This window comes from Acomys minous (assembly GCF_964271855.1).
Source record: "Acomys minous genome assembly, chromosome: 13".
In the NCBI taxonomy this organism is placed as follows: Eukaryota; Metazoa; Chordata; class Mammalia; order Rodentia; family Muridae; genus Acomys; species Acomys minous.
In genome coordinates, this window is record NC_140495.1 from 53,488,602 (window position 1) to 53,549,549 (window position 60,948).

General features: G+C 42.5%; 1 long non-coding RNA gene across 3 annotated transcripts; it reads right to left on the reverse strand.

Moving 5' to 3' along the window:
* Positions 1–40,004: 40,004 nt before the first annotated feature.
* LOC311580256 lies at positions 40,005–60,144 on the reverse strand. Of its 3 annotated transcripts, XR_014773408.1 has the most exons (4): positions 60,048–60,144; positions 46,859–46,979; positions 46,520–46,658; positions 45,915–46,198 (listed from the first exon to the last, which is right to left on the reverse strand). It is a non-coding gene; the product is annotated as an uncharacterized lncRNA (long non-coding RNA). The 3 variants fall into 3 exon arrangements; XR_014773407.1 differs by lacking the exon at positions 45,915–46,198 and adding an exon at positions 40,005–40,642 and having other exon boundaries at positions 46,520–46,979; XR_014773409.1 differs by having other exon boundaries at positions 46,520–46,979.
* Positions 60,145–60,948: the final 804 nt, after the last annotated feature.

Sequence of the window (60,948 nt, forward strand, 5' to 3'; positions counted from 1 at the left end):
GCTACCAAAGGGGAAACGTAAACACCAAGCCATCCACTAACTCTTGGATCTACAATGATGTCACACCTGAAAGATATGCTAGGGCAATGGTGACACAAAGCTTGTGGGAGTAACCAACACATTTCTGCTTTGGCTTAAAGGCAACTCCACAAGATGGAGCCTGTACCCAATACATCTCAGGAGACCAAAGACCTGAAAGTTGATAGCCTAGAGACCGAGGAGAAAATCAAATACTACTATCCGGAAAAACAAATAAAATATGTAGCAATAAAATGACTTCTAGTGATAGTCTGCTATTCTCATAGATCAGTGTCTTGCTCGACCATCATCAGAGAAGCTTCCTCCTGAAGCAAATGGGAACAAATACAGAGACCCAGAGCCAAACATAATACAGCGAGTGAGAGACACTGGAACAGTTAGCCCTGTGGTCCTTAACCTTCCTAATGCTGCAACCCTTTAATACAATTCCTTGTGTTGTAGTGACCCTGACCATAAAAGTCGCTACTTTAACTGTAATTTTGCTACTGTTGTGAAGTATAACACAAGTATTTTATAAACAGGATTTCTTAAGTGTGATCCTACAAGAGGGTTGGGTCCCACAGTTTGAGAACCACAGACTTAGCTCTAAATGTGATGTCTTCATTAACCCCTTCCCCTGAGAGATTAGGGAACCCCATAGAAGAGGAGGTGGAAGGAGTAAAAGAATCAGAGGGCATGGAAGGTACCAAGACAAGAAGGCCTTCTAAGTCACCGTGATGGATGCACATATGAACCCAGAGACAGATGTAGTATGCACAGGTCCTGCAAGCATTCACCCCAGCTGGTTGCCTAGAGTAGAAAGGACGAGTGGATTCACATCTTCCTCCCTAACCCAGAAGCTACCTCCAATTGATAACCACTTACAAAGGAAAATGTAGTTTCCTCCAAGGGAGCCTTACTGGGGAAACAAACTACCCTTAAGGGTAGGCTGCATGCCCAGCAGGAGATGGCTGACTGAAAACAAACTCAGTGGCATCTTTGGATGTTCCTTGTCTCATAATACCGTGACAGGGCTTTTTTCTTAAAATTTTTTACACTTTTTATCCTATTTCTATATTTTTCTTCTAACTTTGTTCTACAGGTCCTTGGGAATATGTTATGATTTCTGGCTTAGCAATTTTATGAGATTTCTGTATGTGTGAATGAGTGAACCTCTATTTTGCCTTTTCTTCGGCTCCTTTCTTTGTGTTTGTTTATTTTGCCCAGTTCCAATCTGTTAGTCTTTGATTTTATCATATTATATTATATTTTGTTACCATCCCACAGAAGCCTGTTTGTTTTCTAATGGGAGGCAGTAAGCGTGTGATTCCAGGTGAGAAGTGGGGTGGGGAAGGGATGTGAGCGATAGAGGGAGGGAAAACTGAAATCAGAATATATTGTGGAAAAAGTCTATTTTCAATAAAAGGAAAAAATAAGCATCAGTATTTAAAGATACTGAATTAGGGGGTGGTTATAAGGCAAGAAAGAGATAACGAATGGTCTCCACTAAAGATAAATGTGTGTAATCCTACAAGGACAGAGTTTATTTGTTAGGCTCCTCCCTCTTTCCTTTCTCTTCTCTTTAGCAGAGTCCTAGAGTTGAGAATGACTCAGGAAGTCAGGAGTCTCAGCTCAGTGGCCTTGTCAGTAGGATATGCACACCTCCTGTCTTCTACTTCTGCTTCCATTAGACTCACTTAGTCATTTCCTCCTGCAAATGTTTGTCAAGATCTATACAACACATGGGAGTTTTGATGTTTGTTTGAGGAGAGAGTACATGCAAAGACAAGATCATGTGCTTCTGGAAGAGCTGGCCCATCCATTAGTGTAGCTTTAACAGTAACACTCACCCTACCTTTAAAGGCATCATTGAGGCAAGTTAGAATCTTGCAGGGAGATTTTTGTCTTGAAATTCTTCATCATAATGAAATGACATCAGTGTGATGGTGGAATGGAGCGATAACCCCAGAATTCTTGACGCTGAAGAAGAGATTCACTGTGAGGTTGCAATCAGCTACATAAAACCCTGTACACACAACAAACACATATTTAATTATATATTCATATTTATGTGCATATAGAGAGAGGGGGAGGGAGGAGGAGGAGCAGAGGAAAGGAGAAGAGAGGAAAGCATCAATTTCCCATCAAATATTATAATAAAGGTATAAGGTTCCCCAAGCATTGACTGAGTCATCTGGTCCTTACTCAGGCTCTAGTGAGAAACACAGAATTGAAATCCTAAGATGAGGAGGAAATGATGGAAAGTGAGAGAAGAGCCATGTGATGTGACACCATCTAAATACAGGTCTGCAAGCACAGCCCGTCCTGAACTCACCAAGTACCACTGCTTGCAAAGAGTCACTGCACACACAACACTTCTCACTGATCCCAGATTCCATACGACATGTCTGAATCAGGAGTAATATGGTAATTTTCACAGTTATAGAGTGGAAAATGTTTATAGTGTAGCAGCTGAATGTGTCTTTATTTCACATTCTAGGAATCACGCCACACGATGGGAGTAAAAATACTTTGAATAAGATGTGGGTGAGCCCCAGAATCCCTGCCTCCGAAGCGAGATAGCTTTTTGATAGAAAACACTCTCCCTTGTTCATCAGGGTTGCTAGCCTATGGTGAGCTTAATTAAAATCAATGGAGAAAAAAATTGAATACTAAGAAGAACTATTTGGGCCTCATGAAATGTAAATGAGTTAAAATATGAAATAACCAAACAACCTTGGATCGCAGACTTTGTTTGGTGATCAACTTATTGATCCATTGAAAGACATCTTTCTTTTTTTCCTCTCTTCCACTGTCTCTGATAGAATTAGGATGCGATAAAGCCTCCAGGTTGGAACTGGAAATCCCACCTTGTCACACTTCCTCATCCCTCGGCACTTCCTCTTATATTTCTTTATTAGTGTCCCCCTCCTCCCTCTGACTCTGCAGCTCTGTCTTCACACCTATACAGAGGAAATCAAGCCAGAAATCTTTAAGAAAAGATTGTCCTCTCCAGTGGCCTGGAACTGAACTTGCCCCTTAATTCTAAGTGTGAGGGAAAATGCATTTCTTCCTTTTATCTCATTTGGACACAATTTCATTGTGTGCAAGTGTAAGTCAAGGTCACAGAAAAGGGTTCTGAACTGCGAATGCAGTCAGCTCAAAAACAACCAGCCCTTCTTTATTCTAAAGACATGTAGTAGCAAATATACAATTAACAGAAATGCTTGAAACTTTCTCCCCCGCTGCTGGGTATTTTAGCATGTGACTGGAGTTGTCACCACAAGGGTACACACTTCCTTTACCTTTTCTCCTTTAGTGGATGGAGAAGCATCAGGTTCAAGTGTGGGAGCCAGTGGTTTGACGTTTCAGCATTACGTCTCTGTGGTCGGCTGAAGGTACTCGTACTAGGTTGTATTGGAACCAAGTGGCAGCATCCAAGATCCCGTCCCTAAACTGATGCGCTCTACCCATCAGAACCACTTAGCCAAGCTGCAGCTGGTCCCAGACCCGTAAGGACCAAATGCCTCTTCTCAAGGCTACTGAGGGTCATGTTGTTCTGTTACACAGCATTATGATGAAGAAAATAACTGTAACCACAGTACGTAGTCCACGTTCTCTGGAAAGATGACAGATTTATGAAAATGTCTTGGCACAGTCATAGGGGAGGGGAGTAAGGGGAAAATGGGAGGGAGGGAGGAATGGGAGGATACAAGGAATGTGATAACCATTGAGATGTAGTAAGAATAAATTTATAAAGTATATTTTAAAAAAGAAAGAAAATGACTTGGGAAGTAAGCCAGTCTTATCATCACTAGGCTACATTAATATTCCTGTGTGTGCCTGTGCATGTGTGTGTGCGTGCATGCGCATGTGTGCACGTGTGTGTGTGTGTGTGTGTGTTGGGAAAAGACCTAGTTGGTATTCTTCTATATGGCCAATTAAACAGCATATCTATTTCTCTGGTTATTGGGTAACACCCACAGAAATGCAACCATTTTCTCCCTTAACAACTGTGAGGGTGAATCATCTGGACAAGCACAGATGAAGAATGGGATCTGCCCTTAAGAGTCTTGTTTGCTAACACATTGTAAGGTGCACTTGATGAAATGGTGACTGCTAAAAAAAAAAACCTGCAGTGGCGTTTCTCTGTAACCACTGGCTATTAGACTTTGTAAATACTATTTTCAGCTTAATTACCTATTAAACATGGTCCAAATAAAAAAGAGATGGGATAGGTATACTCCCCGGTCCAAAATGTCAACCCCCACAGGAAGACTGCCTTTGAAACTTGAAACTCTTGACATTGGCAGTATGGGAAAGGGAGGCACATGTCTCTCGGTGGGTGTCAGGGACCTATATTATGTCCTACTGTTGGTTACAGAATTTTCAATATTCCCTTACCCTTTTCTGCTACTATGTATGGCAGCTTATAGCAGTGGTAATCATTTCCTGTGTTTGAAAAAGAGATGAAAGCATTCATGGATGAAAGCAAGTTGGATTTAATCTCCTTCTCTCTCATCCAGTGCACTGTACTGATCATTTTCAAAAAAAAAAAAAAACCAAAAAAAAAAAAAAAACAAGACTTAAGCTCATTTTTGTCATGAAAAAAAAAAACTAGTTTCATAATAATCAGATGGGCAATTCCTAGTGTATACAATTCTAATATAATTACCAGGAGGGGATGTAGAGGGAGTTGCAGGTTAGAGATAAAGAAAAGCCTGTGAATTTTGTATTAATGTCTCAGACTCTCTTATTTGTGCAAGTAATCAATCTTTCGGGGAGTAGAATAGTAATTCTTTGTGGAAAAAAATGACAAGAGTCAGAGGAAGGAAAAAGATAATCTGAGTTCCATTCGGTACACAGCAGGTCAGCTGTGATTGACAAAGCTCATCACAAAACTATAGCTCACGGAGTAATCCCAGTAGCAGAGTCTCATTTACAGCCGGAGCAGTGTTAATGACATGTTTAACAGCTGCTTGTTGACGCTCAGAATCTGCATTAACCCGCAGAGCAGTGAACAGAGAAATGAGGGAAAGTATTGAAATGAAGCCTTCGTTACTCTGACAGGCCAGGTGAAAGGCTTGGCTGGAGGTCGCCGTGAGCAGAGAAAGAGGCCCGGAAGGTGGAGGGTTCAATTGCACGGAAGGACCATCTTGGAGATGACAGGGTCTGATCAATAAACACAGAGGGCTGCAGAAGCAAAGCCCCGCATGTTCACCTCAAACAATGAGACAGAAAGTCGGGCAAGCAGAATGAAGTCACGGCTCGCGACGCCAAATATTATGCCGGCTAACGCCGCCAGAGGAGCTCAGTGTTGGATCCAGTGGCGGCCATAGCACTGGGGAGATGAAATACGCTGTATGTGCAAATTTCTTTACCCCTGGGAACATTGTTTACCCATCTCAGCTGGAAAAGCAATGGGGTACACGAATCTTGGCTTATTTTCTAGACTTCCGAAAAGCATATTGAGTTAGCACCAAAGAAAGGCTACATGGTTTTCTCCAAGTACAGTTCTCACAGTGGCGCCTGAGTTCTGTGGAAGTGACCCTCTAGCCTGACGCTGGACGAGCACAGCTGCCATTTTGAATAAAGAATAAAGACGAGGAGGAAGAAGTAGGAGATTTAGAGATGGTATTCCAGTTTCTCCACATTAAAAACGAATAACCTCGGACATCTTCTGCAGAGCTCTGTGTTTTTACTTATACAATGAAAACAACAGTATGTCATAAAGGAAGCTGTAAGGATTAAAACAAATGTGCATCGTTCTTACCAGAGGTGGCCGCCGTCAGACTTAGGTGGATGCCCCAGTCTGCCCAGAGGATCTCATTTGCATATATCATCCTCAACACGCCCCTGCCTTTCGGTAGACTGTGAGCGCTAGAAAACTAGTGCATTTTCCTCTTTTCCCACTGATTTACCCCGAATACCTAATTTCAACCTCCAGCGCATAATAGTTACTCAGAAAATGCCTGAGAATGAGCGCACTTTCTTTTCCAATATGAAGAGTCATCTTTCAGCTGGCTTTCTGCTTCTGTGGAAACCTTCATTGCTGAAAAGGAAGCAGCCGGGGTCCTGGGTTTATGGCTCTAGAGCTAACTTCACTATGCCTGTCATTTTGCAAACAACGGCCTGCGATCTGAGAGAGAGCTTTTCCTCGTCTAGGCAAAGCAAGTTGAGTAAGTAGTTCACTGACACTGCAGTTTCTTACGGCATGAGGTGCTCGGGCCATGGACACTGCAGGTTCTCAAATCACCAAAGCAGATTTACTTGCAAGCTGTTCGTCCTCTAAGACCGTTTGACTTTGCAGGTCTCCATCTTTGCCATTCGAGATAAACAAAAAGGTTGGAGAAGGAGCCTTTGTGTCACGCGTTCAGCTGTGCAACACCGCGGCTCTGGAGTGACCCTGCACAGGCACGTGCCAAACCTACTCCTTCTGTTTGTATTCCCACTCGTAAATGAGTAGCTCTCTCAAAGATGGGCTTTGCAGTCCCATTTTCATATGAATTCATTTAGAAACAAGGTAGTTCCTTGAGCAAATTGGCAAGTTGACTAAGGGATAGCTGGAGGATTTACCCCCTGTTCAATAAGAGTGATCAGAGCAGGGCCACGTGGCACCAGCATTGATGTTCTCAGAGGGTCGGAGTGCTACCAGAGAGGTAAGGAGGCCATGGGGAAACACAAGTATTATATAATGAAGAAAAGGGACGCTAAGAAAAGGGAGAGGGAGAAAACGGGCTACTCTGTGGTATTTTCAAATGTTGGTTTATCATATTATTTAATAATCCTCATAATCCTACAACATGAGCATCAAATGCGTTGCAGATGTGCACCCCAGAATAGCATGGCTATATTCGGAAGTCCCTCATCATGGAATTAGGTTGTGTGAAAATCACAGAATACGCTTACACAAATCTAGATGCTAGTGATCACTACTTAGCTTAGGCTCCATGACAGCCTAGTGTTCCTAAGCTATAAAACTGAACCAGGTGGCACTGTGCTGATGCAACAGGTTACTGTAACACAGTCTTAAGTACTCTTGTATCCAAACATGGCTACATATAAAAAAGCATAGTAAAATACCATGAGGTAGGGATCATTCAGCTCCATTATAATCTTATGGGCCCATCATCATATGAGATCCTTGACTACAAACTGCGGTGTTCTGTGACTGTCCTTCCCCCTGATGTGATGGAAAACAGAAATGCTCAAGGAAAAATAAATTCCCAGGGTTGTTTACTCTCGAAGGTCTGGCAGTATGGGAATGGAATGTCCATCTGAAGTCCTTTCCACATAGGATACTAATTTCCTCTTATCTATCATTTTGCTTTTGGGGATTTCACTTATCCATAGTCAATCGTGCTCTGAAAATATTAAATGGAAAACTCTAGAAATAATCATGTTTAATTTGTAAATAGAGTGCCATCTTATATAGACTGGTGATATCTCCTGTGACGGCCCATCTATCTATCTATCTATCTATCTATCTATCTATCTATGTCTGTATGAGCTACCTACAGTTTAGTCATGTGGTTGACATCTTGGTTGTAGTACCAACTGTTGTGGTATCAAATGCTTATATTAAAGTAATCCTTATCTCATTTAATCATTATCTCCCAAAAGAACTACAATAATAATTGGGATGTGCCAGGGAAGTTGTAAGATGCTTCGATTAAGTGATGAGGTAAAACTTCTTAACTTTGTAAGCAAAGAAAAATAAAGCTTGAGGTTGGGATAAGACTAAACCTCCTATCTGTGAAATTGCAGAGAGGGAAGAGAAGCAGCCCACACTAGTGTGGGTACCAGACTTCAAAAGTTGTTCCTGCAAAAGGTCATAGCTGCAGAGTATGCGTCACATCACCACATGAGCATAGCACCATCACACAGTCATAGGAAGGCTCAATAGAGAAAGCTGTTCCGAGAGGACCTGCATTCACGTGATCGTCACCACAGTGCTGCTGTATTTCATCACTAGTACTATTTGTCTCTTACTTAATTCATAAATGGCCTTTATTGTATGTATGGTAGCAAAAACAAATGTTGTGCATAGTATTTGGTACAACCTGCACTTCCTGTCACTTGCTAAACATCATGGAACAGATCCCCTGCAGAAAGGAGACACAATAGTGGACACTAATATAGGATAATAAGTTGCCTCAATCACTAGAGCCCATTGGTTCTGGATTTCAGGAACCAAGAACACTTATGGCTAAGAATTTGGAGGTCTCAAAATAGACATTGAGCTCCCTTTCTCACAGATAGCACCAAAGATCTGAAATAGCCAATCACCCTCAAAAGCTCTACCACTGCGGCTGACAAAGCATGCATCTCTCTATTGTGCACTTAGGTAATAAGATCAAAGATATAGCCATGGTCTCTTATAAACAGTTCACATAGCAGGAAAATCACTCGACTCTTAAATTCTGAGCCGTGCCAGGATTTGACATGCTAAGACTCCTTTTTCTGACTTTGTGATATCCTCGCTCCAACATAGCCATCTGTCCATGGTCAGCAAATCCTTTTGAAATTCTTAAAATGTTCTCAAATGTAGATAATTTTCTTTTCTACATACATATATACATATCGACATTTGTACAAAACTCAAATCCAAGTGGATTAAAGACCTCAACATAAAACCAGAGACACTAAGTCACTTAGAAGAAAAAGTGGGGAAGAGCCTGGAACACATTGGCACAGGAGACAACTTCCTGAACAGAACACCAACAGCCCAGGCATTAACGTCAACAATTAATAAATGGGACCTCATGAGGCTGAGAAGCTTCTGTAAGGCAGGAGACACTGTCAAGAGAACAAAGAGACAGCCTACAGACTGGGAAAAGATCTTCACCAACCCTACATCTGACAAAGGTCTAATATCCAAAATATACAAAGAACTCAAGAAATTAAACACCACCAAACCAAATAACCCAATTGGGGCTTGGAACTAAACAGAGAATTCTCAACAGAGGAATATCAAATGGCTGAGAAACACTTAAAGAAATGCTCAACCTCCTTAATCATCAGGGAAATGCAAATCAAAACAACTCTGAGATTCCATCTTACACCCATCAGAATGGCTAAGATCAAAAATTCAAGCGACACCACATGCTGGCGAGGATGTGGGGAGAGAGGAACACTCCTTCATTGCTGGTGGGAATGCAAACTAGTACAACCACTTTGGAAATCTATCTGGTGCTATCTCAGAAAAATGGGAATAGGGCTTCCTTAAGATCCAGTTATTCTACTCCTTGGAATATACCCAGAAGATGCTCCAGCACACAACAAGAAAATTTGTTCAACCATGTTCATAGCAACCTTATTCATAATAGCCAGAACATGGAAACAGCCAAAGTGTCCATCAGTAGAAGAATGGATAAAAAAAACTGTGGTACATATACACTATGGAATACTGTTCAGCTATTAAAAACAAGGAATTCCCAAAATTTGTGGATAAATGGATTGAGCTAGAAATGATCATAATGAGTGAGTTAACCCAGAAGCAGAAAGACTCAAATGGTATATACTCACTTATATCTGCATATTAGCCCAAGGGGCATGTCCCACGATAGCTTTCACTTACCAGGAAACTGAGACAGAGGGGAGGACATTCTATTGGGACTCTAGATGAGAGAAGCATGGGAGAATGGCAAAGTAGAAGGATCCAGAGGGTCCTAGAAACCTACAAGTAGAACATTATGATAGGCAGATTTGGGCCCAGGGGTCCCGCTCAAACTAAGGCACCAGCCAAGGACAATACAGGCGGTAAACCTTAAACCCCTACCCAGATCTAGCCAATGGTCAGAACATTCTCCACAGTAGAGTGGAGAGTGGGATATGACTTTCTCACATACTCTGGTGCCTCACCTTTGACCATATCCCCTGGAGGGGGAGACCTGGTGGCACTCAGAGGAAGGACAGCAGGTTACCAAGAAGAGACTTGATACCCTATGAGCATATACAGGGGGAGGTAATCCCCCTCAGGAACAGTCATAGGGGAGGGGAATAAGGGGAAAATGGGAGGGAAGGAAGAATGGGAGGATACAAGGGATGGGATAACCATTGAGATGTAACAAAAATAAATTAATAAAAAAGGAAAAAAATTTTAAAAAATTTTAAAAAAACAAAAAAAAAATACTTCCTTTACATACACATGTGTATGTACGTCTCTTAAAAGTTGTCCATAGAGTCCTGTTTCTTATTCTTTTATGAAAATTAAATGTGGGGTAGCACCTGGCATGTGGGTTTGTGGTCTCCTGTGATTCCTCTATGCTCTAGCACACTACTTTTGATCAGTTGTGGCCTCTCTATTAACACTAAACTGTGGGGTTCCTCCACCTCCAGAATTTACAGACATTTGAGAACTTAACCTATGCTAGATATTGTGGGTCACTATTATGTAAGTTTTACAAGGAAAAATATTGGAGGTTAAATATTTTTCTAAAGATATGCATATACATACATATAAAGGAAATGATAGTTGCTTTAATGTTCTATTGTTGTGACAAAACATGATGATCAAGACAATTTATAAAAATAAGTATTTAGCTGAAAACTTACAGTCCCAGAGTGTTAGCATCCATGATCACCATGGTGGGAAGCATGGCAACAGACAGGCAGGCAGCAAGACTGGAAGGCAGGTAGGCAGGCATGGTGCTACAGTAGTAGCTTGCATCCCAATCCACAAGCAGAAATGAGAAAGAGAACACTAAATAAGAATGGAATGGGATTTTGGAACCTTTAGACCTCCTCCAATAAAGCTACACCTCCTAATCCTTCCCAGATAGTTGCATCAACTATGGACCAAACATTGAAATAAAAGAGCCTGTGTGGGCTGTTCTTTCTTAATCTCCTTTTGAACTGAACGTGATCTGAGTTCATTCAGCAAGTATTTACTCCCTGTCCCCACCATGCCAGGCTCCCATTTGGAACCAACATGTCAGACTCAAGAACGGATGAAGCTGAGCCAAATGGTCCTAATCAAAGAGCCAACAGTCCAGTGTGCAAGACAAAAGATGATTTCAGAAAGAGGAGCAAGGCAGGGATGAAATGGCCCAGTTTTTATTCCACAGAGGATTATGACGGAGTCTTTTACATATCAGAGGTACGTGCCTTTTCACACATGCTTCTGGGAGCATCATGGCTCATGAAATAGTTAGACAAGGAAAGCAGGTCCTAGGGAAACCCATGGAAGGCATATTGATAGGTAGATTTGGGGATTCTAATGAATACAACAAATCATACCTACCAACAACCAGCTTATGGATCGTTCTATTTTTCCATGTGAAAGGCAAGTTTATTCTATAAATTTATCCAAGCCTTTAAAACACACCAAAGATGTTCAAGCTTCTGTGGCCTTCAGAAGCTCTGATTCTTCAGCATGCAGTTATTGTGGAATACAGATTCCCTCAGGAAGCAGTCATGGCGAAAATGGCTGTGCCAAATTCCTAAGTCAGGGTGTTTTCAGTTCATTTGAAAAGTGTTCCGCTAACATAGACTCCCTAAGAATGCATGTTTCTACCCCTTCGCTCTGGAAATATCTTCCTACTTGTATGCATCCAGACTGGAAATTGTTATAAACCATTTTTACACCAAAATGTACTTGCTCACCCAACTACATTGTATTTTCAGTATTTGGACAAAGTTTTCCTCAAGAGGCAAAGTTCAATGCTGGAACTCACCTCTTCCTTGTTGTTGTCATTAATAGTGTCTGATGAGCCTGAAGATAATTTTGTTTCTGCTGGAGCATACTTTAGTTAAATATTTTTACTTTTATTTATTTCAATTTGTTTTAAATATAAAATAATCACATAACTTCCCCTCTCCTCTTCCCCTCCCCCAACCTCTTCCATATCCCCCTCATTACCTCTCAAATTGATGCCTTTGATTCCTTTTGTTATATATAGAGAGATACACAAATACATACATATAAACTACAAAAATACATTTTTGTTGTTTGACGTATATTCTTTCAGGTTCAACCATTTCTCATTGGATAAACTATTAGTGGACTCTGGGAGAAGCTAATTCTCCTTTTCTGTATCACTGGTTTCTTATAGTTCTTTGTCCAGTAGTGGAACTCTGTGAGATTTCCTACTTTCCACATTAGCATGTCCATTGGTATAGTCACTGTTCAGGACATTGGTGTGTCTATTGGTATAGTCACTGTTCAGGACATGGGTGTGTCCATTGGTATAGTCACTGTTCAGGGCATAGGTGTGTCCATTGGTATGGTCACTGTTCAGGACATGGGTGTGTCCATTGGTATAGTCACTGTTCAGGACATGGGTGTGTCTATTGGTATAGTCACTGTTCAGGACATTGGTGTGTCTATTGGTATAGTCACTGTTCAGGACATGGGTGTGTCTATTGGTATAGTCACTGTTCAGGACATGGGTGTGTCTATTGGTATAGTCACTGTTCAGGACATGGGTGTGTCTATTGGTATAGTCACTGTTCAGGACATGGGTGTGTCTATTGGTATAGTCACTGTTCAGGACATGGGTGTGTCCATTGGTATAGTCACTGTTCAGGACATTGGTGTGTCCATTGGTATAGTCACTGTTCAGGACATGGGTGTGTCTATTGGTATAGTCACTGTTCAGGACATGGGTGTGTCTATTGGTATAGCCACTGTTCAGGACATGGGTGTGTCCATTGGTATAGTCACTGTTCAGGACATGGGTGTGTCTATTGGTATAGTCACTGTTCAGGACATAGATGTGTCTATTGGTATAGTCACTGTTCAGGACATGGGTGTGTCTATTGGGGACATGGGTGTGTCTATTGGTATAGTAACTGTTCGGAACATGGGTGTGTCTATTGGTATAGTCACTGTTCAGGACATGGGTGTGTCTATTGGGGACATGGGTGTGTCTATTGGTATAGTCACTGTTCGGGACATGGGTGTGTCTATTGGTATAGTCACTGTTCAGGACATGGGTGTGTCTATTGGTATAGTCACTGTTCAGGACATGGGTGTGTCTATTGGTATAGTCACTGTTCGGGACATGGGTGTGTCTATTGGTATAGTCACTATTCAGGACATGGGTGTGTCTATTGGTATAGTCACTGTTCAGGACATGGGTGTGTCTGTTGGTATAGTCACTGTTCAGGTCTCATTTAGACAGCCACTTCTTGGAGCCACAGTTTCATAGCACACCTCTTGGCTTTCTGATTCTTACATTCTCTCTGCTCCTTCTTGTGAGCTTTAGGTACAGGAGTTGTGTTGTAGATGCATCCTTTCTTCCTGGGCTCAACAGGAACCACTGGCCATGCATTGTCACCAGTTCTTGTTTTGGATAATGGTCTCAATCTCCATTACAAGGAAAGAAAAGCTCTTTTTGTTGTTTTTTTTTCCTTTGTTAGTTTTGATTTTTGTTTGAGGCAGAGTCTCTCTCCATAGCCTGGTTGTCTGGAAACTCATTGTATGGAGCACACTGCCTTTGAATTCACTGAGATCTGTCTGCCTCTGGAGTCTGGGACTAAAGGCATGAGCCACCCTGCCTGGCCATGAAAGAAGCCTCCTTAAAGAAGGTGAGAACTATACTTATCTGTAGATGTAAGAATAATTTTCAGAATGTAGATAGGGATGATGCTGGCCTGGTAAAGTGGTGGTAGTAGGTTCTCTTCTAAATCCATGACCTCACTAGCTAGGTTTCTATATTAGGCATGAGTCTCTCATGTGGAATAGTTCTTTAGTCCAATGATACAGTTATTGGTTACTGCTAACATATGAGTGCCATTATTTCACCTTTAGAGATATCTTGATATGCTAGTCATTGTATTTGCAGGCATCACAGCTGAACAAGACTACCGATTGCCTCTTTCACCTGGCCCCTTGTATTCTCGACAAATGTGCTGGGCCTGCTTTAAAAATTTGGCATTTGCTTTCCTATGTGAGAATTCAACATCAAATGAGAACTTAGTGAGGTTCACTGGAGTGCTGCAGACTTGTTTGAGGTGAAGATAGATGGGGCACTGAGCGGGCACAATCTAGACATATGTTAGGGAAGGGTACTTTACCTATAAAGGTTAAGATGAGGCTCCTTTGAGCCATGGACAGAGCAATGAGTCCTGGCTGGTCACTGTCTAAGCTTGGCTCAATGACCTGACAGAAATCTTGTGACCCTATAGTTTGAGAAAACATGTAGTAGCCTTGCTTCTGAAACACATCAATAGGGTAGTCATGAGATAACATAAGCGAAAAAGGCAAAGTTGAACTATTATGTGAAAATTCATTTATATTCTCAGAAGAAATATTCAAGTCCTTTAAAACCAAAACGCACTCCTTATCAAGAGAAATTTTAAGAATTTCTTAGGCTATCATAGTGATAATCAATGCTATTAGCTAAATACTGTCCTTTTACTTTAACTTCCAAGGACTTAATCAAATTTTACTTCCTATTTATTATGAGAGAAGCAGTGTGACTGGCTTTGGTCAGTGAATATAACCAGCAAAGCGATTTCCATGTTGAAGCGCTTGGGTTCCAAGCATGACTCAACACCTCCCCACTCACTTGCTGTGTCAATGCTGGGAGGGATGCAGACGCCTCGGCTCCTCTACCAACCACCCTGAGCTCAGGCACCTTGCTAACTCACAGTGATGAGCTACCTCGGGGTGTTAGTGGGCCAAGTCTTTAAGATGTGAAAGGTATTTGTTACCACAGCACACCCTCGCAGATTCTGACTGATTCATGTGGGAAACAGCACATGTTCCTGAAATCCAAGAGAAAACACCAAGGAAACATAATCTGCGATGCTGGTAGGATTTCTCCACAGTAGCAGTGGTAAGTAGCTATTGGTGCCAAAGGCATTGTAGTTCTCAAAATATTAACTCAGAAAGTTCAATTTATGGCTCCCTTTAATATGTCTGTTAGGCATTTTTGAGTCCCACTTCATCCCTCCACCCATAAGAAAATATGGCAGAGTCTAACATCAATCCTAAAAGAGTCTATAACACTTACATTTGGTAACATCCTTCTACATCAGATTTTAACTATAATGAAGTTAATCATGGGTGAGTTCACTACGCGCTACATGCACTATTGCGGAGAATTGAGGAAATACAAGCATAAGAGAAATACACAGGGCACTAAGAATTTGTGTGAAGTTGAGTAGGTTGAATTTATACCCCAAGGGTTTCAGAACGATAACTCCTGGACATAAATGTAAGCTTTTAATTTCCTCTCTCTAGAGCTCAATAAAATAGAGAGTATTGTGCATTAGAGTTAACATTTAGTTTTCTTTGTAGAGAGGTGTACAGAATATTAATGGATGTACTGCCTGGTGTTGGCCTTGTGCCCAACATCCCCCCACTTCTTGTGCATCATGAATCATCAGGTGCTTGGAGGCTCTGGAGAGGAAGCCGGTGGGTGGCCATGTATTCACTAAGAAAAGGGAAATTGGCAGCATGGTAGGAAGTATGGCTTTCCCTGTAGTCCTGACTGAGGTACCAAAGAATGGAACAGTATGAAGAATGGTACAGTCTCCTCCTTTCTTCTTAAGATGTGGCAGAAGCATCTGTGCTAGATTCTAATCCTGCCCTGACAGATCACCAGCAATGTATAATTGCATCAAGGCAAAAGGGATGCGCACCGCCTAGCTCTGTGGCTCAGGCAACCAGGCAAGTGAAATGTACTCCTTGGCTGCTGGCCCACTGCGTCTGACCCACTGACAGGCTGAATCATCTAGTAGTCTCCGTCGCTCTCGTATTGTCCTCTGTCTCATCTGTTGTGACTTTGGACAGAGCTCGAGCCTGTCTTGGGACTCATAAGATGAGACTAGAGGTGATGAAACAATCTAGGATTATGCCCCTAGCTTAAGGGCTGTCACCTGAATTACAACGGCAAGTCCACATTGTCTCTGGGTGTCACAGCAGAGTATCTTTGGGGATCCAGAGTTCATGTACCAAACCGTGATATCTTATAGTCACACCCCAAACTGATTTGCCAGTTACCATCCATCAGCCACATGTTGGAACCGAAAGCTGATCCAAGAGAGGTTTTCCGGAAGATACAGAGGGTCGATGTGTACCTGTTCTGTGGGAAGAGATGAGGTGTTTACTCCAGTAACATGCCAAGCAAGAAGAATCAGTGTCTAAAGAAAGGAAAGAACTTTTGGGGGCACGTAGCCAGTGTCCCTGGACTCTGCACATCACAGAAACCCTCAGAACTCTGCAAGCCAGAAGATTTCTTTAGCCACAGAGATATAAGGAGAACCTGTAGTGAGAGGTGTATGCACTCTTAATGCTGGACATATCATATGTAATTTTCCTCAGATGCCAGGAAATTCTAGATGGCAGAAAAAGGCAATAAGCCAGAGAGAGACAGTAAGGTGCTAGATCATGGAGAGGGAGGGAAAACATGCCAGCCCCACCAGTGACTATGGACCGGTAGGAACTCCTCACACAGGAGCCTATAGAAGTGTCTCAGGAGAGAAAACATCAGCATGTGTCTATCCCACAAGAGATACCGCAATTCAGTTGCAAAAGCCCAAACAGACCATTCACCATTCCATCTGAAAGGTGTGATGAGTCCAGGGGGATTTTTTTTAAAGCAGGCAAAACAATCTGCCGTCCTTTCTCACTGTGGCTTCAGACTTGCGTAGGCCTTGAGATGCCGGCAGCTTTTCTAATGCACTTCATATCTGAGGACTGACTGCTGTGTGGCAGAGAACCAAGGAGACACGAGACATTCCTGTTCTGCGCAATCTGGCTCAGCAAAGGGGATCTCTCAGATCCTGTCTGAAGCCGCCAGAAGAGTAAGGAAAGTGTTATCTAAATGCTCAGCACAAGGCAATCCGCTGCAAATGATGGCCATTATTCTTGCCAGAGGTGAGCACTGCTAGAGGCTGAGAAGCTCCGACCTGCCCAGAGGGCCTCACCAGCATCCATCATCACCCAAACGCCCCTACCCTTCAGTAGAATGCCATACATTTGTTTCTCTCATGGGGAAGACTTCTGGACATGAAAGCGCTATTGCACTTAGGACGCTGAGGGTTCCAGTATTTCTCCTTCTAACTGCTTTGTATGTTTTTAAATAAATATTTATGTAACTATCTGCCATCTTGAATTTGTTGTTCAACTCCAGAAAAGATCTCTTGGGCAATATTAGTTAGAGAGTAGTAGCTGGTCTTCACATAAGGTAGGATGTTTTTAAGAAGGGAGCAGCAGAATGTCTGCTTCTACAAGTTAGCACAATCATTTCATTCTGGTTCTTTTTGAAGGTTCTCCGAAAGACAACAGTATTGACAGACTCATGAATTCCCTTAATCCTATCCTGTCTCCCTTATCCTCAATGTTATTTATAATCAATGGAACAAGAGCGCTAATGCTGAGTTTACAAAAATTCTATGAGGATTACACAAAATAAAATGGCTCACGTGAGGGATCGAGCACTGTATATGATAAACTCTCAAGCTGTCCAGAAATGACAGTTAATACTCTATGTGAATGCTTTGCTTCGGAATGTGTGTGTGTATTCTTAGTACATGGTTGAAAAGCAGAAAACCTGAAAGTTAAGTACTTCCACTAACTTTCATCAAATCTCTAGATGCTAGGGTTATAAGGTCAGAAAAATATAAGCTGTAGCTTAGGACACAATTTACCCCAAAGAAGCAAACAAATATGTGTTTAGCTCATTTGAGGAAAAAGATGAAATGTATACCGTGTGTCCTTTTTCATATATGAATATACAAACTACTTCAATTCACAAATAGGAAATCTCTAAGAAACATGGTATTATAGAAAACTGGGTATTAATATTTACTAGTAATCTACAGATTATTAGTATATCAGTTATTTTTAGCCTGCTATGGTATTAATAAAAGACACAGACACCTGTGAGATTTCTAATAGCCTTAAGCCACTAGAGAAGGGCAGATATAAAGACCCTACCTATCCTTTACCCCCCAGCCCCACACCCCAGGCCTACCCCCCAGCACCACACCCCAGGCCTACCCCCAGCACCACACCCGAGGCCTACCCCCCAGCACCACACCCCAGGCCTACCACTCTTCTGCCCTGCCCTGGTGTTGGCATTTATTGGCCAATCAGGGATAATCTGGAGGCAAGGTTACATAGCATCAATTTGGTAAACATAAGGGTTCACACACAGAACAGTAAGAATCTTGCAGGGTGGGGCGAGCAATTAGTTAAATACAAAGCACAGAGACCGCTGTAACAACATGGGGCATTGTAAAGCAGGGAGAGAACGTGTCGTTAACACAAGCGTGACAAGTGGAAAGTCCCCACTGAGTCCTGAAGGACAGGTAAACACATCAAAGCACCATCCATGACAGACTAGAATCACAGGTCTCAGAAATTTGCACCGTGGGTGACAGAGGAAGACGGGATCCATTTGCTTGTTTAGACCCTTGACCAGGCTAAAGAAAAGCCTTCTCCTTTGTGGTGGCTTAAATAAGATCAGCCCCCATTGGCTCACAGATTTGAATGCTTGGCCACCAGAGAGTAGCACTATTAGGAGGTACGGCCTTGTTGGGGTAGATAGAGCTTTGTTGGAGGAAGTGTGTCTGTGGGGTGGGCTTTGGGCCTTCAAATACTCAAGCCGTGACCTGTGTCTCTCTCTATCTCTTCCTGCTGCCTGCAGATCTGGTTGTAGAATTCTAACACTGCGTGTGCCTGTGTACCCCATGCTCCCCACCATGATGATAATGGACTAAACCTCTGAACTGTAAGCCAGCCCCAACTAAAGGTTTTTATTGACAAAAATCCTATGATCTTGGTGTCTCTTATAGTAATAGGACATTGACTAAGATTCTGTTCTGTTGTATTTGGATAGCAAATTCTCATTTCAAATAAATTGACCATATGGAGGCCAAAAAATGTATTCTAAAGAACGGCAAAGACAGCTCTCCAGTATAGATCACAAACATGTGGTGCCTCAAAATTTCTCAGCTTGTCATCCCCTGGTTTAGAACCCTGGCTCCTCCTCAGAGCTAGCCTCTGGTTGCTCTTCTGCCTGATGCTGGACCGGGTCCCTCCTGACGTGCTTCCCTGGCAAATTCTATCAAACTGTCTTCCACCAAACTGGCTCTGCTGAGTTCCATACATTTTATTTCCGATCCCTGTGATATGTAGATGCATCACACTGGCTTCCAGCTAGTCTGACAGACAGTAACGCTCTAGTCATATCTAGTCAGCTCTGTCTCTCTATGCAAAACAATTTCTCCACCTTTCTGTTTAGCTGTCAAACAGGAGAGCTTCCATTTGAGGCATTCTATGAGCAGCACACTCATGGGCTCCCCTTCTGTCTCTCCCTAAATTAAATGGCACGCACGTTGCCTAGTGGACTGTTTGCTAACTAGACAGATGCCGAAAGAGTTCATTACCTTATTTTTCTGCTACTCACCAAGACAGTGGCTAGTTGTGGACATAACATCATCACTAATTCCTTCTCTAACTGTGGTAAGTTGTATTACTGTTCTAAATATCCACTCCTTCCCCTGTGGGAAGATTTTGTGTCTTTACTCTGTAACATCAAAGTTAGCCAAGTGACTTAGAATGGACACCAGTCTTGGCTATGTGACTTCCTATAACTAACGAAACCCAAAGCCCTAAGTGGCACATGGCACTGACATTAGCAAGCTTTGGGTCCACTGGGCTTCTCTGGAGGTGTTCTAGGTCCCTGTGTCCTGGAGCAAAGGTTAGACAGAGACACAGTGGTACAAAAAGAAATAGGGCAGTTTGTTAGGGGAAAAAAAAACAGTTCAAAGGGAGGAAGGCACAGAGCAGGGAGAAAGCTGCTGCGGAAGCACCATGCTACACAATGGCCGGGAGCCTCTGTGGCACGAAGCAGGGCTTTCTCCTGTGTGAGAGTAACTTCACATATCTAACACACACCATAAACATCTTCAATTCCTGCCCAATTTAGTGCCATAATGAGTGGTAGGTCACTCACAGACAGCTGACGTCCTCAGCCTGTGGCTTTGGCTAGGCCTAGTCGGCCTAGGTTAGATTTCCCGCTGTCCGCTCTGAGGCATACTTTCCTTCTTACATGGATGCTGCGGGTCTCTACAAAGTCTTCCACCCTTCACTCTTCACCTGGTTTTTCTACTTCAATAGCACTGGGCAAAGCTGTGGAAAGGCAAGTAGGCTGTCACTCTGTTCTCCTGATGCTGTGACGTGAACCTGGCAGTGTCCCAGAGAGAAGCGCTGAGAAATGCAGCAGACTCACAGTGAGCATATGGAAGGAGCTCCACACCACTAATAACACACATGGGCTTTATAACCGTCTAAGACTGAGAAGGACTGTTACTACTACATAATCTAGAATGCATTTCTCAGTACATAGTTCTCACCCACGGTCCTCATCTCTCCCCAGGATGCTAGTGTAACATTCACAATATCTATCCCACTATACCTAAAAATGCTGGCTGAATCAAATTTTATAACATGACAAAGAAAAGGATTACCCTCTCCATGTAAGCGTGTATGTGTGTATGTGTACATGTGAAAAATGTGTTTTTACTAGTTTATACCAGCACTGGGCTCAATGAAGAACACAGAAGTTCCACACGCCATGTTAACACAGGTCTTTCAGAATCCCCATTCCAGGCTAAATTGCTAGGCTTATATTCAGTTAAAAATACCAATTTCAGATACTATACCAGCCTTCCCAAAATGTGCCAGGATCATTCTAAAAGGAGCTACACCCTGCTTCAAATGCCACATGAGTTGCCCTACGCTTTTAAGGATCCCTTTTTGCACTACCTTTCAATTATTTCCAAAAGAATAAAACGCATTACTTCTTACTAATCTATTCCATCCTGTTTTTAAAAATACATTTGTCCCTATTTAAGGAATTATTTGTAAGGTGCTAACCTACTGTTCACAGAAGAGTACTGTGTTTTCAATATTATTTGAATAAATCCCAAGGGTGCACTCTCAATAACAATGAGGTTTTAAGACAGACAAAACACAAAGTACATATATATATGACTTAATGTAGCTCTGAATACAACAATAGTTTTGAAGAATTCAGTTTATTCACATATAGAATAAGGCTCCATAATCACATGGGTAGGTAAATAGTATTTTCTAATTTGTAAAATTGAAACATAATAATATATATAATTATAATTTGGGAAATCACAGACAGACTTGTAAGACATATTTGTCTGTCTATTCTTTGTTTTGTCCTAGGGCTTACTAGTCATTCTCCAGGCCGAGTCCAGAGAGTATATGATACCAAAGGAAACAGTGCGTGTACTCACCAAGAAAGGGGGCCTCACTGAGTCTGGGTAAGTGAGGCTGACAGAAAGTAGAGAAGAAGATTTTCTGTTCAAGTTCATGATTTTCTTAAAAATGATTGGTCATGAGACTGAGGAGATCACTCGCTAGCTGCATGTGTAAGGCCTTGCATTTATACCCAGGATCCTGCAAAGCCAGGTACTTGTAAGAGTAAGTGTCTTGCACATATGCATCTTCCGTGCACTGTCCTCGGGCCTTACACACACACACACATGTGCACACACACATGCACATGCACACACACTTACACATGCACACATGAATATTCTTATTAATCAGTTCACATTAAGATAGCAACAACATCTGATTCCCAGGTGCATGAGATTGAAGACTCAAGCTTCATCCATCATCCATCATGAAAGCCTGGAAATATCAGGCCCAATATCAGAAAGGAAACAGCAGTAACAGAGTCCGTCAAAAGCCCAGCAAGGAGCAAAAGGCAGATGCCCTTCCTGTTGCCACGCCCCGTTACCTAGAACTATAAAGGTAGCACCCACATTTCTGAGTGCGTGTTCCTACAGTAACTCAGGACACCCAGACAGCTCTTCAGGTGAGGCTCCCTTCTCAGGTGATTCTAACTCATGGCAAGGCATTAAAACTAGCCTTAATGATTGGGCATTTGTTATAAATGTGTGCTGCCTTCAGTAAGATTAACCCCCATAGGCTAATATATTTGCACTCCTAGTCCCCAGTTGTTGATGAGCTGCTAGGAAAGGATTAGGAGGTATAGCCCTGTTGGAGAAGTGGGTCTTTAGGGGAGGACTTTGAGGTTGCAAAACCCCATGCCAAATCCAGTTCTCTCTCTCTCTCTCTCTCTCTCTCTCTCTCTCTCTCTCTCTCTCTCTCTCTCTCTGTCTCTCTCTCTCTCTCTCTCTCTGTCTCTCTCTCTCTCTCTCTCTCTCTCTCTCTCTCTCTCTCTCTCTCCTCTACCTCTCTCTCCTTATCTCTTTCTCCTTCTGTCTGTCTCTGTCTCTCTGTTTCTCTTTCTGTCTCTTTCTCCCTCCCCTCCTTGTCTGCCTGAGTCCCACCATCTTCCCAACAATGCTGTTAATGAACTACCCACTCTGAACCTATAAGCAAGACTCCAGTGCTTTTTTTAATGAGCTACCTTGGTCATGGTGCCTTTTCACATCAATAGAACAGTGACTAAGACAAAATGTCTTCCAGTCAAAGACTTACTAAAAAGATACAAAAGTGTAAAGGGGTACTCTTTGGAAAAATAGCAAACTCTGATTTGTTGTATACTCAGTAGCTTCATGCTTGTAGTCGGAAAGAGGAACAGAGAGGGGGCAGTCCATGAGGTAGAAGGTTTCTGTCGCATTTGTGAAATGAAGGGATAATATTACAAAAAAAAGGCATCATTGCAATAAAGGTATCAATGTGCCCAACATTTACATTTATCACCACACTAAAAAATCAAATTAAAGAATGTGTCCTCATAATACTGACACTTTTTAAAATTCAAAATGCACCATTGGCATTCAGCCTGTTTATAGATTTTCCAGTAAAAACAAAACTCGGGTCCCTTGAAGCCTTACTTAACACTGCCATTGCACAAATGGCTAATTTAGAAGCATTATCTACGTCTAGCATTTTATTACTGTACCATGTCCCAGATAGGTTTAAAAAATGGAATAAGGACCTGATGTACAAAAGTAACAGCATAAAAAAATGAAAAGAATGCAGAAAAAACCACAAATGAAAACAACCCTGAGCACCTCCCAGCACCAGCAACATCTGTAAAACCCGGAGCACCATCCTAAACTTCCTGCTTTGTCCTGGAGACCAAAGAACTGGTTACTTTCTGACAAACACAGCAGCAACAGAATCTGGTCCTCGCTGGACAGGTATAAAATAAGAAGCAACTTTAATGGTTTAGCCACTTTGTTATGAGAATCGCCTGTTAATATGTGGTGCTTTCTTGATTACCACATGGATGAACCGGTGGTAACAGGCAGTTGTGTTGTTCTGCTGCTGCTGCTGCTGCTGCTGCTGATGATGATGATGATGATGATGGTATTGCTGATGCTGCCTTACATCGAGTTTCATGGGCTCGTAATCTTCACATTGAAGCAAAGGAGATTTCAGCTGTGGTTCAATTGCAAGACTGAAGAAGATCAAAATTGTTGACATTAATTAAGCGCCAAAGCCCTAATGTCACAGCTGCATCACTGGTAGCAGCTCCTCCTCTCTTCTTGTAGCAGACATCACCTGGCTACTCTCCCACTGTATCTCCTTGTAATGCTCTGCCTTGTGATCGCTACGGTAATTCAGAAAAGGGAAAGCCAGTGGCAGTACTGCTGGATTATGGTAGAGCCTGCAGGGAGGTCCTCAGGTGAGTAGACATATGTGGATTCTCTGGGTTTCTTCCTCTCTGTCTTTCATTTCCAGGACCCTAGTGAGAAATCCTGCTCTACACCATGCCTCTGCAATGACATGCTGTGTTTTAACAGGCCAAAATCAACAGGGACAACTGATAAAAAACTGTTTTCTCTAAAAAGATATTTATCTCAGATACTGATTAAGCCAAAATTGACTAACACACTCACCGAATACCCTATGTTGAAGTACTACCCCCAGTAAACCAAAATATAACTTTATCTGAACACAAAGAAGGCCACTTGTGGTGCTATGAACTTAGACATCTGGTCTTAACAACAGTGAGGCATGAAGCCAATCCATGGGATGTGACCACAGCAGCTCCAGACAGCCTTATCTTCAAAAGAGTTTTCTTAATACTCAAAGAATATTTTCTTTTAAAATTATTTTTGTTTTTGAGATTACAATGTAATTCATTTATTTCCCGTGTGTCCCTTTCCCCTTGCTCCAAATACCCCTTTTTGCTCTCTGTCAAATTCATAGCTTCTTTCCTCATTAATTGGTGTGACATTGCGTACACACACACACATACATACACACACACATACACGCACACACTCCTAAATATAACATGATCTAGCTGTATAATGTTACCTTATGTAAGTTTTCAGAAATGACTTCTTGGTAATCATTGCCCTTTCCTAGAGGATGATACTATGTGAGCCTTTCTCCACATCCCTCAGTTGCCTCTAGGTCGCCAGGTAGGGTTGACACCTCAGGGACTTTCCCTTTCCACTTTGGCATGTCAGCTCATATTTGGGCAGTCATGTTGTTGAGCCTGTATGAGTAGGTCTTCTGATGTTGCTAGGACACACAATCTCCCTGCAAATGCCCTGCCCTGCCTGCTCTTAGTCTCTTTCCACTCCTCTTCCTCAACGTTCCCTGAGCTATAGGTGTGGAAGTGTTTTGTAGATGCATCCATTGGGTCTATGTTCCACAACTCTTCATTTTGAGTGGTCATTGTTTTCTGAAGAGAAGTTTCCTTGGTGGAGAGTAAGAATCACACCTGTCTGTGGATGTAAGGACAAAGGTTTAGAGTGTAGTAAGGAATTATGCTGGTTTAACATAGTGGTGGCTGTAGGTTCTCCTCCAAGACCCATGACTTCACTAGCCCTAGATGATTGGCCAGGTTTCTAGTACCAGATGTGATTTCCCTCTTGTTGAATGGGCCTTAAGTCCAGTTAGGGAGCTGGTGGTTACTGCCAAGGAATGCATACCACTACTACACTCTTGGCCTATGTTATGCTGGCATTGTCATGGCTCATAGGAGGATCCAGTGATCTGACTGGGGAAATGGGAAAAGTGGAGAAAGGCCTAATTTGGAGGAGGATAAATACAGAGAGAGGGAAGTAAAATAATAGTAAGGATGTCTGAAATAGACATAAGGAATCATACTATTAACAATCTACCAAAATAAAAAAAAAACTCTATTATATATGTAGGTCTTTGTATAAATAAAAATTTCTCATTTGGCCTGACACTTCTCTCTCCAGGAGTCAACGACCATCTAATAAAATCCCCAATACTGAGCACGAAAAGCCCTCTTTTGAGTTGTTGGGCAGAGTTGGCCAAGAGTCTTCCAAAATATTAGACTATTGCTAGCGCCCTTGGTGGACCATAGAAGTGGAAGATAAGTCCCTCTTGCCGATAACAGCATGTACTTCAGAGACCAAGCGGCTGCCAAGCTGGAACTAACATGGAAACCTCTCACTGAGGACCACCTGTCACGGAGGCAGCACGCAAGTTCCTCAAGGAGGGAGGCAACCAACAGTCCTACCAATCTATGATGCGCATGTGAATATTATCTTAAATAAAATCCAAAAGGACAGTGGTTACTGCTATCCCGGATGGTTTCTGTCACTCCAATACAAACTGGGGTCACCTGGGAAGAGGGAACCTCAGTTGAGGTGCTGCCTCCATCAGACTGGCCTGTGAGCATATCTGAGGGACGTTTTCTTCATTACTAACTATGTAAGAAGGCCTGGCCCACTGTGGGCAGTACCATCCTCAGGCACGTAGGTCAGAGCTATATAAGAAAAGTAGATGAAACTTTTAGCTAAGGAACTATCTTATTTACATAATAATTATTCAGAAAGAAATGAAGTAGATTTTTTGAGGAAAAACTAAATGAAAATGATAATTCTCAGCCTTAAGAGAAATGCCAGCTGAGTTGGAGAAGTGACTCAGTGGTTAAGAGCACTTGGCTGCTCTTCCAGAGGACCAGTGTTCAATTCCCAACATGGAAGCTCACAACTGTCTATAAATCCTGTTCCAGGGGATATGATACCCTCACACAGACATACATGAAGATGAAACACCAATGCACATAAAATAAAAATAAATAAATATTTTTAAAAGAGTATTAAAATAGTAGTAATAAAAATGGTAGTACTGGACTTCTGATGATGTCACTCCTAGTTTCCTGTAGTCCCAGCAGATTTTACCTATGGATTGAGGATTGTTATGGATTTATAGCATTTTAAACCACAATAAAATATTAACACATTATTGTAGTCGGTTTAGTTAATGCGATAAGACTTGTGCTAAAGAGTAAAAAGTACTGTGCTGTTCTCTGCCAAGTGCACCACACGACTCCATACGGAGCGTCAGAAGCAAAGGGCACACTGAAATGCAATCATCCTAAAGTGTTCTTGCATGTTTGTGCCCTACAAAAGCAATCACCACCTTGGTGCGGGCGTTTCTTAGGCAGCGGCAGCACCGAGCAGCTGAGGTTAACTGCCCGGAGTCCAGTTGAAGGTCACCAGTTCCTTACAGCTACTCATTAACCCCCAGGAAATCTCCTGCATTTTTGTGGTTATTGTTCAATCTTTAATAGACAATTTTTGCAAGTACTCCAAGTACTTGCTCTCTCCTGGAACACCTGCAGCCAGCCAGATCCTGTTTGTATAGAGAAAGGACTCTTTTTTTTTTTTCTTAAAAGGGGATTGAATTTCAGCTTGCTTATAAAGAACACTTATGGGCCAGTGACTCAGAAAAAGCCACTTTAATTGGGCTTTGGCTTTTCTTTCTTGCCTAATGGGGGAAAAAAAGGATGGAGAGGGGGAAATGAAGCAATGGAAAAGAAGGAGGTAGACAAGGCAGAGGGGACCAGATCCCAGAATCTCCCGTGGTCCCTGCCAGGTCCCTGTAATGAACACAGAAGAGCAAGGCTGCTTGCAGGTACCACAGACCCAGAGGGATACGTGCTCTGGGTGGGATGGTAGTGGAGAACACCTCACACAGGACCCTGAGAGCTTGGGCACAGTGTGCTGCCCAGAAAAACTGGAGTCCGGACTCAACTCCAATCATCTGCTCCTGAAAACTGAGCAGCCTCCATCAGCATAACCCTCAAATTCAGTCTGAGCATTGCTCTGGATACCAATACTTGTCAGTAGAGGGCAGTAACTGAGACCTCAGTCTCATTCTCTCATTCATGTAAGATGTGATCCTTTACCCTGGCATTTGATGTCAAGTTCTAGACTTTAAAAGCTGTGTGGATAAGAGAAATTAATTCTACACTCCAGAACAGCTACAGTTCTCCAGTGTTAACCGAATTCTTAACATGTCTGCCAGAGTGCAGAATCCACTGAAGTCAGAGACCCCTTCTGGTAATACACCTTCCTCCAGAGTGGTTTCCCAGCTACTTGTATACCCCATGAAAAAAAGGACATTCGCCAATTATACTACATGGTTTCCTGAGTTAATACTATGAAGAGTCAGTATATCTCTAGTCCAACTTCAAAGAGTTAAATTCTCACTAGCCACTTACCATCTAAAACAAAATCTAGTGCCGTATGGGGGAGGGGGCTCCCATTATTTTGTCTATAAATATAAATAAACCAAAATGTGAAGGCTCTGTTTCAAAGTACTATCCATAGAGGTTGAAAGTGGCCATCACAAATGAATCTCCAAAGATCCTTCTATGGACATGAGGATGACAGAGAAATTATTTACAAAATCAAGTACCAGGTAGGCTGAATCATCCCACATCATAGAAAGACAATCCTTAGGAATCAGGGACTTTTGCACAACATTTATCTGGATGTATAGACAGTACCTTAAATTACTCCAAGGCAGTCAGAGCTAGTCAGAGCTAGTCTAAGTTAGTCTAAGGTAACAAAGGAACGCCAGTTGGAGGACAGCTGGCCTCTTACATGTGAAGAATTTCAAGTGCACTTGAGTTGGTAAATGCAGAGAGAAATATGGGAGTTCATGGTATAGTCCAGTGAATTCTTTAAAGTATTTCCAAGCAAAAGAAGATTCATGATTCCCACATTTTATATGTTGACAGAAACACACAGCAAGTCAGCCTAACGACATGGTGTTGGATCCACACTCTGTAGAGCTGTATTGGGGTGCCTTTCATGCCAAAATGGCGTAGAGCTAAAGCCAAAGTCATGGTTGAAGGAGACGTCCCAGCAGCAACAGCAGCCTTTGTGCTTCCTGCCACAGAGAGAAGCAAGCAGATCAGCGTAACTGCATTCCCTCTGCCCAGAAAACTACTTGAGTCCTCGAGTTAGAAGGAGAAATACTGTGGGTGGTAGGCTTTCATTTTCTGGAGGCCACGTTTCCCTGACAGTTACTGGGTGCCTGGCTGAACACAGAGATCCTGGTAAAGCCTTCACAGTTGGTATAAAACAGGTGGAGCAAGCAGGACTTCCACAGTTACCGTGTGGATGGGCAGGTATATAGTTAATTATTATGTTTTTCTTCACCCTTTCAGAATTCATAAACTGCTTCTCAAGGTCATATCATGGCTGCTCTGTACTTTTTAACAGGTCATTTATTTCTAAAATGTTTTCTAGGCATTATTTTTCAAAGAAAGTTCAAGAGGAATAACTTTATAGCTCTAAGGGAAATTCCAACAGCCCAGTTAGAAGAGACAGCAAGATACAAAAAAAATGGCTAAAAAAAATCTTTTGCTTAAATATTTTATTGTTTTGTCCTTTTATAAGCTGCACATTTTGAATTGTTATTCTATGCCAAGGACTCTGCTAAGAACCCTACTTATATGATCTTTATTATCACAATAAACTTACAAAGCAGGCATTTTATCATCAATCTTGTCTCCCCTAAAAGTCAGAAAATCTCAGAAGCCTTTACTGAGGCCAAAGGGTGGTTAAAGACAAAGGTAACTAGGCTGGTGTCATGGCACATGTTTTAATCCCAGCACTTAGGACCAAGGCTGAGGCGGGGGAATCAAGAGTCTGAAGCCAGCCTAAAATGCAAGATCCTATAAGAAAGCACTAAAGCCAAGATTTCAACTCAAGCTGCCTTGACGTTCGGTTTCTGTATCTTAATTATTGTAGACTGTGGCAAATGAACTATATTTTTTGAGGTGGATTGACTCAGACAACAAGATTTTTGTTTGAATCCTCACCTTAGGATCCTGCTCAAACAAAGGGTGAATTTTAAATGCTGAAGCCGACTTAGCTACCTCATCTATTGTGGTCCTCGGCTCCTCAGTTCTGTCAACCCTTGAAGGCATCCTTTATAAAGGAAGAGAGCAGAGCTCCCGTTCTTGCCCACGTAAAACTCTAGGATAACCAGTAGAGCTTCACGGAAGCATACTAAAATTATCCTAACTTTCTTCCCTTTTTAGGCTACTGTAGTACAAATGAGAAAATGCAAATTATCAATGTTGAAGTTGAAATATATAGAATGAGTAAATTAAATACTGTAGTCTTTTTGGAAATATTAGACTGCTTGCATCTTTGTAAGTAAAGCTTTTTTCCCCCTCCAGGATTCCTCCTCATCCAAAAGAAATTGTACTAATATTGTCAAATCTCCACTCCAACACACACATACATACACAAACACACACACATGAGAGAGAGAGAGAGAGAGAGAGAGAGAGAGAGAGAGAGAGAGAGAGAGAGACTCATTCATAGAAAGAGAAACTATAGCATTTGATTAAGCAGCAGCTAATTAAATGTACTTAGCCTACATTGATCTCCACTCTCTGTTCAGCTTAATGTATGTTGTAATCAAGGACTGCACCTCGGGCTGTCAACACCTCAACCCAAATAATCAAAGCATTTCCCACCTAATAAAGAAGCACTATGCAAACAAAATATATCTTATAACCTCATGAATTTCCGTGTTGCTAGAAGTTCTCCAATACTCTTTTTATGAAGATCTATCGCTATTGTCATTACATTAAAAAAACACCTATATGATATTTTATGGCAACTTTTAATTGCATCCAAACATTTACTTAGTAAGCTTTTCGTGTGCTGTTAAAGAGTCCTCATAATAAATCATGATGAAGCAGCACAGGCAGGGAATGGAATTGTGCTACTTTCTCTCCTCCAAGGATGGTCTTCAAAGGTAATAGCCAGTACAATCACTGTTTCAGTTGGGTGAAGTTTTTGCCTCCAAACTGTCTTGCTGTTTGTTCCATAACTATATTTTACATTGCTTAACAGATCCTTATCAGCCTAAGAGGCATTGTTTTTACCAATCTGCAATAATCTTGAAGTTGAAGCCATGGTTGAAAAATAAATGCAGAATAAAAGGTATTTTGTGGTATGGTCTGAATGCAAGCTTGCTAACCAGCACAGGACATTTCTACAGCTTGGGGGTGTGAGGGGAAGGGGGTTCAGTTTGTAACAGATAGGAAGGAAATCTATAGGTTGATGACACAGAATGTGACATTTCTCAACCAAGCCCCAGATACAAAAGTACCTAAGACAGAGTGAAGTGCCTTCTGAGGAACCAGCAACCAGCATGACGGAAACAAAAACACTGTCATCAGTGATAGCCAGGTGAAAGGGTCCTGGGAAAAATACTTTCTTAGATGAACAGCACTGTGCAGGTATAGTTTTACCAGTGCAGAGACCTCTGCACATTGCAAACACTGGGGATGCAATCCTTTTAACAAGACATGCTGTGCCTCAGAGACTTGGGCAGTGGCACGAAGGCAGAGATCAGAGAGTGGGACTAATGCTTGATCAGGCTTAAAACAAAATCCTATGTTTAATGTTTTACCTGAAATGATCAGTGTTACAGGCTATCATAAAACCAACCTTTAATTTCAAAGGGACTCTATATGTCTCTTGGTGACACAGCATTTAAAAATGTGCCTGGTCTTACTGGATTTTTTTATGCCATGTTCAGTGGATATTCCTGGGTGGCCTGTTCTTTTCTGAGGGAAATGGAGGAGGAGCAGATCTGGTGAGGAGGGAGGGGAATTAAAGGAGTAGAGGGAGGGGGAAGTGCAGTCAGGACATATTGAAAGCAAAAAACAAATAAAAAATAAAACAGTCACAAAGATTGTGCATTGAAACAACCAAAATAGACTATAAATCAAACTTCCAAAACTTCCCTTAGAAACTTTGATTGTGAATCTCTGTCCTTAAGTTCAAATTTGCCCCAGGAGCATCTGGAAACCTCTCTACTCAATAACCTGTATTTTGAGACATTTATCATACCTTGCTGTGGGCTGAGGACCACAGAATAGAGCCTGGGGACTCGGTTTCTGCCGACGCGTGCTTAAAAGAACAAAGGAAACTTTGATTCGCTGGGCTGAGATGAAATGTATCCATATCATTGCAATATTAGAGCCTTTTTAATCGTCTTTCCATAGACAAGATTAAAATGCCTTAGTTACGCGAGATTAAATGCTTATTCCGTAATTGCAATGGACAGTATGCTTTCAAGGTGGGGGAATTAAATTAAAAGAAAGACAACTCTAGAAAATGTACCAGTGCTAGAATTAGAGAGTGTTTCATCAGATCCTGATGTCTCTACAGTAATGAATCTGCCAAAAGATAATAATATTTTAGTGAAAGGTATGATTGGATAAGTCACATTATTTATTAACTGTTACCCTAAAATATCACTTTTGTCTTATTATTAAGAATGGTTAGAGGGCAGTAGGGATGCCTGACACAAGGAATTAAAAATGGATTGTGTCTATCAGAGATCCTGGAGTTGAGGATGACTGGGTGACAGCCAGCACACTCACAAGCCGAAACTAGAGGGATCTCAGTTAAGTTCCGGATCACTCAGCAATCACCTCATCCTTTCCAGTCTACCAAACATGAGGTGATTTTAAATTTCTAATTAAAAAAAAATCAAATAAATAGAAGTGCTTAAGAAGACAGAGACCAGGTATATAAAGGTTATGAAAATTGGTGGGAAAATTCCCTCAGAGCTATTTCAGAGGTTACTCACACTCCCCTCCACAAACAGGCCAGCTTACTGCTTAGATTCCCTACAGTGTGGGTTATAAGGACTATCATTGTAGAAAACTGACCTGGACAAGGAACAGTGACTACAGATTACTTCAATGAAAGGAGGTTTGGAGGCTGAGGAAGCAATGCACAGCCCATCCATCCCTTAGGTTTCCAAGATCCCAAAACTAATGGGCACATAAAAGTCACACACACACACATACACGAAAGCACACATGCACGCACATGCACATGCATGCATGCACCACTCAGAACTCCTTTTTCTGGAAATATTGGGTGTGTCTTAAATTTACTTTCAGTGTGAAGGACAAAGTGAATAACACAGGCCCAAATTCACAGGACTTTCCTGCCTGTGTGCTCTGTGGCTGATGGAAGTGCCACCCGTTTCCGTGTTGTGAGGAGACGGGCCCTTTCTCAAGCTTTGCCCAGTGCCAGGCAGAGCAGGGCTACACTGCATCCACCTGTGATCACACACTACTGGTGTTGCCAAGACACTGCACCGCACAGCTACACATCGGAAATTGGTTTTAGTCTTCCTGGGATGCTCATGTCAGAGTTTTTCCACATTTTGTCAGCACTGTGAAATGTGCCTCTCTTTCTTTTGGATCATATCATTAGTATGTCTCCTTAATTTCTTTCCTTCTGATCACAGCTTCAAATATTGTCTCATACTTCAGACCACTAGATCCTTGTATATGTGAAATTCATGGCGCAGAACCATTTATGTTTATAGGTTGTCACATGAAGAAAAACTTACTAAATTAACTGGTCACCAAACTAGAAGGAAAACCATTATCTCTCTTTCTACAGCACCCACATTGTTTTGTGGCTTTTTGGTGTGTTTCCTACAGTAGCTGTTTTAGTTTTAATTAAAGTTGATTTAATTTTGTTTATTTACTTATTTTGGTTTTTTTCTAGACAAGGTTTCTCTGTGTAGCCTTGGCTGTCCTGGACTCCTTGTAGACCAGGCTGGACTAGAACTCACAGTGATCTGGCTGTGTTTGCCTCCCTGGTGCTGGGATTATAGGCATGTGACACCATGCTGGCTTTAACTGTATTTTTATGTGCACATGTATTTCATCTTCATGTACAACCATGCTCTACATGCATGCCTGTTGCCCACAGAAGACAAAAGGACATGGGATTAGAATGGCAGAACCTTGTGAGTCACCATGTGGTCCTCTGGAAGAGATTCAGCACCCTTAACACTGGCCATCTCTATAATCTCTATTATAGTTGTTTTCAACATTTCTATTACAAAGCTACATCTTTTCTGCATTATCTGTGGGACAAAAGTGTTTCAAATTCAAACCTTGAGACATATCTGTCTGGTAAAGTACATTTATTTAAAAAATAAAGCTTTCTTCAATTATTTTCAGAGGAACATTAATTTCAATTGCAATGAAGCAGGTGATAGCTATGGCAATTAAAATGAGAGAAGTTCGGCAGTGGGCATGGGTCCACGGGGTTCAAAAGATGAGGTCCTCAGTGCATTCTGAGGATGATGGTGTTCCAGAGCTACACAGAAATGTTCACCCCCAAGAGCAGCCTGATTGGGAGGAAACGCTTAGTATAATGTATTAGAAATACCCAAGCCGAAATCATCCAAGATGGCATCAATCGTACACTGTGTCTGATCCGTGGAACAGCAGTGACTGCAAAGCCACCAAAGGACCATACTGAGAGCTCCAAAACACAGTGCTGGTATTTCCCAGAAAGAAGGAAATCCTGTCATGTGGATTGTCCATGACCTCCCGCAGCAGGACCGTGGGACCATGTTCCAGTGAGCCCCCTGAGACCTGCTGCAGCCACCACTGCTTTTTGGGCACGCTGGGTCAAGGAGATGCATTTGAGGAGACAGTGCTATTCGAGTTGAGCACAAGCAACGACTGCACCGCACACACCACATGCCTCATAGACATCCTAGTATGGGCTAGGTCATGCTCAGTGCTGAGAGCTGGGTCCTGGAGAGGTGGATACTAGGGGCAGCACCAAAATGGAGGCCCATGGTGGATGGAGCATGTGATGGAACCAGAGACTCAGGAATCATGAATCAACAGAGCCACAAGTTCCAGTTCCTCAGGGCAGTAAGTTGAGCTGGTCCAACATCAATGGTTTCTGCAAGCTACTCATCAAGGACTTTGAGGAGCCTCCTCTTGCCACCTACTTGATGGCCCACAAGATCCAGTACCCACAGGAGTAGAGAAGGCCATGCAGGCCTTGACGTCCTGCAACAATTTGGTGAATTGAATGGGAGAAAGAGATCTGGCCCTGAGAACATGGGAGCAGGTAAGCCAGCCCTGCCATGATAACAGATGGCCCCGCCAAGATGACAAGAAAATGGGAGAGCAGGCCCTGCCCTGAGGACATGGGAGCGGGAGATCTGGCCCTTCCACGATAACAGCTGGTCCTGCCAGGGTGACAGGAGTAGGAGAGCAGGCACTGCTCTGAGGACATGGGAGCAGGAGAGCTGTCCCTGCCCTGGTGACACCAGAGTGACCCTGCCCTGAGGACATGGGAGCAGGTGAGCCAGCCCTGCCATGGTGACACAGAGCACGTGAGCCGACCCTGCCCTGAGGTCACAGGAGCAGGAGAGCTGGCCCTGCCCTGAGGACATGGAAGAGAGAGAGCAGACCCTGACCTAATGACAAGTGAGGGGCCCCTCTGATCCAGGGCCCTGGGTGGACCTCACTGCAACATCTACCCCATGTATGACTTGCTGGAACACATGAAGGGCTTGGACCTGCAGATTCAAAAATTAAGAATCTTCTTGACACACAGCAATAATGGCGTATCTGACAGCAGTCCCAGTGAGGATCCGGTAACGATAGTGCAGGCTTCAAACCACACCAATGACTCGTAGCAATGAACATTTGAAAGTAAACATATGTGGACAAAAGGCTATACTGCGTGATAGACTACAGCTTCTGTGACAAGATTTTTTGATTGTCTGTTTGTTTTATTTTACTGGGGGGAGGAGAGGGATTTTGATGCATGACATGTAAATCATAGACATTCAATAAAAGTTTTTTTAAAGATGAAAGAAATTCTACCAATCTTCACCATCAGGTCAACTACATGATTCCTAGAGACCAACATAGACTGGGGAAAAAAAGTGCAACCTTGGTTCAAAAACAGAAAACCAATTTGTCCTTTTCTTCCACAGCATTTATCTTTAATTTTTATTATTTTTTATCAGCACAATTATTTTATCAGTGCTAATGTAGCAATAGTGATTCTTGCCAGCTGAGGATGAGCAAGTCGGTAGCTTGCTCTTTAGCTCTACAAAAGATGAGCAGTTGACAGCTTGGGAGGCAAGATGGTGGGATGAGGCTAGTGATAATCTTTTCCCAGTCACTAGAGGCACATAATGAAAAAAGGACAGACACACATCCAGTAAAGCTAGGCTTGGGTAGCCTGTGCGCATCCTGATAGAGCAGCACCAACTGCTTTACATCCCAGAACATTGGTTATGTGCTGCACCAGAAGGAGGGGCTGGCTAGTCTTGGTGGGAGTCAGTCTCCGTCTGTAAACACCCAGGATCTTGGTCAGCTGAAAAAAGACTCAGGAGAGGCACTTGACCATTGTTAGTGGAAAATAGACCCCGAGAGGGCACGTGGTGTTTTGCGGAAAGCTCTCTAGTGTGAGGCGCATGGTTTTTGCAGCTGGCAAAAACATCCCTGTGTGGATTCTGAGAATATAAACAGAAGCACACAGACAGTGAGAATGATTTTGGGTTGCTACGCCTTGCAAAGGTTTACATCTCTTCTCTGTTTTTTTTTTTTTAACACATTGCTTCACAGAGAGAAACACTCCAGAAAAGTTCTCATGATATCTCCTCCTCTGCTGACTTGTCCAGATTCAGTGGAATCTCGCTGTTTCTGCTAGATCATGCCTCCACTACTGATTTGTGTTGCTGTTTGGTGTTTGCTATTTGACTACACTGCTGGTATCCTGACAACGCAGAGTGAAATCGCCCTAAGGAACCACATCTAAAAAGTTCCACATCTCCCACCCCTATTAACCCTCATTCTCTTCTACCTCTGGTCAGTAGGTTGGAAGGGAGGTAGAAGCATTTAAGAATCCTAATTAAAATAAGTTTTTTGAAAAATCTAAGGGCACAATATCCTGCAAAGTATTTCAAAGCCTTCTGCAACTCAGTTTAAAAAAGTACAGAGTAAGGGAGGGGATATGTCTTTGGTTAAGGGGGAGAAAACATTATCCAGAAATCAAAACTAGGAGGTGAAAGTTATGTGGCAGTGTTAGTAAAATAATTATAAATATGTTTCATCAGAGACAACAATAGGAAGATTTCATCATACGTAGCCACACGATGGACCCGGAGTCATTACCTAAGTACTACTAAGCTTTCCAAGACCCTGCTTATTTAAGAATTCTAAAATAGCTAAAATCGTGAAGAAGAATGACTTTAGGGTCTAGGAGGAAAAGAGAGCAGGGAGGCATTGGTTAAAGGTGCCATGCTTCAGTTGCTCAGGGTAGGTAGGATCTAAAGAGCCAGGTTACATTGCTGTTAGGTAATGACAATAGGCTCACCAAGAAGATAAACTAAAAGGATTCATGGTAAACATTCTTAACACCAAAACATAGTGACAGCAAGTAAAGGGGGCAGAAACAGTTTTGGAGATAATACACATGTAAGGATGATGGATATTTGGAAATGATGGATACGTGGAAAATGATGGGTATATTTGCAGCACACTGGGCTTTCCGAGTAGCGTTTATTAAATATGCACATGTTTTTGTATGCCAATCACAACTAAGTGAAAAAAACATTTGAGATCACTTGAACTTTGGGGGCAGACTGCAAGCTGTGTTATATTTTTACATAGATTTCCTCAGGTGTGATCATGGTGTAGTGATTGTGTGGGGAAACATTGGCATGTTGTGGTGATTTACCACTGTATCAACTAGGTGCTTTTCCGTACTTTGGTGAAAAATAGTATGGAAAAAATGAAAAGTGGTAGATGGGAAAAGATGCTACAAGTGGCCGAATCTAGTTGAAGGGATAACAGAGTTCTCTGTGTTAAATTTTCAACATTCCAGTGTGCTTGAAATTTTTCAAATTTTTAAAAATTTTAAAAATTATAAACCAATAAATAACTAATTAAAATTTTAATAATATTGAAGCTTCTGTAGAATTAATACATTTTGTTTCTTTATACAACAGTTATTTTTGAAATTATAACTTTTAAATTATACTTCTTTAGTTACACAGTATTTGCTCTTTATTTCACACCATGTTCACTTACCTGTTTAGTGGTGAACCCACTGAACAGATGCGTTATGCGCTATGGAAGAGTGTTTTGTCTTATTAAAATCATAGCAGACATTTCTTAACCTTACATTTATTTATTTACTTTAGATTTACTCATTTTATTTATGTGTATGTCCGTACCACCCTAGGGTCTGTCTGTGTGCCACATGCATGAAGTGTCCATAGAGGCCAGAAGAAGGCGTCACATTCCCCAGGCCCTGAGGTGAGCCTCCTGACGTGCACATTGGTTCTCTGGCAGAGCAGCAACCATGCATACCTGAGGAGCCGTCTCTCTGCCTCTATTTTGTTTTAAATTATCTTGGGTACCTCTGCCACTGGTTACCTAAAGGAACATGTGAAATATTCCTTTAGAGATCAATCCTCCATGGATAAAGTTTTTCTATTTATTGACAATCTTTTCTCATCACATTGCTTATCTGATTCATAATGTTCATTATATTCATGTCAGTCTAACTATAGCTTAGTGCTTATTCACAGACAATGAAGTCAAATATATAAACTTACTTTTTAATGAACTTTTGACTCCATACAGATTATCTGACACAGAATAGGAAAATATGCTCTGATGCCCATGGCATTTGTAGAATGAACTATGTGGCTATCTGGACCTAACTAGGAGTTATAGATTTATAATCAGTATGAAAATATGTATAAGCACATCTTTTCTTGAATTCTGACTCCTGGAGCCAATTCCTAATTTCTTCATTAGGCACCAGGCAATTCAATGACCAGCAGGCAACCTCTGGTCTCGTTGCCCCTTTGATGCGTGACGTAGGACACTCCAGACAGGTTTGTATTTGGAATATCTCTCTTTGTGCTCAGTGCTCATCACTTCCCCTCCACCAGATACTGGCCCCAAACACTCTCCCACACCTCTTGTGAGACCCAGCACAAAGAATATATTCCCCGTGAACAGGCTATGAGCCGCCCACTGTTTTCCCCCACATCTGGCAGTCATCACACCCTGCTTTATGATTGTGTTCTTAGAAACACACAGAGCATAGACCAAACATGTATTCATCTTTCTTAGCTCCTCACAGCACCTCATGCATAATACTTACAGAAAGTCCCCGTGGGCCATCAGATTCTCACATGGCACCATGTGGCCATGCTCTGAAGTCTCTAGGTTGGGTAGATAGGTTCTTTTAACTTGATGCATGTGTTGAGAGTAACGCCACTGTCAGCCAGGGAACATCTGTAGTCGCACTAAATGTATAAAGTTGCTTGTAATTTTATTAATAGTTCCTTAACTTTTATTTCTTTTAAGCTTCTAAAAATGTATTGAACCCAACATTCCAAGAAGTTCTGTCAGCGTACTGAGTATATCCGTAAGAATCTTACCATCAATCCCATGCTGCTCGGGGATGTCTGAGTTGGTTCTCATGAAGACTTAGGAGCCAGAATCCTATAGGATGCTATCTCATGATTATTCTGAGCTAGTGTGGACATCTCTTCTACCTCTGGTTGTCAAAAATGTGGTAATATGTGAGAAAAACTTTTATTGAAACAAAAAGGCTGTGGAGGAAAGAAAGAAGTAGTTAAAAAAAAAAAAGGCCACAAGGAGAGCTACGTCAATATGAAGAGGCTAGCGTAAAGGACAAGAAAAAAAAAACCTAGGATGCATAGCAGCTGAGGTTTGGTGAGGCCGGTAAGCATCACGGAGCCAAAGTCTTCCAGCAGAGGAAGTCTGACTATGATGGAAGCACACTCGCTTTGCCATGCCATTAACAAAGTCAGTCCATGGAAGCAGAGCGTGGCAGCTATGCAGTGACGGACAGCACACGAGCTGGTCTCAGCATCAAGGTCCCATGAGTTCCCATAATGGGGACATTATCATTGCCTGGGCAGCAGCTTCTTACCCTGTTCCCAGCATGAGCAGCCCTGCTGTGACCTTGGTATTTGGGCATGCTGGTATCCATTCTGAGCTCCTCTGTATCCAAGCAATACCCCTCCCTCCAGGGTTTGGCCTCATTCACATGAAAAATTGGAAACTTCCTCTGACTTTGGATGAGTCCCCCTATGTCCTATCTTTTTATTTGTGATTTTTTTAAAGACACGCTCTTTCAACATAACCTTGGCTGGCCTATAACCCATTATGCAGAGCAGTCAGCTTCATAGAGATCCACCTGGCTCTGCCTCCCAAGTGAGTGCTGGGATTAAAGGCATGCACCACCACACCTGGCTATATGCAAAACAAAATTATCCTGTGACAGATTTTTAAAAGGATGAAGTCACTCAGGATTCTCCTGTGTGAGCATCCAAGTGCTGAGACTATAGATTGAGCAGGACGAGTGGCCTTAATCAGTTCTCTAGGGAAGTTTTCAGTTGGTTGAGTGAGATGCCTCTCCCCCCCACCACCACCACACACATACACTATGGAGGGCAACCAGCTTTGCGCATGGCTGCCAGTGGAAATGCTAAGATCTTTGAACATGCAAAGCAAAGCAAAATAAAATAAGGACCTCTCACAGAAGTACCAATATCAAGAATATACTGTGGGCTATATATTTGAGTACTATTGCACAGCTAAGCATCTGTGAACCATCCTAGCACATATGAGCCATGAGCTATGCTCATCACTTACAAGTGAGGTGGCCAAATACAACTTCCTATAGTTCCAGGAGATCTGTCATCTTCTTCTGCCCTTTGAAGATACAAGTACAGAGCGCTCTCTCTCTCTCTCTCTCTCTCTCTCTCTCTCTCTCTCTCTCTCTCTCTCTCTCTCTCTCACACACACACACACACACACACACACACACACACACACACACATGATTACAAATAAAAATAAAAACAGTATTTCAAAAAGATCTTTGAAAAAAGATTTTACATAAGAAAACCACTTCAAACTTTCTCAAGTTGGATCAAATAAATCATGAGAAAATAAAAGGAATATTTTTAAATTATTGAATGAAATTCACATATAATTTGTTGCTGCTTTTGTTGTTTTAGGTTGTGTGAGCCCTGGTCGAGCTGATGAGTCACACACCACAGACTGCTGTCTGCTGGACTGTACAATCCCCACTAGTCCACACAGTTGCATTAACCAGTGCCCCTGCCCCTCCCACCGCCTACCCCAGACACACAAACATTCCTCTTCCTCTGGATAATTCCAAGCAATACCGATAAAGGGCAATTTATGGCCTATATGGGACAAGTATTCAAAATATTTTTCTTCCAAAATAGATGTGCAGTCTGTGATACGTAGTTCATTCACTCCCATGTTGTATAAGATTTGCTTCATAACGGACCAGTCCACAGCTCGAGGAGAAGAGCACTAAAGATCAGGACGCACAGTCCCCACAACACCGAGACCTTTTAGAGTATCTGCAGGTCACCAAGCAAGGAGGTCTTCTGCTTCATTACAGTCAGATCGCTTTGTCTCCTTCACACTAAGACTGTAGTCCACTTAGACAGGCTGCTGTGTGTACAACCAGTTATGAGCCATTACTACAAAATGGGTAGGTAGGGGACACTCTCTACCTGAAAGATAAAACAGAGGAATTTTGCTAACCATCTTGCCACCTGACTCCAAACTCCAAAAGCCAACTCCCAGCTCAAAATAATGTTCACTCCCTTGATGGCACAGAATATTCAAGCAAGTTCCTACCTCATCTAACAGTGAGGTGCAGCCAACTATACGCACACATGAAATTATTAAAGATTTGTTTATGTGGGACTCTGATGTTTGCCATGAAAATTCCTACAATTAAAATTTGATTAAAAAAATAGAAATATTTTCTCCTTTCAAAGTCAGTTTCAAGAAACCCTTGATAGGATCGGCTCATTAATTCCTGGCCTTTTTCACTAATGCCTCGTCTGAAGTCATGTGTTATAAATCAGTTTCAGTTGAGATATTAAAATCAGATTATAAGAGAAAAGCCTTGTAAATATTTGCCTCCAAATGAGTTTAAGAATAAATATATATTCAGTAATCCATCCATATTTAGCAGATATTAATAAGACAAAGCATAGCTTTAGGTTCACTTATCATTTAATACAAAGACGGAAGTAGGAGCCTGGGCCTGATTAGCTTGTTTGTTCTTGTGCTTGGTAATACCTAATTAAAATTTGAACTTCAGAATTGATATAATCAGTCAAATGTCAGCAGAAGTATTTATTCTGTAAACGAAGCCTCGGTTAATAGAACATTAATGTGAAGTATTCTACATGCTTTTCCCTACAAGGCTAAGGGCAAGAGAGGGTGAGGAAACATTGAGGGGAGTGGAAATTGAGTCCTGGCTTCTAGGTGTGTGCCAAGACTAGAAGCTAGCAGCCTTCCGGTATGATGCAGGAGTCAGACTCTCAGGGATTTGGGGTTAGAAAGCAGTTTTAATGCCCTAGATTTCTGTCACCTTAGAGCTGAAATGGCCTGCTGAGGTCTCAGGATGTGGCTCTATCGTAGTTACCCGGATGTAGGACTAAGTGCGTGATGTAGTGATTGATACTGCATATGAGAGAGGGATGCTGAAGCCACCGGGATCCAGAGAAACTAGGTGCCGAGTTCCACCACTAGGGATGCTCTGTGCAGTGTTTGAAGAACAGATACAAGAGTAATGAGAGGCTTAGGCAAGTATGGGTCTTGGAATGAACATGGGAGTGAAAGAGACATCCAAAGATGGCTTAGGGTGCCCGTGTTAGAGGTGTCCTTGCCTTCTTTCTGGACCAGTGAGTCCCAAGGCTTAGACCTTTAATTCCCTTATTTCCAAGTTCCAGGGAAAAAAAGTTCATGGTAACACCGACTCTAATTTCTAAGTAGCATAGATCTTTATGAGGTTGATAGAATGCAGAACTACGCTGGAGCCACCCACATGACCTTGAGGTAAGACTTGCCATCTAAATGGCAAGTTTTCTCAGAGATTAGCCAATCATCTGTGAGACCACGCCCTCCTTTGTTGCATCACCACTCAGAGAAGGCATCTGTGGAGATGGAGAAATGACTGTGCACCAGGCTTCAGGGACCCAGTTCTGAACACTGCCCTGGCTGTAGTTATGCAATTTCCCATGAGTTACAGACTTGTCCTATTGTATGGTCCGAAATGGGTTTATATACATCACATACAATGTTTGTGTACCAGTAGAATACTCACTGCCCAAAATGTTTGGGACCAGGAACCTGTCTGACTTCAGATTCTTTAATATTCGGGAATTTTTTTCATATTCAAAATGAGATATCGAGGGGGAAAACTCAAGTCTAAACCTGAAATTCAGTTGTTTTGTGCCTTCCATTCCTAATCTTAGTCTCTGCTTCTTGTGCCCAGGCATTTTGACTGCACCTTGGTGTACAGAATCTGGCAATTTTCTACTTGCACTGTCCTCATATTGACAAAGTTTGGGACTTTGGAGTATTTTAAAGTCAGAAATTTCAGAGTAGGGGTCCTCAACCTGCAGAACCGGGCTTCTCTGTAACTGAAAGAAGATGGATTCAAAGTTTCCTGCTTAATAAGTAGAAGTAGAGTGAGAGTGGTCTGGCACATGGTGCTGGAGGAGGGCAGCCGGCTCGTCCCCCGGCGGACTCCACAATCTGTTCCTCTACCACGTGTGCCGTCCTTGATGGACACCTGGGTACGGAGTGACAACATTGGGCTAGGTGTTTGGGTGACACATCGTAAGTGAATGAACAGCTCTAGTCATTGCTGTTGCTGTCCTTACTCTGAATCATGTTTACTGACGTCATGGTCATTTCTGCAACCTACTTTGTATTTCACTACAGAAAAGAAAACAGAGGCTCTGGTAAGATTCTAGATATTCTAGATATGCCCTTGAATTCTACCATCCTTCTCATTTTGCTTAATTAATGTTTTCTGTTAGTTTCTCTTCTACCTGACACTTTCTACTTAGAAATACAGAAGACAAGCTTAATTTTAGGATGTTTGAAAACAAAAGTTAAATACTATAAACTCAGACGTTTGGTGATGATTATTTTCAAAAGAAAATTATCCGCTATCACAAGTCAATAAAGTCAAATGAGCCAGTGCAAATAAAAGTTGCTGCTTATGGAAGTGGATAAACCACAAGAAAGGGAAATCGTATGATAAGCCATTTTCCAAAAAGATCCATCTATTGTACTTCCTGCATCAAAACAGGAACATGAGACTAGGAAGATGGCTCAGAAGGGAACTATGCTTACTGTCCAACTATAAAGACCTGAGTTCCAATCCCCAGAGACCATGTAAATACCCACAGGAACAGGCATGGGCAAGTAATGCCTGGGGTGGGCAGAAGGATCACAGTGGTTTGCTGCTCACCAGCCTTGTTCAATTTCAATGAGAAAACCTTCCCAAGGGAATAAGATAGAAAATGATAGAACATGACACCTGGTGTTCTCCTCTGGCATCTGTTCTTGTGCATGGTTATGCACACCCACTCACACACACACACACACACACACACACGCGTGGACACACTCACACACATGATAAAACACACAAGAGGGACGGAGGGCCATCTCTTGGCTACCTGTCCATTATCTTCTGAAATAGACATAAGCCATAAGAGGAAAAATAAGTTAGTTGGCATGGCTAGCCTCTCTATACATTCTTTCTTGGAACAAACATACAAACTAACTTTAGTTTTAATGAATTTGCATAAGTTTCTCAATGGCTCAGTACTTTTCTGAGATGGATTGTCTTAAAATGTTGCCATATTACACATTTACTGACATCTGTATTTAATTTTTGTACCCCTCCTACCTTCCAATAATACTATCAGTAGAGCTTTCTTGATTGAAATGAAACTTAACTTTGAATAAAAACAAGTTATCGCTTTTGTCTGTAACACCATTAATAAGAAGATAGTGACCTGCAGTAAATCCGTGTCTTAGAATAAACACCACTTCACAGAATTCTCATACCCTTCCTTCTCTAGACACTGTACCTGACCATCTCTACATCCTACCTTGTGTATGCATTGTACTTGACTGTCTCTACATCCTACCTTGTGTGTGCATTGTACCTGACTATCTCTACATCCTACCTTGTGTGTGCATTGTACCTGACTATCTCTACATCCTACCTTGTGTGTGCATTGTACCTGACTGTCTCTACATCCTACCTTGTGTGTGCATTGTACCTGACCATCTCTACATCCTACCTTGTGTGTGCATTGTACCTGACTATCTCTACATCCTACCTTGTGTGTGCACTGTACCTGACCGTCTCTACATCCTACCTTGTGTGTGCATTGTACCTGACTGTCTCTACATCCTACCTTGTGTGTGCATTGTACCTGACTGTCTCTACATCCTACCTTGTGTGTGCATTGTACCTGACTGTCTCTACATCCTACCTTGTGTGTGCATTGTACCTGACTATCTCTACATCCTACCTTGTGTGTGCATTGTACCTGACTATCTCTACATTCTACCTTGTGTGTGCATTGTACCTGACTGTCTCTACATCCTACCTTGTGTGTGCATTGTACCTGACTATCTCTACATCCTACCTTGTGTGTGCATTGTACCTGACTGTCTCTACATCCTACCTTGTGTGTGCATTGTACCTGACTATCTCTACATCCTACCTTGTGTGTGCATTGTACCTGACTATCTCTACATCCTACCTTGTGTGTGCATTGTACCTGACTATCTATAGACATTACATCCTTCCTTCCCTAGGCACTGTACCCTACTATCTCTAGGCATTAATCCTTCCTTGTCTACACATTGTACCCTGTCATCTCTAGCCATTACATCCTATCTTCTCTAAGTATTGTACCATACTGTCTCTAAGCATGACATCCTCCCTTCTAAAGGCAGTGTACCCTATAATGAGAATTTTGTTTACTTTTGTTTTAGTATCTGTAAGCTTCTATGATACTAAGCATGTGTGAGCTATAAGAAACTCCTGTTACACTGAGAGTAATGGTTTAAATTCATTTCTTACTGCCATCAATGACCACAGTGTCCCTGCTAAGGAGGTCACAGTCTTATTTTTCCATGTAGTTATTTCTTATATTTATAAAACTTACTAAATTATTATATCAACCACAGTCCTGAGTAAACGGTACTGAGCTAGAGATAATGATGCTGTTTCAGAACCTCAGTGCAAAGCTCATAGGATGGAACACAGGTGGTGACATGTCTGACTTAACATTTGTATGACTAAATATGACAAGATGTACAAGAGGTCACATTTGACATTTCCTGTAGTGTTGTCTTCCCATGGAGATTTTAAAGATTTTAAAAACCTTTTGCAACACTTCATCCCTTGACCAATTGTCATCAAGCATGCTGTTGCTATACAGAATTCTACTCCTTGCTTAATGGTTTCCAGAGTACAAGGGAGGGAAAAATATTATCAACATGTCAACCAAATGGGAGCTCAGCCCACGACTACGCAGGGTTTTGCTTGGAAAGATTCTTGGCCCCTGCTTCTTGGTGCTTCTCTGTGAAATAGAGGCAATAGTACTTGTGGGAGGGCTACACACTGAGTGTGTTAAAGTGTCTGTCATGCAGCCATAAGGATTGAGTTCAGATCCCCAGTGCCCAAAAGAAAGGAGATTAATCTCTGGCCTGGTGATACTCACCTGTAACCCCAGCATGGAGGGGACAGAGAGATTTCTAGAGCTTATAGACAAGCCAGTACAGCTGATTTGAAAGACTTGGCCTCAAAATGATGATAGATAGATAGATAGATAGATAGATAGATAGATAGATAGATAGACAGACAGACAGATAGATGATAGATAATTGTCAGGTCCCAGCCCGCAGGAAAAATCGAATCAGGGTTCACCTGAAAGAGGTAGTGGGGATTGAAAGTAGGATACAGAGACACGAGAAATAATGAATCAAGTCAGGAAATTTCTGATCAAGATTCACTTTATTGCCAACTCGCAGGAACATATATAGGGCAGGGTCAATAGGATCCATTCTTATCTCACTCACCCTAGCCCCCGGGCAAGAATGCAATAGCCTAAATCGCTCCCTGTAGAACTTCCTAGCTCTCTGAGTAGTTCCTTGTAAGAACTTCCTCGATCCTCTGGATGGCTCCAAGTTGAGACTTCTCTACTTCTTTCAAAGGTAAATAGTCCAAGGATAGCCTAGAGCACAAGACCTCGTGGTGAAGTAAAGGACAGCAACTCAGAGATCATAGCATACAGCCTAAGCACAGGATTTCTGATATGGCAGAAATTGGCATGGGTCCCCACAGATAATGATAGATGATAGATAGATAGATGATAGATAGATAGATAGATAGATAGATAGATAGATAGATAAATAGACAGATGATAAATGATAGATAGATAGATAGATAGATAGATAGATAGATAATGAATGAAGAAGATAACTGACTTTAACCTGTGCTTTAGCATATATGAAAACATAATTAAACATTCACATGTAAACACAAACATACTTACACTGTACACACCCAAAAGAAAAGAGATTAATCCCAGATAGGGAGGTCACTGTGGTTTGGTGGTCCAATCTCAGAAATAGCTTCCCGTGCTTTCAGTGTCCATCAAAAATGGGCCCTCAAGATCAGGGAACGCAATTAGCCTGGAGGGCATATGAGGAGGAGGAGGAGATGAGGTCTCCTGGCCCTGGAACATACAGTTCACATGTTGCCCATCACAGAGTCAGTCCAGGGAGTAGTCACGCCACCTTGGATGATTCCAGGGTATAGCATCAAAGGTAAGATTGAGATGTCTTCCTGGCTGTGACAGCTCAGAAGTGGAGTGTCTTCCCAGAAGTCTCACCTGTGGCAGGCTAGCTTCCCAATGTAGCAGGCTCTGTAGCCAGGACTTTGGGAAAGGGTTGGACTGAAATCTCTGACGTCATCAATGGATTAATGCATTGAGGCATTCACAACTGACACCCCTGTTAGGAAATCACAGAAGACGGTGTGAGGCAGATCAGTGGGAACATCTACCATGAGAATCTGCAATAAAACCTCCTAAAAGGGCCCTGCAGAGGTGACTCTGCAATTAATATGCTTGCTTCTCTTGCAGAGGACTCTGGTTCAGTTCCCAGCACTCATAGCTCAGAGCCACCTCAGTCTAGTTCCAGGAGAACTGACACCCTCCTCTGGTCTCCTCAAGATCTGCACACATGTGGTATAGAAGAACATATGCAAACACACAGGTGTGCACATGAATAGTCTAGTCATTTTATATTCCTAATAAATCACTCTCGTAGCACATGAAAGTTCATAGATTTTCATCATTCAACATCCGTCAGAATCTGCTCTTCCAACTCCTGCAGGTTTTCTCTCAGGGACTACCATTCCACAGAAAAAGCAAGAGGGGAAATTAAAGGGCCCGGCACCAGAATACCCATTCCATACATTTCCCATCATGCTCTTATTCCAGGGACTAGTAGTAACCATCTTGGATAATCCCAAGGTACGGCGTTAAAGGCGAAGACTTAGAACTCTGTGGCCATGACAGCCCAGAAGTGGACTGTCCCAAAAGTCCCATATGTGGCAGGCTAGCCTCCCAAGGCCCCAGTGTTCATAGGTGGGGCTTTGGAAGGGACAGGATAATGAGAACTCTAGTGTCATCAATGCATTAAAACACTGACAAATTCACAACTGACACCACTGTTAGGAAATCATGGAAGCTTTAAGAACTGCAGTGGGTTGGAGAAGCTAGGTCACTTGGGGCCTGCCTTTGAGGACCATGCCTTACTCTAGCTCTTCCCTCTCTGGGTCTATCTTGCTGCTTCTTGTCTGCCTGTTATGGAGTGAGCAATGCACTCCTGGCATGATGTTCCGTGGAGTTCCAGAAAAAAATGGAAAAAAAATACAAACTGTAGTATTTGTTACTGAAACCAGGAAACAGAAGGCACAATTCTTCAGGCACAATTCATTGCATTTGAATTACCATGTAGAAGAAACACTCTTGAGCAGAGCCTTGTGTCTACATCCTTGCAGCTACTCCAGGCACCTCACCCTGCACTCCAACTCCAGGGAGGGAGCTAGAGGCACCGTTGTCCACAGTAAACACCCTGAGCCCCACTTCTGGATATGGCTCCCAGGAGAGACTGCGTGCCTACCACTTTGGCAGATGCCATCAGCACTCATTTGCATCATGCGCAGGGAGGACCAGTGCCCTGCATGCCACGCCCTCTGTCACCTCTTATCACATTAGTGCGATATCAGTCTATTAGGGTGCCGTGATGAAAAGGTGTGAGAGCACGAAGCACCTGCCACAGCGGTGATTTGAAATACTGGATTTAACCGGCTTCTGGTGGCATTCATGTCAGTAACTCATCCATGCAGATAAAGTTCATGTATTTGCACTCCACGGATGAGGGTATCGTTTTTTGGGGGAAGGGGGTTGTTGTTGTTGTTTTGTTTGTTTGTTTTGGTTCTTCGAGGCAGGGTCTCTCTGTGTAGCTTTGACTGTGCTGGACTCGTTTTGAAGACCAGGCTGGCCTTGAGTCACAGTGACCCCACCCACCCCCTGCCTCTGCTAGGTCTATGAATAATAGAGACCCATGTTTATTTCTACACCGCATGCTAAAATGTGGTGAAATATTAAGAAGTAGCAGGTCCTTGAAGCAGAGAAGCTACTTAGCAAATAATGCCATTGATGATGCTGGCTACACAGCTGGGACGGCAATGACCTAATCTGACAACTCAGGTCATAAGGAAAAGCAGGGGCAGAAGACGCTATCACAGCAGAGCAGAAGCACAGCAGAACAGACAGCCGTCTCCCTCCCTGGTCTTCATGTCCCCCTTCTGTGAGGTCGAAATGTTTAGAAGGCAGGAGAAGTTACTTCCCAGCTTTGAGTTTCAGAAAACTAATATTCTAGATCAGTTTGAAAAAAATAGATTTACCTTCAAGATCAAATTCCATATATTCCCCCATTCACTTAAATCTTCTTTAGATGCTTTATATAAAATTTTACAGTTAGAGGTTTGGAAAATTCTTGTTGGATGAACTGTTAGGTGTTATTGTCATAAATGGAGCTAGTGGCATGAGTCTACAGGTGATACAATTCATTTTAATCTTCTAATGAAATGCTTGCAGTATGCAATGTATTTATAAATGTACTGCATGCCATAAATACAGTTTTTATATTCGTATTTCCATATGGTTTTATGGGCTGACTGACCCAACATCCACATATTGAGACCCAACATTTATTGTGAGCATTTGAGTACTTTAAAAATTAATTCTGTTTAGACTAAGTCATGAACATCCTTATTATGGGATTAATGTCTTTTGACAAAGAGGAAGAAAGATCCTCCAAAAATGTTAGGGTGCAAAGTGAAATGGCAGTTTTCAGGTCAGGAAGCTAAGTTGTCACTCGCCTAGAGCCATGTCTGCCCACACTTCCAGCCTCTGGAACTGGGTAAATGAATGATGTTTTTCAAGCCACCAGTCTATGGTGTCTTGTTGTAGCCGCCAAAACTGACTCAGGCAGATGCCACTTGAAACCTGAGCTTACTTACTAATCTTATTGATTTTTATTTTATTAATTTCTCCACAGATTCTTCCTAGTAGTCTTCACATATAGTCGTGTGCTTCTATAGTGGCTCTATATGTATCTGTTTGAATACTGTGTCTCTTGTTTACTGTCCATCCTCAACTCTACTATGCAAACACGTTCAGCATAACACTGAACTGAAACAGAATCAGTACAACTCTTGTCATTTTCTCTTCTCCAGGGAAAGCTTTTACACTTGGCTCCTAAATATAGGACTTGCTTTTTATAGATCTTCTGCAAGTTAGGGAAGTTTTCCTATTCCCAGTTTGTTGAGTTTTTCTAAAATTACAACTGCATATTGATTTGATTTTTAAAATGCCTCCATCTATGTGGATGGTCTTGTTTTTCTCATCTATTCTATTAATATAATGAATTACATTGCTTGATTTCTCCAGTCTTAAGTCAACTTTACATGTCTGGAAAACACCCAACCTGACGAGCCGAATTCCCTCCTTTGTAATTTACAAGGTTGGATTGCACATTGGCTATTACTTTGTTTAGAAATCCCACTACTGTGTCCGTGACTGGAGAATGACCTGCGTATCACCTTCCCCAAGGTGAGATGACTGTGTTGTCCCGGTCACTGGCAGGTGCCCCCGGGCTGTTTCTCTGTCTTTCCTACTCATGAACATTTGGGAGAGACTGACAACATGTAATGCTTTGTTGTGATCGTTGTTTATTCTAGGAGGGAGTCTCTTGTAGGCTAGGCAGGTGCTCTGACTCCTAAGGTATACCCTCAACATTTACTCTTTCTGTGCCTGGTCAGCCACTGTCAGACATCTGCATCTGTTCTATTTGGGGGACACTCATAGTTACTCTTCAGCTTCTCTTAAAGATGGAGTGTTTCGCTGTGAGTTCGAGGCCACCCTAGTCTACAAAGTGAGTCTAGGACAGCCAAGGCTACACAGAGAAACCCTGTCTTGAAAAAGAAGAAGGAGGAGGAGGAGGAGGAGGGTTGTTAAAGTTTTACACACCTGCTTTAGTCAATTTGATGCTTTGAAGTTTCCCCACAGTTCATTTCACAAAATAATTCATGTCAGTTGAGGTAAATTTGTCTGTGATGCTGCCCTGGCAGCTGGAGAGCCACAGACTAGAACTGGGTTCTCTCCTGGCGTTCCTGTCATTGCTTCCTGGGCACCCCTCTTTTTCTCTAGCTCCATCCCAACAAGTGTTGATGCCAATGAAGGCCTTTTTCAAAAGATATATATTCATCATTAGCTATATACTATTTCAGTCAATTACTGCCCTGTTTTAATTTCCTTATTGTGAGAGTTTTACTCTGTTGCCCTGGGTTACCAGGGATTCACTATAAACTGGGCTCGCCTGCACCTTGCCTCTGCTTCCCAAGTCCTGAGACTAAACTCTCGCACCACCCCTCCTGGCCTGTGTTTCACATTTGTGAAATGTCTCCAGTTCTGTGTTCTTTGCTTCTCCATCCAAAATTACTTGGGTGTAAACTTTTATCCGACTCTGAGTGTTCAGCTAAAATGTCTAGTTTGTAGGCTTTGGAAACCTGCTGCACAGGGGTTCAATGCTATAAATTCCCAAGTATGGCTTTATTTGCATCCCACATAGAAATGTACGTATTTACTTCCTAATTTTGGAGTTCTTTTTCTCTGATATATGAGTTATCCATAACTCATTTTTCCTAAACTTCCAGACATATGGGAACTTTGCATTATATTTTGGCATTGCTTTCTAGCTTAATTGTATCATAGTAAATATAATTTATATGTATAAATTATATATACATATATATGCATGAACACACACATATATTAAGATGTCTGTCTTAAACTCTCCAAAGCCTGGTGGGGAAGTCTGAATTAATGTTCAAAACATGCCCTACTCTTTGTACTTAATGTTTCCTTCTTCAGTAGAATTGAGTACAATTATCTTCTCTGCCCCTCTGATGTCATTCTAAAATCACCTTGCCTGATTTGTCCAATTGATTGCAAGTGGAGAGAGTTCAAAACTCTTCCCGTCTGCCCTCCTCCTGGATAGAGGCAATTCTGTCCGTCTAACTCATGAAATGATGAACATACGCAGACGAGACCTCAGTGGCTCCTGGAATCATGTCACTACAGCATAATCTAGTGGGGTGACAAAATGCTAAGACACGTCTCTTTGATCTAGACTCATGCCACCACCCTGTGTAACTCTCCAACTTGAGGCCCTGGTGTTTCTCTCTGATGTGCCCTCCTGTCTCTTCTGTTTCCTGTTCCTTCACCCTTGGGTATTCTGCCTGCCCCTCTCATATACAACACACGTCATACAGATAATCACATTGTGCAGGCGTTAATCAGCCTCCTGATAATATAGCAAGGTATCTGATCTTATTGACTCATAAAGAGAAAAGGATACTTAGAACTGGAAGTTTCAGAGGGTTCAGCCCATAGTAAGCTGGCCTGAGTGCATGGGGGAGGAAGAGAGACAGGAAGGAACAGGAGAGCACAGAGCCACAATCCACCGACCACTGTGGTGGTGGATCTCTAGTGGCCTAAGGAATCTCACCAGCTCCACGCCTAAGGCTTTAACTAGCTCTCGGCAGTGTGGGCATGAGGATGAAGCCTGAGCTTCCCTTGGTTTTAGCTTCATAGGTGCTTGCTAAACATAACCCTAAACTCCACAGCGAGGCTACGGTTGTTGAGGATTTCCAAGGAAATGGCAAACTTTCTCAACACTTGGGAGAAGGTTCCTGCTGCCTTGTGCCAGGGATGCAGCAACGGGAGATGAACAGAAGCAGAGATTCCCAAGACATCATCAAAGTCACAATCGGTTCTTTCTGCCTGTTACAGTGAAATGACAAAGACAAAGGAGGCAGAGGAAGAGGAGGAGGAGAAGGAAGGGGAGGAGGGGAGGAGAAGGAGGAGGAAGAAAGGAAGAGGAGGAGGGAGAGGAGGAGGAGGAAGAAGAGGAGGAAGAGGGAAAGAAACTGAAAGTCTCTTAGTCACTGAGTAGCCAGGACTTGAGGATCTAAAGTTTCTCAGCCCCTTGCAATCACTAGTGATGGTAAAGTTAAGAACAGGCTTTGGTAATCAGACTAGGTGGTGCATGCCTGTAATCCCAGCACTCGGGAAGGCAGAGGCAGGTGGATCTCTGTGAGTTTGAGGTCAGCCTGATCTACAAACCAAGTCCAGGACAGTCAAAACTACAAGAGAAACCCTGTCTCAAAAAAACAAAACAGAACTGGCTTTGGAGAGAAAGTCAAATGAAGGGCACAGTCAGTGAAACGTGATCTAGAGAGAAAGCTCGTGGTGTGAGCACACAATCTTCTGTGGGGACTGGAGATGTCACACAGATCCTGAAGGAGACTAACGGGGCCTCTACAGGGCTGACCATACCTGTGAGGCGTCCAGAGGTATGCTTTTGCCTAATAGAGCAAGACACAAAGAAAATCTGAGGGCAGCAGCCATCGTTTAATCCCTTAAATGTTGTCTCATGTCACAGAAGGAGAAATATAGAACAGTCAGGCGATCTGAGAGCCATGCCGTACAGCACATCCACATCACGTTTATTACGATGAATTGTTACAATTGTTTTACTTTATGATCATTGTTAATATCATCTGTACCTAATTTACAAATTAAATGCTCTGCATGTGCATATGTGTGCATAAGTAGGGAAAACCATTATACTGGCTGTGAGTTCACTCACCTCAGGATTTCCACAGAGATTACAATGAAATGGGATATTGCAAGCCACAGAGGTTTCGGGTGTGTTTTAAAACAGCAGATTGTATGTCTACCCTAAGCCAAATTAACTAATAGCATTGGTTTATGCCTCAAACATACTTATTTTTGCACAAGTTATTTGCATGGTTAAAAACACCCTTTAGTTTGGGGATGGCACATTAAAGAGTGTGTGTGTGTGTGTGTGTGTGTGTGTGTGTGTGTGTGTGTGTGTGTGTAAGAGAAAGAGAGAGAGAGAGAGAGAGAGAGAGAGAGAGAGAGAGAGAGAGAGAGAGAATCTATGTCTCTGTCTGCAAGTGCACACAGAGCACTGGATCTCCTCAATGAAAATGCATTGGATCTCCTCAAGTTGGAGTTACAGATGGTTGTGGACTGCCTGGCATGGCTGCTGGGAACTGAACTCAGATCCTCTGACAGAGCAGTTAAGCCTCTTAATGACTGAGCCTCATTTTCCCAACCTTTTGGACGGCTTTTTAAAACTGCCATATATGATTCAGCCTAGTTTTGTTTCTTTTCTGTTTCCTCTTCTTTTTCTTATGAAGTACCAGTTCCAAATTCCAGACTTCATGGTATAAGTGTGACTCCATGATCTCTTTATCTTTATCTTTTATATTTCCATGTATGTCTAGACAGAGAAGAGTCTGTCCTGCCTGTAAGTTTGTCAAGAGCAATGCCAAGGAGTCTTCTGCTCCATTATCTTCTTTATGAGTTCTCATCTGTCTTGTGGAGAGAAAAAAAAATTGGCTGAGCCAATGGGTTAGTCAGCTGTCAGTCACTGGGTGAAAACATTTGAGAGGATCAACCTAGAAGAAGCATTTGTTTGCATTCTCATGTCAGAGGCTTCCATTCCACACTGCTTGGTCACTTTTGGGCCCCATGGAGAGGCAGAGAAGTGGGTGGAAGCCTCATGCCTCAAGTGGCCAGAAACAGAGAGAGAGAGAAGGATCGAATCTAGCATACCCTCAAGGCCAGCACCCCGGTGACCTAGCTGTCTGTCACTAAGCCAACCCCTGAAATCTCCACATCCTCCTCCAATACCCTAGACGAGGAACTAAGCCTTCACTACAGCTGTTTTTATGGAAACAAAGTCCAAACTGGAGCTGAGGACATCAACTTTTGGGGTTTCTTTCTTCCCTTTCATCATTGCAGGTCACACTATAGAGGAGTAACAATCTGACTGTTTCTCATTGTTATGACAAAATCCCCTGAGAAAAGCAACTGAAGGGAGAAAGGGCTTATTTCCGCAGTTGGAGGGGAAGGCATGAAGCACACAGGAGGAATACAGTCCACCTTGGAGGGGAAGACACTGCAGCAGGCAGAGAAGGCATGGAGGCAGCAGAAGGAGTCTGGAAGGTAACCTTACATAACAGAGGCAGAAAGAACAAGATAAACAAGATATGAGGCCCTACTCTGAAACCTTAAGCCCCTCCAACAGTGACGCATTCGCCTTGACAAAGTTCCACTTTCTGAAGTCCAAGAACTTTCCAGAAAGCTCCACTGCCTGTGACCAAGTGATCAAACTCGCAAGCCTACAGAGAGTATCTCTTAGTCTCTGCAGCACTGGCTCATCACCAAAGCATTGATACGGCTCACTCAGAGCACCCAGAAGAAAAGATTAGGAACTGCGATTTGTGAGCGACTAATGGATACCGTGTGTTTATTCTATGACATCATCCTGAGTAAAGGCACTGAGCAAGGTCATCCTGCTCTCCTTGGTTTTTAGCATGAAGGGCCTGAAATTCCTGGAGAGTAAGGTCATGCCTGTCACCGTGTTTACCAAATTGCAGAAGCAGAAATTGGCAGTGTGCTTCTGTCCGCAAAAACAGTTCTTCACTCTCTGTGCTGACCTTCCATGGCCTTGCATCCGTTGACATTAGGAAAGAGAGATCTTGGGGCTTTTGATATGCAAATAAGAAAGTGACAACACTGTTTGTTGGACACTAGGACCCCCTTGTCTCAGAGTTCCTATATTTGAAAATCACCTATTACATAGCTCTTTGTAACTAGTCCTTTTGAATTGCTGAGCCTTTGAGTGATATTTCATTTTATATAGCACTATCTTGTTTTGTTTTGTTTTTTAATGGCAACTGTGTTAGGTTTAATTACAAATAAGAAAAGGATCACCAAGCGGCTACATCTTTTCCTTCTCAAGAATCTCTCCAGCTCCCAGGCCCTCTTGTCCTTTGTTAATATGAACAGCCATACTTGGTTAGGTCAAAACCTGACCCTGATTTAGTCAAAAAACACCGTTCAAAGATGCTGATCATAAAGTCAAATACATACAAAGCTTAGCACCTCTATAATATTAAAATAAAAACAAAAACCTACCAAACAAGAACTTGATTTTTAAAAACCCAAAATACTCATCACAGCTGCCTGAGAGGAGATCTTGATCGCTCCACGTAAACAGATACTCTCATATCCACATGATGCCTCTTGGACTAAAATCAAAATTAACCCAATACTCATTGTGGCTTTTCAGGAGCAAGAGTCCATGACACCATCAAAGCAAGTCCAGAGACAGACGACACAGATCCCACTCTAAACCCCAGATCGCCACCGTGGTCACGGACACAGGAGCCGCTCAGAGTCTCCTGAAAGCTACAGCATAACCTTTATGTTCTTATGATAAAAGAAAACACAAGCTGACAAGTGTAAAACGTGGCCAAACATCATCTATACTTATGCTGCCCAGTGAGTGGTCTGCCAACGATCTGACCATGCGATCTGCTGGCTGCTGAAAAGGAGACAACCGAGAGAAACTCGGCAAATCTCCAGGGGCTTCTGTGGAGCTTTGACATGCGTGACGTCCCTGTCTGTGCCTAGTAAGCCTCCTCTTCGACAAGGGCAGGCTCATCCTGGTCCTTCTTTGAGCCACAGATGACACTCTGTGTGCCAGGCAAGCACAGCAGAGCAAGAGGCAGAAACGGAGAAAACGGAAATGTTAGCACCTGCCATCCACAGGGAATCCTTTGAGTAGCAGGTCAGGGCGGGGCTGCCCGGGCTGGGGCCCTCAATTGGCTGTCTTTCTAGACTCATCCTGGCAAGGGTTGTTCTTCACAGAATCCTGGACAGTCCCTCTGCCACCGAGCGTGCGTATTGTGCCTCATCTGCTTGGGGGCAGGATTGTGTTCACTGGGGCTGATCCCTCCAAGTATAAAGTGCAGGTGAAGAGATCTGCACGAGAGCCAGCTGGGTGAAAGGCACATGGCTGACTGAGAAGAGCACGGAGACAAGTTTGCTTTGCCTTTTTCTCAGGAGACAGCTGAGTGCATACAGAGCAAAGGTTGCCTCCACAGCTCACTGAGGTTCCAATCTGCATGCACTGGTGCCCTGGTCACACTGTGCCTCCCTTTCACGGAACTTATACCTCCCCGAAGTCTTTAGGAGTGGGCGCCTCTTTTGGGCTTTTTTTTTTTTTTTACAAAAGCTGAGGTGAAACATGGACCCTGGAAACTGATGAAAGGCATTATAGCAATTCTTATGCTCTCGACCTGTGCCTAGAGTGTGGGTATCATTTGCAAATTGTGAGACTTGTTTGTACACTCGTGTGTGTCCCCTGACCAGAAACTCCAGACATGGGACCCAACAGCCTGGGTCTTGTCAAGTTGTATGTGCATCTAATCTTGCAGGTTTGAGAGCCACTGCTCCCCAGTGTGTATGAAATCTCGTTAAAATGTGCTCTGGTTCTTACACTGGGGATTGAGCCTCTAACCCTCACAGATGCTCCAGGAGATCCGCTCCACTGAGGAGCCAGCACCCTCTTCCCCTCCTGTTAGTTTTTGGGTTTTGTTTATTTCTTTGTTTGTTTTTTACTTTAACACAGTATCTGTACATTCCAAAGGTTGACCTTGAATTCACTCTCTAACCAGAAGACCTTGAATTTGCTATCTTTCTGCCTCCCTCTCCTGGTACTTGGCATTGCAGACCTGTACGAACAGGCTTAGCACAATCATTTTGCAGTAATAATAAGTCCTAGACAAACATGGTCCAATTCTTCAGCAGTATTCATGGTGTTAACTGGATGGTAAGATAATGCCCTGTCTAGTAGCTAAAAATGGAGCATTCGTGTCATTTTACCAAATTAAATGAAAAAGAGAGATGTCTGCCACACTAGCCGTGATTCTGATTTCTTTTTCTCTTTTCTTTCTTTCTTTCTTTCTTTATATTTTAAAAGTCGTTCTTCTTTTCCTTTTATTGAAAGATTTTTGTCATACAGTGTATTCTGGTTATGTTTCCCTTCCTACTCCTGCCAGCTCCTCCCCACCTCCCCCTTAGTCTCTATTTTCTAGAACCATCTCTCTCTCTTTCTCTTCTGCTGTCTTCTTAACTTAACCCCACACAGAGGACATCCAGCCTGCAGATCACAGAGGGTTTAGGATGGAGCAGCTCTGCTAGTGAGCAGCTAAGAGTTGGCTTAGGTCTCATCTTTGTCCAGCCTGCTTTACACTTCCAGGATGCTGTCTTGTTTTGTTTTTAGTAAAGCATTATGAAATTTCAGCTGCAGACCATAATAGCTCTCACTTCTGAAACCGGCAAGATTTCTCGTGACCACGCCCATCTGCGGACACAACTGCAAGTTCGAATCACCAGGGAACTTTAAAAACCACACCCTTGCACTTAGCGCATCCCGAAGAACTTGATTTAGCCAGTGGGAAGGTTTCCCAGAGTTAGCTACCTCAGCATCCCTGAAGTGATATTCTAATGCTTGGCCGGGAAGCAAGCACTTTGAGGAGAACTCTAGCTCACTGTGTGTTTGAATTTTGCTCCTTGACCTCATCAGCCCCAGGGCAAGCAAGAGCTACTTCAGAAGTCGTTGCCTTTCAAAGGCAATTTAAAAAGACAGCCACGGTGCTCAGCACCTCACAACAATCAGAGAGACGGAGTAAAATTACATTCTGGAAGCTGAAGTCAAAGGACAAATCCAAGTCTATTTAAAGGTACTCTCAAAAGGCACCTGCAACAGATATGGGACTTTGGGTTACAGAGAAAATGGTTTGCAGCCTTCCTGTAGAAGTTGGATCGCTTCCTTCTTCCCTATCCCAGCTGTAGTCAGAGCAAGCTCCTGTCTCCAATAATCAAAGCCCAAAGAGAGCTGTCTGGTGCTCTCTGGGGTACATGGCAGCTTGGCGGACTCTGAGCGCATGCTCAGAACCTGAACTTTCAGGCTGGATGCTGTCTCAGGGGCCCTGAGCCAGCTCTGAGAAAGGCGGAAAAGAACGTGGCTCCTGAGCCAGCACCCGAAGTATTTATTGCACCCCAGCTTCTAGCTTCCTCCTGCCGTTGGCCTGTGCTGGAAGTTCTGGTATTTGAGCCTCACCTTTTATTCCCTTAGTGAAAATCCTATTATCTCAAACAGCTGTGTGTCAAGAAAAGACATGAATTCTGAGCCACAACAAAAGGATCTGAAGTGTGTTGCTCCGGGTAGCCTTAGGCAAAAAACCATTTTATCTCACTTTCTTCATTTATAACACAAAGACTTAACTTCCCGCTGAAAGGAACACGGATGTCTACTTCAGGGTGGGAGAAGTTTGAAGATTGACTCAAATCTCCCCACAACAGAGTGAGCTTTATAATCACACAACGTACACATGTATGTAATACAGGAAACGCAAGCAGCCAGACCCCCCTAAAACGCTGTGCGAATGTGACATTAAAATATTACTTGAAATTGGCCATTTTAAGGTAACAGATAAAGGGAAAGGCAAAGAGAAAGGTCACGTGCCCTACCACGTAAAGCTTGAAATTGATTTCAGGAGCATCAGAGCTCGCGATGAAAGAACCTCAATGTTTAATTAGGATGGCTCACATCCAGAGTCTATCTTTAGGGTAAACTAGAAATTACAGTGTAGAAGGGAAACTCACCAAGCAAGAGTCTAAATTAACGAAGAGGGGCCCAGTGGCAGAACCATCACAGCTTTCCTCAGCAAACTATGAAGGGTCTTAACTTTTGCATTTCCACAAACACAACTTGAATAATCCCCAAGGCCTTCCTCTGAGGAATGGGCTTTGACTAATATTTCTGAATAGTCACTTTTCCATTGGCCTTCATCTGTGTTTCACTTGGTTTGCCCGCATACCTGAGACTGCAGTATAGATGCGTTTGGCACCCACCCTACAACACGTCAGAAGACTCTCATTAAGATTCCAAATGTATAGAAACATATTTTATACCATTAATATTTTGGCTTCTTTTTGTAAGTGGTTGGCAGAGGATCCATGGCACCATATCATTAATTTCTTAAATATTCTTGTTTTCTTCTCATCATTGATGTATCATCAAATAAATTAGTTCAGACCCAAAATGTGACAGAGAGAAACATATGATTGATTTTTTTTTAGTTCAGGATGTGTTTTGAATGATTTATACAACTTACCCTGGCTTACCATCCCATAATTTTAAAGAGGAGCACATGGCTATCTATGCCCAAAGTACGATTTTCAGATGTTGAGTAAGAACCTTCTCCGTTTTGCTCTTTTTCCATCTCCCCACTGACCTAGCTCTAAACTGAAATATGCTTGTCAGAAAGCCTACTAAACGGTTTAAACTTTCTAAATAACATACTCTAAACTGTGGCGAAACCAAGTCACCAGCAAACAGACCTTGTGAGGGAAGATGCTGTAGTGAGCAGGTACCATACAGTTAGGAAGCTCTCTAAAGCAGAATTTAAACTTCATTCAGATCACAGTTACTTGCCTGGGCTGGAGGTTTAATTTTCAATTACAAGGAAGAAAATAGGCCAGGTGCAACAGTTCTTACCTAGTTTAACTAACAAATAAGTTGAAGATACCCGTTTTGGGGCTTGTGGATTAACTCCTCAATTTCACCGCGAAGCAAACACCTCTCCTGCACTCCACTGTCAGGCCTTTCATTCAGTTTATGATTCTGGCTTTTAAAAGGCCTGAAAGTCACGGGTTCCTGGGTGGTAGGGCCCAGCTGACTGACTGAGTTCCCTGCTGGTGGATTCAGGCCAGCTGTCTAACAGCCTTTGTGTCAGGCACTCTGACTAGGTCACTCAGCCTTTGATATACTGCCTAGTGCTTATTGCATGCATTCTGCTGACAAATGAGCTGAAGTATGATTCGGTGACTTGGTGACAGAGGCCCATGCAGCTCTGAGCTTCCTGCAGTACATCTCAGTTGAGGCCACTTTGGGAATCTGAAGCCAAGTAGTCTAGGCGTTGTCCAACAGTCACAAGAAAGGAAAAAGTAGTGTGTACTGTCCGATGCCTTAGAAGTATTTCTAAGCCCAAGCTCGTAGTTTGTGGTTCTGTTTCATGGGGACACCAGGGCAATGATAAACACTGTGTTTTTTGTGTGGCTTTCCATCAAACTAACTGCTGGCTGAATGCAAACATAGGGATTGTTTTATTATAAGTTGAAAACCCCAACTCTTACATAAGAAACAAAACAGTAACAATAAAGCTAGTATTTTTAATATATTTTATTGATTTACTCATATTACATCTCAGTTGTTATCTCATCCCTTGTATCCTCTCATTCCTCCCTCCCTCCCATTTCCCCTTACTCCCCTCCCCTATGACTGTGACTGAGGGGGACCTCCTCCCCCTGTATATGTTCATAGGGTATCAAGTCTCTTCTTGGTAGATAGCTAGTATCTTTTAACCAATTAGAAAGGTGGGCAGTGATTTCTACAAGGA